We start from the raw sequence: 72,089 nt of genomic DNA, 5'->3' as shown, positions 1-72,089 counted from the left end.
TATATATATACCGAATCCTAAAAAAGTAGACGTGTGAATACTACAAGCACGCACACACACACACACCGACTGTACTTATGTTCATGTGTGTACATCAGTGAAAAAAGCCATTACGATTTAGAGAGTTGGGCAGATATATATAGAGAGAGATAGGCAGAGAGTGAGAGACAGACAGAAAGACAAGAGTGAAACACGGACAGACAGACAGACAGTAAATGGTTTGTTTTGGGGTTTTTTTAGAGCTTAATAGAATAAACAGCCAATATGCATTTGCTTTTCTCATCCAGTCCTCTGGGCAATACCAACAACAACAAAAAAGCACATAAAACAACAACAAGAAACACACACACACACACACACACACACACACACACACACACACACACACACACACACACCACAAATTAAGTATGCTTGAAAAGTTACAAAGACTATAACTAATTTTATGAGACATATCTAAATATATGTGTGTGTGTGTGTTTAGAGTTATTTATACAAGACACATTTTATGCAGATAGATGCATAACAACGTATCATAGCCATCAATGAAGATTTTAAGAGAAAGAGACAGAGACTGAGAGAGACGGACAGACACACAGAGGCACATACGTACAGACAGACACACAGAGAGAAAGAGAGAGAGAGATGAGGGTACTTTGCACACAGAGAGGGGGGAGAGAGAGAGAGGAGGGTAGTCTGCAGAGAGGGGGGGGGTAGGGGAAGAGAGAGAGAGAGAGAGAGATGAGGGTAGTCTGCAGAGAGGGGGGGGGTAGGGGAAGAGAGAGAGAGATGAGGGTAGTCTGCAGAGAGAGAGAGGGGTGGGGGAAGAGAGAGAAAGAGATGAGGGTAGTCTGCAGAGAGAGAGGGGGGGGGAAGAGAGAGAGATGAGGGTAGTCTGCAGAGAGAGAGGGGGGGGGAAGAGAGAGATGAGGGTAGTCTGCAGAGAGAGAGATGAGGGTAGTCTGCACAGAGAGAGAGAAGAGAGAGAGAGAAATGAGGGCAGTCTGCACAGATAGAGAGAGAGGGGGGGAGAGACATGGAGACAGTCCGCACAGAGAGAAAGAGAGCTGACTGCATCATTTAGGGTGAGGAGCTGTACGGGTTGTCTTTGAACAAAATCAATCGATAAACCAGTAAACCTCATGGCAGTGTTCATCAACCTCTCCAGGAAATGCAAACAAAATTAAGACGGTGCGCAACTGGGGTTTTTTTTCCCCTCTTTGTTTCTTTGTTTGTTTGGGTTTGTTTTTTTTTTTTTTTGGGGGGGGGGTTGTTTTTGTTTTTTGTTGTTGGTTTGTTTGTTGTTTTGTTTTTTTCGATTATTGGATTTGCGATGTTTCGACAGGCGCAACTTTCGTGGAGTGAATTACAGGGGTCGATGACTTCTGATAAGCTCTTCCCCAGAACATAGCGAACGGTAACGTCAAGTGGGCACACATAGCGACATTGCCTTTGAAGATGTTGTTGTTGTTGTTGCTGCTGTTGTTGCTGTTGTTTGTTGTTGCTGTTTGTTGTTGCTGTTGCTGTTTGATGTTGCTGTTGTTGTTGCTGTTGCTGTTGTCCCATTTCTCATGTTGTCTCAGTGGCATTGTATTGTATTGTATTGTGTTTCTCTTTTTGTCACAACAGATTTCTCTGTGTGAAATTCGGGCTGCTCTCCCCAGGGAGAACGCGTCCGTCGCTACACTACAGCGCCACCCTTTTTTTTTTGTATTTTTTTCCTGCGTGCACTTTTATTTGTTTTTCCTATCGAAATGGATTTTTCTACAGAATTTTGCCAAGAACAACCCTTTTGTTGCCGTGGGTTCTTTTACGTGCGCTAAGACACGCATTATCCACCCTAAATCGTGCTTCAGCCTTCCACACCACAGCCGTCCACCACCGAAGCTGCGTTCTGTAGTCATCCCAACGCCAACAGTCTACAGAGAATCATCATTGTTTTTTGACTCACTTGTGTAAACAAAGGGAGTCTATGTTTTAACCCGGTGTTCGGTTGTCTGTGTGTGTGTGTCTGTCTGTCTGTGTGTCTGTGTGTCCGTGGTAAACTTTAACATTGACATTTTCTCTGCAAATACTTAGTCAGTTGACATCAAATTAGGCATAAAAATAGGAAAAATTCAGTTCTTTCCAGTCATCTTGTTTAAAACTATATTGCACCTCTGGGATGGGCACACACAAAAAAAAAAAATGAAGCCTAATTATATGCAAACTGCATTTACTGTTATATTTATATTTTTTGTATTCTCTAAACTTGGCACTTTGATCTGATATGCGACACAACAACAAGAGCAGTCATTATTATCATTTTTTGTTCAAACAAGAACTTCTTTTGCTAAGCATGGAAGTTTTATTTATTGCAAACGTTTTTGGTGCAGATAGTAAAAAAGGGAAATTACTCTGTAATTAATGCTAGGGGACTTAATTTGCTTTAAACTGATCATTCTCATCTTAAACATTACATTTTGAAATTATACTCAATACATAAAAAGCTTGGATTTTTTTTTTTTTTTTTTTTTTTTTTAAGTATATCACAAGTGAGTCTTGAAGGCCTTGCCTCTCTTGTTTTTTTAGCTGCCAAGGGACTTCCTACCAACCAGTTGAGGCCGTGCATTGCTGGGTAGTTTACATAGTTCGACTATGCTTTTGCCTGTAGTTCTCATCCAAGCCTTTTAACCCTTTCACCGCCAAGCTCGCATTATTTTATGCACAGGCGTGGTAGAGGACCCATGTCACCGAAAGGTGGCCATTCATTAGTCTGTTATCCACGAACCTACTGCTCTTAATGTTCGGTGGTAGGATAGGCCATAGTTTCAATACATCGCAGGAGGAATCCCCAGCTATTCTTAGACACTGTCTTTTCTGTGTTTATACCACAAGGGAATTTTGTACTCTAAATTGACTGGCGGTGAAAGGGTTAAGCAGGACATCACCAGTCGCAATGTTCTACATAGGAACAAAATAATGTTTTGCGAATATTGATGTCACAAACATACTGTCTGACAGAGATACACACAGCAGTAACCCGGGAGAAAAATTAATATCTGTACCAATGGAAGTATGACTGCACAGATGTCTGTTGTAGCGAGTTGGCAGAAAGAGGGGAGGGAAAGAGAGGGAGGGGGTGGGTGACGCGGAGAGAGGAGTCTGAGAGGGTCTGAGACGAAGAGAAACGGAGACAGAAAATTAGAAAATGAGTTCAATGGAGAGAATAGATAGACAGAGACAGACATACAGATAGATAGATAGATAGAGACAGACAGACAGATAGATAGAGACAGACAGACAGACAGACAGACAAATAGATAGATAGAGACAGACAGACAGACAGACAGACAGACAGATAGATAGATAGATAGATAGATAGATAGACAGATAGATAGATAGATATAAACAGACAGACAGATAGATAGAGACAGACAAACAGATAGATAGATAGATAGACAGTGACACTGACACTGACACAGACACACACACAGAAACTGAGAGTAGCAGCACCTCATTATCATCAAACAGAATTGATCTTTACTGTAACAGTTGTGATGGACTGGTTGTTCTCTCTCACTGAGACATGGAGGGGTGGGAGGATACGAACCAGACGGTGAATTCCCCTTATCGGTTCTGTCCTGACTGAGACATTAGGCTTGACTTGCACACGGGGATTTGAGGCGCCTCCGTACAAATGGTCTGTTCCTAGTTCTCCTGAATAACTACAGTTTTCAGTTTCAGTTTCAGTCTCGCAAGGAGTGAGATGTCACTGCGTTCGGACAAATCCATATACACTACAACACATCTTTTCGGCTATCCGAGTGAATTTCTTCTACGGAATTTGGCCAGAGAGCATCACTCTTGTTGCCACGGGTTCTTTTTCAGTGCGCGAAGTGGGTAGTGCTACACACGGCCGGGGCCTCGATTTATCGTCTCATCCGAACGACTAGACGCTCAGTTCGATTTTCCAGTCAGTCAAACTTGGGAGAAAAGGTGAAAGCTGGATTCGAACCCACACCCTCACGGGCTCTGTGTTGGCAGACGAGCGTCTTAACCACTCTGCCACCTTCCTACGCAACTCGCAACGCACGCGTAAAAAGTTTATATATATATATAGAGAGAGAGAGAGGGAGAGAGAGAGAGAGAGAGAGAGAGAGATCAAGTGTCACGGCCTTTAGGCTTTATCAGCCTTTTGCCTGATCAATTAGGACTTTTTTTTTTAACTCTCTCCATACGAACGGCGAAAGAGACGACGTTAACAGCATTTCATCCCAATTACCACCATCAAAATATTGCAACTGAAGCGGAACGCTCTTATACTGAAGAGGTGAATGTTGACAAAGAATACCACAGTTCTGACGACGGAAGCTAAAGGTCGGGTCATTCAGACACCCACTGGACATCCGAGGGGTCTGTGTAGAGGAGAAGAGAGGACTGGCCGTACTGAGTGAGTTAATTTTTTTTTATATTTTTTATACGTATATAAGAGTGCGCATTTACTAATGTTATGGCTAGCTTCCTATGGAGGGAATTAACTTCGAATCCATAATCCTTCCAGTGTTTATCTAATAAATTCTGAAAACTGTTAAGTGTTCCTGCAATGACAATGTTACTGGGGCAGATTATTCCAGAAGTTAACAACCCTGTTAGTTAAAAAAAAAAAAAAAAAAGTGTGAGAAAAGGTTTGATTTGGTGAATGTCTTCATTAGTTTTAGTGGGTGCCCCCTGGTGTGATTACTGCCCTTTAGAGTGAAAAGGTTTTGTATATGCTCTTATCATAATGTCCATGTAGAATCTTATAATTATGTCTCAATCATATCACCCCTTAGCCTGAGATATTCCAGGCTTGGGAGTTTCAAACTAGTTAGTCTCTCTTCATAGGACATACTTCCTATCCCGATAATTTGTTTGGTAAGTTTTCTCTGTGCATTTTTCATTCAAGTCAATATGTTTTCTATATAGTGTCTTTAGAGTTTAGACTGCCTATTCTTGGCATGCAGATAACCAAAGGATGGGGCATATCTATCCGGTGGTTAAAAAAAATGTATTTATATATTTAGATTTTTTTTTTCTTCAAATTCCACCCCTCCCCCTCCCTCATGTGCCCGGTTTCCCCCAACTCACCATTCATTCCCCTCCCGCTCCTCTTCGAAACGATGATACTCAAATGAATACATTAATACTCTTACAAAATGTCTTCAGTCACCGATATGTGTGACGGGACATTAAACAAAATTATTCCTTCCTTTCCTGTAGTTGTCAAGCTAGCTCTTGAATTACATCGCTTGTGTGTGTGTGTGTGTGTGTGTGTGTGTGTGTGTGTGTGTGTGTTTAATGTTTATTCCTTTTACCCCCCCCCCCCTCTTTTTTTTTTTTAACTAACAGAACGGGTGGTAGGGGTTTGAATCAATACTGATTTCTGATTGATAAAGTCGAAACACGCCATCCAGCTATACAATTACAAAAAGCTCCCAGTTACAACAAAAACTGTTTGATGTGATGGAATGGCTATGAAATGCTGGTGTTGCAATGTTTGTGTGGGGCCAGTCAGTGGTTGACCATTCAGAACATGTATGGTCTTTCAGTAAACACACACTCTCTCTCTGTCTCTCTGTCTCTGTCTGTCTCACACACACACACACACACACTCTCTCTCTCTCTCTCTCTCTCACAGACACACACATACACACACACACACACACATACACACTCTCTCTCTCTCTCTCTCTCTCTCTCTCTCACACACACACACACACACGTGGACGCACGTACACACACACACACACACACACACACGTGGACGCACGTACACACACACACACACACACACACACACACACACACACACGTGGACGCACGTACACACACACACACACACACAGTGAATTCTCCTGTGAACTACGTAGAGGAGGCGACGAGGCATTGGACTTGTGACCCAGCGGTCACGGTTCGAATCCCATTTCGGCCAGGTGTTGTTCCGTTGGGAAAGGCACTTTACTCCGATCTACCCCTCACTCTACCCACGTGTCAATGGCTACCTGAAGGCTAGAACGGCGGAAAGAGAGGACTAGGCTCCGCCTTCCTACTACGCCGAGCCCTCGACACAGTGGATATTAAAATACAAAGTTGCGTGTCTCTGCTATTCTGCTTTCCACTCCGCAGGACCTACTTATCTTTCTGACCTTGTCAGTGTTTACACTCCCGCAAGAAATCTCCGCTCTTCCTCTGACTGTTACCTTTTGAAACTTCCTCGTGTCAATACAAGAACCTATGGTGAACGTTTTTTCTTCCTCATATCTGGAACAACCTTCCCCCATCATATCCGTGCATCTGATTCTGTTCAGTTTCTGCCTTTCGCTCATGACTAAAACTAATCTTTTAAAAACCTATCTACAAGTACACCCATCGTTTTTTAATCTCTTGATTAGGGGAGTGGATTACATGCAACATGTCATTTCTCAAACGCATGCATTGCTAAAATGCATCGATAGCGTTTCGTTGTCTAGAATTTAGGATACCACAATAGGATTTTACCCAGGACAGAAGTAATGGGTTTAGACACCTGCTGCTCTATTTCGCACTCATTCGAATTTCATGACATCAGTGTCGAGGTGGAGATAACTCATTCGAATTTCATGACATCAGTGTGGAGGTGCAGATAACAAGCAACATCACCAACGGACTTAAGGTAACAGCTTATTTATGAATAAGTCCATGAACTGCGCCACACACAAGAACAGATCTGACCAATGAGTTGTAAGCTGTAGGGAGTCACTGATCTACTTTATAGAGCAGTGGTACGGCGTGCTGGTCTTTAAAATGGTGATTTCCATTGCCACCACTGGTGTTACAATGAGGACACATTTGTTTTGCCCATTTGTCTGTTCTGTGCATGGCATGATCTAAAGGGCCTTGTCCAGTCTTGAATATATGCTATTTGTTTTAGGTCTTTCGCTGTTTATTGTTGTATGCACTTACCAGTGAAGGCTTTACGTATACGAACAGACTTTAATGAGGATTTATCCTGACTCTGGATTTATCATTTATATGTACCGCCTCTTTACATGTATACCAGCTGATGGGTAGTGCAAGAAGCAATGGTTTGAATTCTGCGCCAATGTCATAAAGAACAGCAGTACTGACTCAGTGTTCAATATTTATTATTATTATCACTATTCAGCAGGAGTTGTCTGTGGCAAAGATTTGCAACGAGTCTACTCTGGTAGGTAAACAATATAAAACGCAGGCAAAGAAAATAGTGCCAGAAATCTTTTTTTTTTCCCTCGAGGTCTGACTAAGCGCATTGGGTTACGCTGCTGGTCAGGCATCTGCTAGGCAGATGTGGTGCAGCGTATATGGATTTGACCGAACGCAGTGACGCCTCCTTGAGCTAGTGATACTGATACTGTAAAACTGAGGTCCCAGTCAGCACTCTCATCCTTTCAGGAAGAAAAGCCAGACACACACAAACACCAGCGATAAATTGAACAGGAGTTGGACGGGCGCAATAGCCGAGTGGTTGAAGCGTTGGACTGTCAATCTGAGGGTCCCGGGTTCGAATCACGGTGACGGCGCCTGGTGGGTAAAGGGTGGAGATTTTTACGATCTCCCAGGTCAACATATGTGCAGACCTGCTAGTGCCTGAACCCCCTTCGTGTGTATATGCAAGCAGAAGATCAAATACGCACGTTAAAGATCCTGTAATCCATGTCAGCGTTCGGTGGGCTATGGAAACAAGAACATACCCAGCATGCACACCCCTGAAAACGGAGTATGGTTTCCTACATGGCGGGGTAAAAACGGTCATACACGTAAACGCCCACTCGTCTGCATACGAGTGAACGCAGAAGAAGAAGAAGAAGAACAGGAGTTGTCTGTGGCAAAGATTTGCGACGAGGCATAGAAAAGAAAACAGTGCCAGACAACAAATGTGCTCTACCTGGAACACTACCATGAGAAATTAGTTCTGACTCAAGTTATACCAATTCTGCTTTATGATTAAAGGGAATACTCTCCTCATACAAAAAACAACAACAAAAAAAAAACCATCTTCAATAATTACCACTGTGCAAAGCTGTAAAATGATTACATAGTATTCACTAAACTGTAATAAGAATGATCAGACTGGTGAAATCTACAATGCAGATTTATCACTCAGATTTTCTAAACAAGGTTAGTTAGTTTATTTATTCATAGTTTGTTCATCTAAAATGATATTAGACTGAAAATAAATGATATTATTATTATCATTTGGATTATTATCATTTCTATCATAATGATGGTTGTTATTATTTTTTCTAAACAAGGTCTTACAAAAAGAACACCTCAAAAAAGGACGCATTTATCTGTATCCCAAGAAAACACCAGCATCAAAGTTTGCACTAATCCACAGACAACAGGTACTGAGGCAGGTGAACTGACAGATGGCTTTAGGTTAAAACAGTGTATGGACACTTCATTCAAACAAACAGAAAAAATACCTTTTGGCACAGTAAGTAAGTCAAAAGATTACACCATGAACCGCAACACGACCACAATGAACACTCATTCACTCTCTCTCTCTCAATCTCTCTATAGATTTGAAAACACAAGTTCACGCACATTTCCAAAATGTTTTATTTCTTTTTGAAATAATGGCCAAGACACTAAATGTCTTTCGTGTGTGCTCCTGTTTGTGTATGAAACAAACATACAAAACCATAATTCCATTGCATTCAGTTCTGCATAACACACAAATGTGCTCTCTCATACACACACAAAACACACACTCATAAGCATACACACACACATACACAAATTCCAGAACCACACACATGCATATGTGCAATTTCATATTCACTTTTCCTCTTCTTTCTCTCACAATGTTTTCAATTCTTTCAATCATAATGGAAACCCAAATGAATCAAACACAGATCAACACACTGACATTTGGCAAAAGATACAAAACAAACACTTAGAGAATGTTAACAGAAGCATTTCTTACTAGCAAGAAAATTGCATGAGCAGCTGTGTTAAGTCATCAGAGCTGGGTTTTAAGTTCGTATGCTGTCCCTAACTGGTAAATTGAACAAACAAAATGTGATAAAACTACACAAATATGACTTTCAAAGTCCACTTATTTTTGCACCATGGCAATGAATAAACAATGATATCCATATGTTGGGGGGGAATAACAAAATCTGTATCATAAGTTGTATCAGATTCTCAAAAGCACAGATACTGTTTTCTTCATGATTAAAATGAAACTTGCAATTAGATACGACAAACAAGTAGTCCAAAACAAAACTGTTCACACTGATACCAAGAATCTTTATCATGATTATCAAGGAACTGGGAGGGAAGAGAAGCATGATGTTACAGTTTTTTACCATGAAAAACATACGCACGCACGCATGCATGCAAACACACTCACACGCACAGGTAAAAATACACATGCACACAAATGAAGCCCCCATGCATGTGGAAGCAAAACACACACACATGCACACACACACACGAATGAATCACCCTTACTTTTGTAACCAAACTGAAGTCTTCACAATTGTTGAGGCTTCTTTTTTTCTTTAAAAAAAATCATCAAAAAAAAAAAAAAATCTGTGTAACAGTACTAAATCAACTACCTTTCCTTATGGTTAAGTAAATGGTAATCACAAATCTGACATTGTACCAAGAATCTGATGGTGCTAAAGAACTTGCTAATGAAATAATACTTCTTTTTTTTTTCTTCTTTTTTTTTAAGTAACAAGTCACATGAAATCTGAATGCAAATTAATAAAAAGCACATTCATAATTCTTTAAGCATCACACAGAACTGTTTTAGTAGTATAAAGAAAAACATTACAAATAACACTAACCATTACATTAACTCATTCATTCAATACAGTCATCACTCATAAGTCATATGCCCTGTAGCCCTAAAGTGAAAGGGGGGGGAAGCCATTTTCAGAACAAGAATGCATTCATGAGCTCATCACCAATGCACATCCTCTGGTGAGGATTTTTCAGGGCACATTCTTTTTTTCTTCTTCTTTTACTTAAGCAGTAATCAACAAGTGCATGAATAATAACTGTATGATTAGAATCTTCTGCCTGTGTTTTCATCACACACACACACACACACACACACACACACACACACACACAGTCAGTACAACCCTTTATGCATATACTGTTATGTCATGGAAACAAAAATCTCATCCACATTTCGTAACATCTCTAATTTACAGAGGTGAAGGTCAGAATGCTCATGATAACTTGGGACTTTGACACTATTGGCAAGCTTGTCAGAGGAAACAGTCAGATGGATACTACTGAAGGAAGTATTTCATTTGTGCCAAAAATGCATTTTCAACTTAAAAAAAAAAAAATCTTGTCATGGCATGGACTGAATTTTCAGACTTTAGCCTGCAGAGTTGGTTCTCCAAGCTAAGAAGAGGAACACAGAACCAAGCTGAGAAGAGGAACATGGTTCTTGCTGTTGTATGAATAGTTTGTATAATGTCACTTCAGTCAAAGTTAAAGTCCTACATTATGTCTCTGCTAACAACAGATGTTGTTTTCCCAGAGTAGTGACGTCATCTTCAGAAAACTGGATCAGAATCCCACTCGTTTTCACCAACTTGTTGACTGGGCTCTGTTACTCCGTATGCCTGCTCTGTTATCGGCAGCTTCCATTAAAAAAAATTTTTTTTTTTTTTAAATAAAATTTTACTGCCTTCAGTCAAATGTACAGTGTTGTAAAACCCGAGTTCATTAACTCACTCAGTACGGCCAGTCCTCTCTTCTCCTCTACACAGACCCCTCGGATGTCCAGTGGGTGTCTCAATGACCCAACCTTTAGCTTCCGTCGTCAGAATTGTGGTATTCTTTGTCAACGTTCACATCTTCAGTATAAGAGCCTTCCGCTTGCAATATTTTGATGATGGTAATTGGGTTGAAACGCTGTTAACGTCGTCTCTTTCGCCGTTCGTATGGAAAGAGTTAACTTGATCAGCAGACTCCGGTTTTGCCCTGCAAGCAAGCAGGCTTGCCCTGCTTTTCAGTCCCATCTGCCATTTCCAAAAAACAATTACTTCACTTCTCATTTCTCTACTTTCACACCATATATTTATCCCCTACTCAGACACTACTCTTGTTTATTGGCCTAAGGGCGAACAGCAATTACATTCAGTTGAAATTTGGTGTGGTATGCGATTTTGTTTCAATCTTATTCAAAGGTGAAAATGAACCATCCTCGATCGAACAGTGGTAAGAGTGAATTGTTATTCCGTGCAATCATGACCGTTCATTGTGATCAACGATGCAGTCATATATTGAATTTGTTGTGTCAGGTGAACGCACATGGTGGTCAGAATGAAGTTTTCAGACATAGATAGGGCACATGCAGCTGATCAGACGCAGGGGTCAGATTTGAGTATTAAAGAAAAGAAAGAAAAAAGGGCCTATAGGCTGAAAATTACAGTAGGGGTTGTAAAAAATACTACCGGTACTTGTGTTGTTTTTTTCTTTTTAAACTTTGAAACTTAGAGAGACTTTTAAAGACTGCTTTTGGACAATGACCACCCCTTCCTTCACCCCTTTTCAATGGGGAGGGAAAGGCTGAAACAATGAAAGCATAATGAAAGAACTAAAAGGCACAAGAACATGAAAGATGATGGATGGGACAAGCACACAATGGAATATTCCTTAAAAAAAAACCAAAACAAAAATGCGCTACAAAACCGTAAAAAAAATTTTTTTTTAATTATATATATATATATATATAATATTGCATGCCACAAAAACAGCCATCAAAACCTTAAGACAGGGTCAAAATTGCCTTCAATACTTGAAACACTGGCATGATGAAATAAGGAGCGCATTTTCAAAACTGGGGATAGAAAACAAAGCTGATCGAGTGAAAAACCTTCATTAGCAAGGAACGGTAATCGACGACAAAGTTAATAGTACATAATGGCTCAATTAATTCAGGATCAGGAGCAAGAACAATAAAAACAGGCTGTATATCCAAGAAAAAGAAAAAAAGAATACAAAGATTAATCTCAAAAAGTTAGATTAACATAAAGTAACTTTCAACCTCAAAAGTCTCAATGATCAATCATCATATTTCAACCTGTCGCTGTCAAATTCCCTGTGGTTTGCCTTTTAAAAACAAAACAAAAATTTGTGCTATCATGCAATGAAGTCACAAATTTTGCTGACAGAAGGAACTGGACCCAGTGTGGCATAGGCAATGAAAAGCTGGGTAAACGTCACCCTGGATCTATAAGTATAACCCTGGGAATGCACACACGTGATAATGAAGAAAATGAAAATGCAAACATTACCTGCAGGCAAAGCAATTGATCAAATATATCCTTGCCCAAGTTAACCACATGTAAGCTGTCCTGACTGCCATCAATAGTTAACAATATTTCACTGCTTTCAGAGGTGAGTATTCCCTTCCCAAATATCCTAGCCAGGACTTCCCGCACCCGACATGCTGATTCCACCATCACCTTACTTCATGTAGGTTTCTCATTAAGTTTGCTCATCATACTTAGTTCAATGATCCTGCAGAAAGTACACAGTTAATACACAACACTATTACACAGAAAGTACACACCCAATGCTCAACGCTATTACTCATTTAGTGCTATAGTTTTAATTGAGTTAGATGTTTGCTCGTCTTCCACTCGCCATCTCCTCTTTTTTTTCTTTTTCTTTTTTTTAAATAACGGCTAATTGACAGGCTAAGCTTTTATCCACACTCAGTTTCAAACTCTTTAAGTGTTGGGGGGTGGGGGGGGGGGGGGGGAGGGGGAATGCAGTAAAGCAAGACAGTGTCTAGCTGAGGAATTTTTAAATCAACAAAATCTGTGGAAAAAGAAACAACCCCACCCCTACACACACACACACACACACACCCATCACCCACCCCCCCCCCCCCCCAAAAAAAAAAGAAAAGAAAAGGAAAAAAAAGCAATGTCTGTTCTTCATTCTTCACACACACAAACACACAAAAGAAATAGAAAAACAAGTATTTTGAAAAAAAAAACAACCAAAAAAACAACTGAAATCCACAATATTCATAAACAACTAAGTTTACCTGTGTTGACTATGTCACACGGTGTCCTTTCACATCTCGTCTCTAATGTCAGGAGTGAACTGTTCAAGGGAAGCAACTAAATGCTGGGATATCAATTTCTGGTCATGCAATTCTATTTTTCATGATTGTTGATGTATTTATTTTGATGGCACTTCAATTTACCATTACCCTGTGCAGCTTTGAACTATACAAAATAAACTTCACAGAACAGAATACTTTCAGACTTTGATCTAAGAGATTAATCATGTACACAATAATACAAATGCACTGAATAATTCAAAAAGACCTTCATGAAAAAAAAAAAATCTTCATCTGGCCAAACTTCAATGGAGAAGCACATGAACAAGGTAGAAAAATCAAAAACAACAAGCAGCTAATGTTGTATGTTGTTCTTTTTTTTTGGGGGGGGGGGAAGTCTTTCACTGAACTGGATTGCATTAGACTTCATATTACTTTGCCAATTTCTTGGGAGTGATGTAGCAGTACTCAAAATTTTAACAGGTCTACACAATCTACACCCTCACATTCCTACAACCTTCCATCCCATCTAGAGAGTCTAGAACCACAAATAGGAGGAGTTTGTATTATACTCCATGTTTGGTGATACATATACTTACCATGTCAAACTGATGCATTCGAGTTTGACATGGTACAGTATATGACACCAAAAGGAGGAGTTTGTATTATACTCCATGTTTGGTGATACATATACTTACCATGTCAAACTCGAATGCATCAGTTTGACATGGTACAGTATATGACACCAAAAAATAATTTACCTATAACCATTATATGTAAAAAAGTAAAGATCACAGACTACATCCACATCAACACGCTCAAGTGACTAGCTGCTGTTCAATGCGTCTGATGTGGATTCTAGGCGCAGTTATGTCAAGATCTAAAACAGTCCTGAAGAAAGAGGAGAAATACTGAATAAAAATCCTCCCAATCTGTTTGAGAAGAACAGAAATAGAAATTAACTTTTATTATTATATATAAAAAATTTTAAATTTTTTTTTAAAAAGCACACACTAAGCAATGATGAAGCAACGACAGCAGTGTGAAAGAAGAAAATGCAAAAGTTGACACATATACTGATGTACAAGCCTTTCTAAGAAACAGGTATCAGCAAAATATTCAGAATAATCGACGACAATAACTGAACAGTTCAGTAAATATTTCTCAATCTAAAACCAGTGAGAGAAAAAGAGTTAATGCTTTTATGAAATATACGTGAAAACAGGGGCCATCTACTACCTTAGTGCCTTAACCGTATCAACTATCTTTCATGTCCAAGTACAAAAGAAACAAAATGAATTAACATGTATATAAATGCACAAATTTCTCTTAAATATTACTGGACTGAGCTGCATAGAATATTTTTGGCTGTTGTTCTTCACAGTCTTGTGTTCGCATTTGTTTTGTTTTGTTTTTAAACTTCACTTGCACTATCATTATTTGCAGTTTGTGCTTTGTGAACATCATCACTTTCATTGCCATAATGTTTGTTCTGATAACATCCATGCCTTTGCAGAACATTCAAGCAGATCAGTATGTGTACCCTGTTGCTGTTTTTTGTGTATCTATGAATAAGTCATCAGAAACAGAATGTCATCAGCAAGTTAAGCATTTCATAAGTTTATGTCTTGCGGTGTAATAACAGACCTACAACAGCTGCACAGATTGTAACTGAGTCAATCTAGATTATATTAACAGTCTAAGGAGTGGAAGGATTTGAAACAAATCACGTTTAGCTTATACATGTGTGTGTGTGTGTGTGTGTGTGTGTGTGTGTGTGTGTGTGTGTGTGTGTCTGTGTGTGCGTATGTGTGCATATGTTTGTGTGTGTTAAAGACAAGCAAGTGATAAACTGAAAGTGTTGCATAGCAGCTGCGTTCCGTACATTTGCTTACCATTGTGCTGATTTTTTTGTGTGTGCTCTTCTATCTCTTGAAAAAAAAAAAGATACACAACCACATCAGATGAGTTACTCCCCATAATCCCATACTACTAATAAACATGACTGACAACATTCCAAAATTAGTTTATTTACTGGATGTTTAATCTCTCCTCTGTTCCTCAAAGTCAATGATGATTTGGGGGGACATATAAAAAAACTAAGTTCTGAAAAAAAGACAATGAACAAAAACGTGATTGGATGCAATGTATGAATAGATTTAGGGGAAAAACTGAGAAATGCACAATTACCAAGGGGCCAAAAAACAGGATGAAAAAAATAATTTAAAACCTGCTACAATCAGACGTAACGTCTAAGATAAGATAATTTTAGGTTAATGGGTTCTTATACATTGTTCATTCTGGCTGAGAGTAAGAACTGAAAAATATTCTGTAGAGTTAGGATTTAAAAAAAGAGCAAGAAAACAACCGGTACTTAACAGTTTTTAATTTCCTCTTCACCACCACCCTCTCCTTCCCCATCCCAGAATACTGATAATATTCTAATTCCCCAGCAACCCTTTCAATGAATTCTTAATCCATAAATGCAATATCAAGTATAACTGTAGGCATTTCTGCCATACAGCCTAGAGCATGCAGTGAAACACGCTATTTCAATGGAAGCTGTGAAAGACAAGCTCATTGTGACATAATACATTTCTAACGAACAGAAAAACATGTCAAATAAGCATCTGATGAGAATGACCAACGAATGACTGCATTCAACAACAACACATACACAGACACAATATTTTCACACAAGACAGACACCCACTGAGCTCCTCCAACAATTTAATGGCCCTTCGCAGATATCAATTAAGTAATCACTAGTAAAACGCATTCCTTTTAGTTTAGTTTACTTACCTATTGAAGTATTGTCAAAAATATCCACTCAACTTTGAAGTTTTGGATTAATCAAAGAAAAGTACCTAGCAGCACGACAACTGTTTTCAAGTTTACAAAACGCCGAGTTGCATATCAACAGATTTACCCAACCGTTCACCTCTTTGATGGAACAATCTGCATTCACTATGGTTTCTGTTTGAAACTTTGTGCTAATTTTCATTCAATATCATAAATAAAATGAGTTAATGCAAAAGAAGGGGACAAGTACACACACACACACACAAAAAAAAGTGCATAAATAAATTTGAGCAGTAATCACCCAGCAAACAAAATGGAATCAAAGTGAGAATTACAAACAAAACAGAATCAAAGTGGGACAAATGTACACACGATAAAAAACAACAACAAAAACTTAACTGACTTGAGAATAAAGTAGAACTGAAAATACTTATAATAATCAGGTATCTTATATCAAGAAAGCAAAAAGAAAAGTAGCTCATGATCAGCATCACTGATGCAGTTTTGTTGCGTTTGGAAAGCAAAAAAAAACAAACAAACAAAAAACCAAAACATTTACCTGATCAATCTGAGGTCTGGGAATAAGGTACCCTTTCCCGGAGCCCTTTTCAGGTAGACATGACAAAACACATTCATTCACACACACTAACACAACATGCACAGACACACACACACCCTAGACATGACAAAACACATTCATTCACACACACTAACACAACATGCACAGACACACACACACCCTAGACATGACAAAACACACCCATTCACACACACTAACACAACATACACAGACACACACACACCCTAGACATGACAAAACACATTCATTCACACACACTAACACAACATGTACAGACACACACACACACACCTTCACAGCTGCAAATAAAGAATGAAAATGCCCAGATGATTCACAATTAACACTTGGAACTGAGGCCAGTTCACAGGAACCACATGACCACCAATCATGGTACAGAAACAGACAGAAAAAGAGACAGACAGACAGAGAGAGAGACAGCAGGCTGAAAACCACAGAACAAACAGATAAGTTGTCAAGGATGCAATCAAGCCATTCCCCAGAAGGCTGGCAGGGAGTTAACAATTGATATCAAGGAACAACCAGCAGTGTCACAGAGTTCTCTGTCACAGCAAACATGAAGACAGTGGCAACACAGGTCTATTAAGAAAGGTCAGCATCAGTCCTTACCTACGAAGAGATGACGGAAATTGAGCTCTGTCATCTGAAGGGATCTGAACATAGGTAACAGAAATGCCCAACCACTCCCCCCTTGTCAAGAGGGCCTGGAAAGGTTGATTTGAATATCACAAGCAACATCAGACCAGAAAATGCCATCCGGTTAAAGAGATCTAAACATCCAGTCAACATATCACACATGACCTGTTCCATCCTTGCTGACAGATTCAGGTCATTTTTATTTAAAGTCACTCATTCGCTGAAGCTGACAAGAAGCTGAAGATCCATGTCGACAGAGGGGTTCAAGTGGATGCACATGCACCTGGAAGATCCCTGATAGCATGAGGACTGTGGGGGGTGTCTGGCAGTTCACACCCTCTGCAGCCCTGTCACACGCGACTGGGTGTGACAGGCTTCACACTCTTGTCCACAATCACATCTGAAAGACTGCCCCTTGTAGACACAAACCACAGGCCATGTCCTTCTGCATGATCAGACACACAAAGATGTTAGTTCATGAATGAAACGGTGAAATTCAGTTGTTGTTGTTTTCTTAAATCACAGTGGGTAATGAGGCTCTGACAGCATGAAGTGATATCCCATGGTTCTTTCATCACAGCAGGCAGGGTAAAGAGTAAATACAACTACAGACACAGTGCTAATTCACAGCACACACACAGAACTGATCGAAAGAGATTGCTGCATTCAGTGATGTCTTTGTCCACCCACATCCCAAGTCGGGTCAAGCCTGGAAGATCCCCTCTGTACTGCGGGACAGGTGCACTGGGTGGGAAGGACTGCGTATGAGTCGAGTGCGGGGAACGCGGTCCAAGGCTTTGGTGATCTGTACAAAGTCTGGCCGCTCCTCGGCTTGGAAAGCCCAGCAAGACATCAGAATGTCCTGCACAAAGTGACAGGCAGTGTTTGACATTTCCCTAAACCAACAAACACCCTATCAAAGAAAACATGCCTACTGAAACATTTACCTCAGAGAGACACTGCACCTATGGCAAGGAGCATAAAACATCCAAAACCACAGACAAGCACCAATAACTTCTGTTCTTACACAGGCACATGACAATGTTGCTTTGCGCTACCCAGCTTGCACAGAGGTAAATAATGGTACTGAGGAGCAAAGCGAACAACTTCCCTCTGATTACCTACTTTAAAATTAAACAGACGTAATGACATACTTCTGGGCAGTGCAGCACATCCTGTCCGCATTTGAAGTCTCTGAGGTTTGACAGTGTACCACTTCTTAAATCTAAAATAACAATTACCAATGTGAGGCACAAAATGCCAATCTCACCACTGTGTCCTGTATCACTGGTTATCCAAGAACATAAAAGAAAAAACAACAACTTTCAACAGCAATCTTACGGAGACTGCAAGCCTGCCACTACACTCCCAGATTATAAAAGACTCAAAACATGAAAACCAAAACAATCAGTCAAACAAACACAAAAAGCAGTCCAGTCTCACCTTGACTTCTCGAGGTGCGTTGATTGTGCTTAGCGACTGTTTCATTCCGCAACCCACTTGCCAGATGACAGTTTCACACGGCTGACTTCGGAAAGGCCACTCATTGCACAGCAATTCATACCACACAGTCCTGCAGCACAGTCAACATCGTCAGTCTTATGAAGTTAACCATCAACAGCAAGTCATCACAGCACCACTACCATCACATCACAGTACATTAGGACCAACATGTGGAGTGATGGCCTAGAGGTAGCGCATCCGCCTAGGAAGCGAGAGAATCTGAGCGCGCTGGTTCGAATCACGTCTCAGCCGCCGATATTTTCTCCCCCTCCACTAGACCTTGAGTGGTGGTCTGGACGCTAGTCATTCGGATGAGACGATAAACCGAGGTCCTGTGTGCAGCATGCACTTAGTGCACGTAAAAAACCCCACAGCAACAAGAGGGTTGTTCCTGGCAAAATTCTGTAGAAAAATCCACTTCGATAGGAAAAAAACAAAACAAATAAAACTGCAAGCAGGAAAAAATATTTTTAAAAATGGGTGGCGCTGTAGTATAGCAACGGGCTCTCCCTGGGGAGAGCAGCCTGAATTTCACACAGAGAAATGTGTTGTGATGAAAAAAGAAATACAAATACAAATGAGCATAAATGAGTTTTTAAAAACCACCACTCCACCCTGCAAGCAAATACGGTTCTAAAGGTTAAAAGATTAACCAAGACTGTTTTTTGGTGCATTCTCCACTGACTTATGGAAAAATGAAGACATCTGGGCTTGGATTTATCATTTAATATCAATATATATTTATACAAAATAAAGAAAATAAAGTGAATACAGGGTACGGGAAACTACAATGCTTGAACATGTTAAACTCGTAAATATATTTGAAATGTGAAGTGTATGCTACAGAAACCTTTCATCATTTTATCATTATACATACTATTCTTAATCATTGAGGATTATGAAGCTTGAAACATGAGCACTTAACTGTATTTTCTTTGGAGAATGCTACAGAAATTTTTCCTCTTTTTTTTTTTCTTCTATTCATCAACCAAGGATTGTGACTCACCCAAATGCATATAGGTCTGACTTCTGTGTAAAAGGTAAGTCCATGTTCGAGTGCTGCAATGCCTTCAGTCCTCGGATGATCTCTGGAGCCAGGTAGCACAACCATCCCCTGGGCACGCTCAGCCAATCGTCTTTTCTGGTGGGGGTGAAGAAACAACAGTGGAATACACACAGGTTAGAGGATCTAAGGAAATGTTTCCCTGAAATATTTGGACTTTAAAAAATAAAAATAAAAATGAAACAACAGTGTAATACACACAGGTAAGAGGATCTAAGGAAATGTTTTCCTGAAATATTTGGACTTTTAAAAAAATTATAAAATGAAACAACAGTGTAATACACACAGGTTAGAGGATCTAAGGAAATGTCTCCCTGAAATATTTGAACTTTTAAAATGAAACAGTCTAACAAACAGCTTAGAAGAACGAGGGTAGTGTTTCCCTGAAATATTTGGACTTAAAAAAAATAAATAAATAAATAAAACAACAGTGTAAAACTCACAGGTTAGAGGAACACTGGAAACATTAGCCTGATATATTTGGACTTTCAAAACGCTGTGACGCGAGTGGATGGAGTACGAGTGGGAGCTGTAAGAGATGGTGGTGGAATGGGGCCCATGAATAAACGGGTTAGAAGAACGAGGGTAGTGTTTCTCTGAAATATTTGGACTTTAAAAAATTTTTTTTAATGAAACAACAGTGTAAAACTCACAGATTAGAGGAACACTGGAAACATTAGCCTGATATATTTGGACTTTCAAAACACTGTGACACGAGTGGATGGAGTACGAGTGGGAGCTGTAAGAGATGGTGGTGGAACGGGGCCCATGAATGAGGTGGTCAAAAAGAGAGCGGAAGGGGAGAGGGCTATGTGGGGACAGTGGGAGAAGGCTGGACAGTATATGTAAGATTGTGTAAGAATTGTTTTGTTTGGTTGGTTGGGGGCTTGGGGGTTTGTTTTTTGGGGTTTTTTTTAGTGGTTTTATATTTTGTGTTCTTGTGCACAATCTGAGTGTTCTACGCTTTAACAAATTTTTGTATCTTAAACATTATTTTGCTATTGTACTTTCTCATACTATCTTGCTGCCCACAAATCTATTTTCTTTGCTTTTTTTTATAATGTCATTAAAGTGATTGGACTGATGGGCTGATCAATTAAATTGCCAACTGCAAATCAGAGAAAGAATCTTGTGCAAGATCTGCATTACATTCACCCTCATCAGCCACCATATCAAGATCTTTTCCAACAGAACAACAGAAAAAAAAAGTACAGACCAAATATGCCATTTCCCTTCCCTTTATTTTCACGCACTAATTTGTTCTCGCCACACTCCAAGGCAAAATGGTGAAAGTTGGAGCAGCAGGCTTCACAAGAACTCATTACTTTATAAAACGGCACTTTTTTTTTCATGGCGGTAAATGATACAGCAATGATTTCAGTATATTGCCTGAACGATGGGAGGGGAGAAAGGAATAAAGCATACCAGTGTTCACAACCATCCACCACTTTACAAACAAGAGAGGGATTTTTGTTCAAAATTATACCACAAAATTAAATACAGTTGGGTTTTTTCTAACAAATGGATCCCAATCTATGCCAGACCTTACCCTGAAAACTCACTGTCATGTATCCACTTAGTAAATGGTTAGTGAAAAGGAAAAAAAAAATCCAACAACAGCACAAAACCCATAAACTTACCCCAGAGAAAAAAGAAAAAAAAGGAAAAAAGACAGACTAAACAAAAAATCCACTCACTTGCTGCCTCGACAAATCTTTGTGACATGGAAGAGACCAAAATCTGTGATGACCACTTTGCCACTGTCTATGAAAATGTTCTTGGAGCGAAGGTCCTTGTGGATAATGTTTCGGGCATGCAGGTAACTCATTCCCTGCACACACACACACACACAGTTTTGCAGGAAACAGAAATAATATTTTAAAAAATCAACATTTTTCAAACTGTCTTTACAACTTCTGTCTTCTCACATGATAAAACTGCTTTTTTTTTTTTTATAAACACACAATACACACATATACAGTGATTGGAATTACTCGCAAAGAATGAAAGAGATAAGGGATACAAACCTTGTGATGCCCTTTACATTGTAAAGGCTAATGGAGTGACTGCCTTCTCTTTGGTTCCACTTAATAATTTGTTCAAATCATTATTGTATGTTAACAGTGACATTTTATTTTTTTCACATCAAGAATGCTTGTCCTCCATTCCTTAACTGATGAAGCTCAAGTTTAACACATCCCTTTCAGTTTCAGTTTCAGTTTCAGTAGCTCTAGGAGGCGTCACTGCGTTCGGACAAATCCATATACGCTACACCACATCTGCCAAGCAGATGCCTGACCAGCAGCGTAACCCAACGCGCTTAGTCAGGCCTTGAGAAAAAGTAAATAAATAATAGATAAGCGTACATAAATAAGTAAATAAATAAATAATAATTATAACAGATAATGAGAGACAAGACTAAAAAAACTTATACATTCCACCTTACGGATGAGGCATGCAAACAGAAGAGATATTGCTTTACAGTATCTTGTGTCCAGTCTATATTGTTGGTCGTCCTTACCTGCGCAACTTGAGATGCAATGATCATTGCCTTGTTGATCTTGAAAGTATCCTTCTTTATGTGGATAATGGTGTACAGTGTTTCGCCTCGGCAAAAACTGGAACAAGACAAAAACAGATCATCATCAATGACAACATTTTTTCCCTCAGAATCACAAAACAGAACTTGTATATTATTTAATTTGGACACAGAGAGAGACAAAGGGGTTGGGGGGTCTTAACTTATACACTCCGTTAAGACTGACTTGTGCATATGTACATGCATGTGTGTGTGCATACTCCACCTTGCATACTGCCTCAGTATGTGTGTGCGCGCGCGCAAGTGCACGCTTGCACATGCATGTACCACCTTCCACACTGTCTCAGTGGCAATTCTCTCACACTTCCAACCCAGACTACCCATACATGTCTACACCCAGACACAGTCTGTTCCTATCTCAGACCCATCAGTCCACAGGGAGCCATCAAAGTCATGTCACCACAAGGACACTCGTCACTGCCACTGAGTTACCTCTGTGCTGTTAGGTGGGTGGTGGTCTGATTCAACATAAGCAGGACACCTACTACTAAGCCCCTGAACTGGCACAATTGCTGGGAGAGCGAAGAAAACAGGAGAGGGAAGAGAGAGTGACTGAGTAACAGAAAAAAACAAATGCTTAAATCAAATTCAGATTTATACATGGCTACAAACTAAGATGTACCTCAAACAAGATTCTTTACTGGTTGTACTGACTGCAAAACCTGTTTAAACACATATATATGTTATCATTACTGGCAAATATACATATGTCTCTTAAAAACACCCAATGGCACAATATGAATCATTGCATAGATTTACAAAGCCTTTCACTCTTCAAAAAGTTAAAGAATTCATACAAATTTGCATCTTCCTGAAAACACAATAAAATATACATACAATCAGACATGTGCAGGCACACACACACACACACACATTCATAAAGTTTACATAAGACAAAATAACTACACATTCCAAAATATCTCAAAAAACAACATATTTACCTGGTCACTATCGCTAAGCGAGGGGGTTTCATGCAGGCACCCATGAACAGCACCAAGTTTTCATGCCTGGTTTTCCTCAACATTGCAAGCTGCAACAAACAGGACATGACAACAAACAAAGAATGACTTGTATGGTGTCTTCATTTCAAATACATGCTTCAAAGTCATCCACACATGTTTCCAGAAGCAATGTTCGAATAAGCAGCAATTACATTCATTATCCACCTTCAAAACGTGACAGTCCCATAAAGAGGAAATCTACCAGACATAGACTGAACAAAAATATCTGGAAAGTTCCCATGTCAAATTGTATTTGCCTTTCTTTATGAAAGCACACAGGGCCATATCAAGCCTAAAAACATTCTGTATACTAAAGCACCCTAAAAAACATCACCATGATACCAAAATCACACCAAACCTTGAGGTTGGGGGGGCGGGGGGGTCTGGAATTCCCTTTTTTTTTGTGGTTGCATCAATACCAGATAACCGGAGTGGAGAGAGACCTCAGACTTGTCAGACAGATGAGGCACCATGGAGAATGGATTACTGGACTACCTCAAGCATGCCAAAGATATTGTACTGTATTGCATTACTCTTTTTGTCACAACAGATTTCTCTGTGTAAAAACTTTGGGCTGCTCTCCCCAGGGAAAGCGCATCGTTACATCCATTTTTTTTTTCGTATTTTTTTCTGCTTGCAATTTTATTTGTTTTCCTACTGAAGTGGATTTTTCTACAGAATTTTGCCAGGGACAACTCTTTTGTTGCTGTAGGTTCTTTTACATGCACTAAATGCATGCTGCACACAGGACCTCAGTTTATCGTCTCATCCAAATGACCAGCATCCAGACCACCACTCGAGGTCCAGTAAAAGGGGAGAAAACACTGGCAACTATTAAAGATTCAAACCAATGTCCTCAAATTCTCTCGCTTCCTAGGTGGACATGTTACCTCTAGGCCAACACTCCACACACTGGAGCATCTTAGCAAAGTGAGTAATGTGAGTGACCCACCTCTAGCCTGAAGGCAGCCAACTGTGCCTGATTGTCGGAGTCATTACCCATGTCCAGCAGTTTGATAGCCACATCCCCATGCCAGTGCCCTCTGCGACACATACACCACAAAAACTTGTTGTTAGTGGCAAACAGGGCAATAACGAATGCAATGGCTGTGTGTGTGTGTGTGTGTGTGTGTGTCTGCTTTTATGTGTGTGTGTGTGTGTGTGTGTGAATGTCTGTTTGTGTGTTTGTGTATGTGTGTGTGTGTGTGTGCGCGCGCGCGCATGCATGGGGTGTTGTGGTTTGGTGTGAACTGTATGTGTATGTGTGGTGCTGGGTGATGCGGTGTTCATGCGTAAGCACATGTGTGTGTATGAGTGTGCAAGTGCATGCATGTGCTTCAACTTGAGTACACAAATACTGTACGATTGCCCTAAAATGTCCGAGAAATACTTACTTATGCACAGTCCCAAATCTTCCCTTCCCAATGGGATCACCAATTGTTAAATCTTCATAGGGAATGTCCCACTCCCGCATAGTTGCAGCCAGCTGTAAAGGAAAAAGATCATGCGTGCTACAGACATCAATCATTTCATGCCAACACACATTCATGCAATTGAAACAAAACAACAACAAAAAACAACCACAAAAAACAAAAAACAGACGAGATGAAGATCAATGGTTCCATTTAGGCACAGAAAATTGTCTACACCATCTCAATTCCGTATCCTTACAATACATCATATCAAGTTTACTTACTCATTCTCCCTTTTCAAATGAAAGAGTTCTTCAGCTGCCCTCTTCTTCTTCTTCTGCGTTCACTCGTATGCACACGAGTGGGCTTTTACATCTGTGACCGTTTTTACCCCACCATGTAGGCAGCCATACTCCATTTTCGGGTGTGTGCATGCTGGGTATGTTCTTGTTTCCATAACCGACCGAACGCTGACATGGATTACAGGATCTTTAACGTGCGTATTTGATCTTCTGCTTGCATATACACACAAAGGGGGTTCAGGCACTAGCAGGTCTGCACATATGTTGACCTGGCAGATCATAAAAATCTCCACCCTTTACCCACCAGGCGCCATCACCGTGATTCGAACCCGGGACCCTCAGATTGACAGTCCAACACTTTAACCACTCGGCTATTGCACCCATCCTTCAGCTACCCCACTTTTAACCAATGTTGAGAAGGAAGAAGAGGGAGAGGGAGAGAGAGAGAGTGAGAGAACATGAGAAACGAGCACTGCGATACTTACACTATTTTGTCGATTCCAACTGTGACCCAAAGGATCATCCTGACTGTCCACAGAATCCACTCTGTCCAGTGGTATACGATCTGACGTGTTGCTCTGCACATAAAACACAGTCATCCATCAAATAAAGCAGCTTCTATACCCTTTGATGTCTTACTCTACTGGTGTCAAACTCGTATAAAAACCAAGTCTGGAAAATATGCATGACAAACAGCTTTCAAGAGACAATCACACAGTGTTGATATAAATGTAATCTAACTTCTCCACTGGCGCCGGCAACTGCCCTTTGTCTGTAGACAATACCTTTTTTCTTTTACTTTTTAAAGAGCTTTCATGATTCAACAAATATTTTCAACACTTTTGAGGTAAAAACTGACCCCCACTCACCCCCAAATCTAGCACACACAGCCATTCCCAAACGGATTCTACAAGGACAATGAATTGAATAATTACTAAGGAAACTCTAAGGGATTCAACTTCATCACAACAATATAAAAAAAAACTCAACTGACTATAGTTTGTCAACTTAATCATAAAACGTTCCAACCACTGTTACGATAATACTTTGTGGTAGTACAGAAAAACAATACTCACATCAATCAACGTTTTGTCACTGTCGTTGGATGTGTTTGTCCCCACAACATCATCTCTGAAATCAACACATAATGCATCTCACTATACTGACAATCACAAAAAAATAGATCTTATTGTATATCTATTGACTCATAATATATCTTACAATGTAACCACGCACGCACGCATGCACGCTTTTGAAATCAAATATTCTGAACCATTCTTTGGAAGTCAGAGAGAGGAAGGCGTACAGGAGAGGTCAAAAGAAACATCAGTGTTCATAGCCAAGTCAACCAAAAAAAACAAAAACAAAAAAAACCACCATTATCACAGAGCAATACACCTGTACAAACAACGGGAGTCAGAAAGACAGAAACAAGAAATGCATGTCTTAATGGAAAAGTCTGAACTCCATTATTTTCACTCAAAATGGCAATCCAGCCAGAAAAGAAAGATCAGTTAAGATTTTTTTTTTTTTTTTTTTAGCCATTCCTTATCTTATGCCATTTCATATGCTCCAAAATCAGCAACTTCAATTTTTGGCCAGAAGATTTGGTGGTGAAGATTTTAGCCTCTGTGGAGATACTCTTTACTCTGAATCAAAATACCAGAAATGTATGCAAATACAATTAAAGAGCAATGAATGAGTTATCCATAGGACACCTATCCTTAGTTCCAGGCGCATACATATGCATTCAAACTATATATGTACGATCTCAACATCCCCCCCCCTCGCCCCCCCCCTCACCCGCCCCCCTACACACACACACACAAAGGCATGCACACACACACACACAAAAGGTGAGGTTTGAAAAAGACCATTCTCCAACTTACCCATCAGTTCTGTTCTGATTCAGCACCTCCAGGTCAGCTGGTAGACTGGATGTTCTGTCACTGACATCTGAACAAGAACAATGTCCTTCATTACAGAACATGTGTTATTGTTGTTTTGTTTAAAGTAGTTGTTGTTGTTGTTTGTTTGTTGTTGTTTTTAAGTACACAACTGTCAGTTATAAACTGTGTTCCAATTAAGATCAGGAGCATTATTAGTAAAGGTCTTTTTTCATGACACACACACACAAAAATGAATCTGTGAATCTGAAATTCTGTTCTGAAAAAGAAACCCAGAGCTGGAGCAGATCAGATAGCACCTGCATACATGTTCCTGACATTGACATGGAATTTTGTGTATGTGTGAATCTGAGTGCAGAAGGTGACAGCAGTGCAGCACACAAACACATTAATCATTCTGCACTCATCTTGCATACATGAAAACCATACTATACATCAGTGATTTCAGCTTGTAATATAAGACAGTAAATCTCTCTTCATGATAACCATTTTCTTGACAAGCAGAAGAAAAGAGAGAAATAGTTTTCATAAATAAAATAAAGGTGTAAGACAGGACTGTAGACCTTTTTATAAACTGCCCTTCAAAAACACAGTCAAGTGATATTTCTGCTTAACTAAATGCGTTTCCTTTCCCTTCAGGGAACATCTTTCAAGCAAAATTACTCCCATATTGTAATATTCAGCTGTAACTACTGTATCCACACCTGAATTCAAGGGCTCAATAACGTTTGAACATGACACACAACAACTTTGAAGTGTGCTTCATTTACACATAATTTGGGACAGACTCCAACATGACACACAACAACTTTGAAGTGTGCTTCATTTACACATGATTTGGGACAGACTCCAATTCAACTTTATTCAGGAGAGATCTCTATACAAGACAGGATGGTTTACTTTTCAGGCCATTCACCAATACAATGGAGTGAGCATAACCATAATTGGAGATTACTGAAACCATGCACATTACTCCCAATATGAAACTACATTTGGTTTTGTCTTTTTTTAAAAGCTTTGATTAGTTTGAACAAAACAGAGATAGTTCTGTCTACAGCTCCTTTCTTCTCATCATCTAACAACAATGCAAAATTAAACATGGATGGGTGATCATTTAGAGAGAGAGGGAGGAGGGAAGAAGAGAGAGAGAGAGGTATTAAGTAACTGAGAAGTACTGACCTGGAAACTGGAACTGATATGGCTGAAACCTCGGTGAGGCAGGGGCTGGGGAAGGGGACGTCACTGTGCCTGACGATGTCATGTGAAGCGCGGGCGATGAGGGGGTGGAAGAGTTGCATGAGGAGGTGTTGGAACCAGAGTCGTGGAGCAGACCCCCAGGGAAATTCGGCATGGAATTGTTGGGCTTCAGGGTCAGATCCTCATCCCGTTGGCCTGCCACAGTAATATTGGGGTTGGTTCTACGGCGATCTGGGATGGGAGAATCTGTAAATGATACAGGTTTCTAACAGTCTCTGATGGGAGAGTGGCATACTATGACAATGATGTTTTTAGCAGTCTCAGATGAGATTCTTTGTAAATGATTTGATACAGCAGTCTAAAATGGAAAAAAAGATATGATAATGTGATAATGTTTCCAGCAGTCTTAGATGGGACAATCTGTAAATGATAAGGTACAGGTTTCTAGCAGTCTCAGGTGGAAGAATGATATAATGCAATGTTTCTTAAAGTCTCAAATGGGACTACCTGTAAATCATAATGTTATGTCTGCAACAGTCTCAGATGGAAGAATGATATAATGCCATGTTTCTTAAAGTCTCAAATGGAACTATGTGTTAATGATAAGAAAAAGGTTTCTAGCAGTCTCAGATGGGAGAATCCGTATATATGATGCTAACAGCTACGATATTCTCTTTTTCCGGCAGGAATGTCAGACCCATGCCGGAGTCTGCACTAACTGGGTCAGGGTTAAGTATGTGTAATTAAAATATGATATCATCATGGAGGTTTCTAGCACTGTCAGATAGGAGAGTCTGTAAATGAGAGGATGCTATGATAATGTTTCTAGCAGTCCCAGACAGGATTACCTGTAAACAAGTAAAACACAGGTTTCTAGCAGAAACAGCTGGAAGAATCTGTAAATGCTATGATACATTATACAGGTTTCTAGCAGTCTCGGATGGCAGAATTTGTAAATGGTTATGATACAGGTTTATCGTGCATTCAGATGGGAGAATGATATACATGTTTCTGACATAATCTATATGATTTGATACAGGTTTGTAGCAGGCTCAGATACAAGCATAGCAGATTTTATGTTCCTAGCAGTCTCCAACTGACAAATCTATAAATGATACAATATATGTTCCCAGTGATCTACGATGGGAGAATATGAAAATGATGATAACGGTTTCCAGTAGTCTCAGACTGTAGACAAATATACAGTATATGACACAACATACAGAATGATATAAATGACTGTATGATATGATAAGATATACAATATGACATACAATATGATATATGTTATGATATGATAAATGGTATCTGATATGACACAATATATGTGATATGATACTGATGTCTAAATCTTAGATAGGAGAATCAAACGATGTATTTGACACAGGTTTCTAGCAGTCTCAGATGGGAGGAATCTGTAAATGATACGATACAGGTTTCTAATGGTCCATGGCATCACAAACAGTGAACAGACAACCAAGAGAACAAATCATGATGGAGTTCTGACAAATATAAGATGAACTTACAAGACAGTGTGATTGACATCAATACCAATCTTTCATATTCACCACAAAATGTTCAGGTCATCATGTCTCTCAATGGCCAGGCAACTTTCAGAATTGGGAATGCGTTATACAATGATACAAACAACAGCAAAACCACCATGGCATACGACCTTCACACCAAACACATCTATACCACTACTGTTTGAGGCTCTCTCGCTTAACTTTCTCCGGATGAAGGAATGCATAAGCATTCCTACATAAAATGTATTCGGTTTCAGACGACGGAATGGAATAGCATTTTCAAGAAATAAAAATCCATCACGCGCTGTACACGTGATTTTGTGATTAGCCAAGCAGAGTGCGCTATTCTGAGTCACTCCACAATCGAATGGTATGATTGGTCAGCCTGCCATGTGTGGCCCGTCTCGCACACACGCTGACAAAGTCACTGACCAGTCGTCTGCTCGCATAACAGCCTGTTAGCAAAGCGGGCTCTTCTCAAAATGTTGTGAAGCAAACAAGGCAGCAACGGCAACGTTTTAGGGTTGCTGAAGTACTTGAAATGCTACAAACTGTAGGGTCGGACACTGAAGAGGTGGATGATGACAAAAGAAGAAAGCGAATTTAAATTTTAATGCAGAAAGCGAGCATGGGTATGGTGATTCGGGGTGAAAAATTGGCAGTATTTTCTACATATGGCAAAACTGTAAAAATAAGATGAGAAATTTGATTTTTTTTTGATGTAATAGCTCAACACGTAATAAACCAGTTCTGAAAGTTTCATTTTCTTACTCTGTATTTTGTATTTTTTGTAATTTTTTTCCAAACCCTTACAAATGGGCCGTCTGTGGGAAAAAGCAAGGGAGAAAACTTGTCGTCCCGAGTGAGTTTAGGTGTTTCATTTGTCAAGTTTTATCCACTGTTCAGACATCTGCTTTTCTGTTGTTTGTTACAGTTTTCTGGGTTGTTTTTTTTGGTGGTTGTTGGCTTGTTTGTTTTTGTTTTTTTATGTGCAGTTGTTGTTTTGTATACAGACCAATCTGCAATACTGTGATGCTTCCTGTACACAAAACTGCCAAAATATTTCAGGTCACAAAAGCACTTTACACTACCTGTCCAATCCAACAAGGCATCCACATGTGCGTCTGACAGGCCACAAGTAGGAGGAGCTTTGGTAGCACAGTCCTTGTGGAACTTTTTCCTGTAACAATTCCCAAACATTAATGAATATATCTTTCCCTTTGTGTTCATACAGGACCTTCCCCCCCCCGCCCCCCCCGAAAAAAAAATCTTTTAACTTAGAATATATCTGCCCCTTTGCAAACAAGCATCACATTAAAGTGCAGTGGTTCAACTCAGCAGTCATACAAAAAAATGCATAATATTCTGCTGGATGTAAGGGAAAATAACATTTCTTCTTCCATGAGGTGGAGAGCATTCACAAAGTCCTTCAGCTCAAGGTTTCAAACATAAATAAATGTTCACCATCCCTGGGCATTACACACAATAAAACAGTCTGGACAGAAAAGCACGCTCACAAATACACACACACACACACACACACACACACAGGGCTGCTGATAATGCATACACATGCGTCCTTGACGCTTTGAAAGTATAAAGAACGTACTGCGTGCTCTTCAAGTGGGTCCTGGGATGTTCTAAAAATGTCCAGAGAGAACACAAAAAAAGTGTAAATCTTGTCAGGGAGCTTTAGCCTGATACCAGGATCATCTGCTACAAAGATGAGTTGTTTCCCTTCGCTACTTCTTGTCCCCAAAACATTGGCAGTTATAACAAGAGAGAATTTCTGCCTTTGCATGTGTGAATCAATGCTGATTTGATTAAAAAAAATGTGCAACATTAAAATTACCCTCTAAAAGTATTCTGGGACCCTGTAGAATTATGGTAAAAGACCCTAGAGGTTTTTGACTTATCAGAAGCCCTGACACATACATTCATTAGTTTTCAAAAAGCTTCACAATTATCTAATTATCAGTAAAATAAAATAAAAAATAAAAAACAAGAAGAAAAAGAAAAAAGTATATCTGACAAATGAACATTGGACATGCGGCTGCTGAGAAAATGATTACAGGTAAGCAACCACAGATGTAAATGTTCATTTTAAAAAAATCTAATGCAAAGACTTAAGTACTTCAGCTGTTTTCCCTCCACAGTATAATACAGAAATAACCTTTAATCACATAAACCTCTTATCAAAAGGAACATAGCAACAAGAAATACTTACTTGCAGTAACGGCATACTTTGCCACGAATGACAATGTTTGCACAAACATCACAGGGAGCAAGCACGAAATTGGAGGAAAACCTACACAGACATAAGATGATGTTTACACATAATTAGGCTTCACAACCTGCATGTTCCTGTGCACATGGGAAAAAAATGGTGTGGACATTTTAGGAATTAATATTAACACCGGAAGAAACATGAACAACTGGAAATCAAATTAATAATGAAAAAACTTAATAAGTTGAAAAGGATACACTCAAAAGAGAAGAGAAGAGAAAGAGAGAGAGAGAGAGAGAGAGAGAGAGAGAGCAGAAAATGTAAAAGCATGTACATATCATTTCACATAGATTTTGCAAAGAACACTATCATCAGTACACATTGGGTAAGTTCATACACCTTATTCACTGTAAGAAAGGATTTGTGAGCATTTATCTTTTTTATTCATCTTTTTTTTCTTTCTTTTTTTTTTTTTTTGACAAACAGGAAATTTTCAAATATGACAAACATGAGCATTATCATTTCATAATACTATATATTGTATCATTTGAGACACTTATCCATATATACATTCATACATACATACATACATAAAATACTTTATCTTTCCTGGTCCAGAGACTTACCTATGAAAAATTTGGTGGTGAACTTTCGGACCAACAGACAATGGAGTTTTGGGTGACCTTGGAACAGTTAACGTGTCTGAAAACACACAAACAATGGAAATAGTATCTTTCCATAAAACAGGATTATAAAAAAACAAAAACAATCCTGCTGTAAAGGTTGAAGCAGAATCAAGCAGTGCAATAAGCTACTGATCTACATAAACGCCTGTGTCCCACAGAGTCAAGTCATGCATCAGAGATGAAAGACATTTATTTATGTTTTACTGGCAATTGAAGTCCCATCTTGTACCACATCTCGAGACTGGACAGAGCACAGAGACGGACTTCTTCTTCTTCTGCATTCGTGGGCCGCAACTCCCACGTTCACTCGCATGTACACGAGTGGGCTTTTACGTGCATGACCGTTTTTACCCCGCTATGTAGGCAGCCATACTCCGCTTTCGGTGGTGTGCATGCTGGGTATGTTCTTGTTTCCATAACCCACCGAACGCTGACATGGATTACAGGATCTTTAATGTGCGTATTTCATCTTCTGCATGAATTTACACACGAAGGGGGTTCAGGCACTAGCAGGTCTGCACATATGTTGACCTGGGAGATCGTAAAAATCTCCACCCTTTACCCACCAGGCGACATCACCGTGATTCGAACCCGGGACCCTCAGACTGAAAGTCCAACGCTTTAACCACTCGGCTATTGCGCCCGTCACAGAGACAGACAAAAAGCAGCAGCAGACAAAGTGAACAGGCATCAGGCCAACTTACTGTTATAACGTGTTGCATCATCAGCACTGACATCTTGTTTGCCGGGAGGAGACCTCACAGGGGAGGCCATGACCGGCGACGTGTGGCCCGACAGGCCCCTGCCTGCTGAAGGAATGTCACTGCCCTCCGCAGACAGTCGTCTCAGAAACAGAGCTTCGTGACTCCCGCTTAATTTGATGTTCTGTGGCTTTTTCTTTGTTCTGCAAAATGTAAGCATGAAGTGACACACTCATATTCAAAACACGAGACCGTAAAAAGTACCTGTGTAATGAGTGACATTTTAGAATAACTGAAATTAGTTAAAAGGTCAGCTTACCAGCTTGTCTACAGGTATAGTGACAATACCGAACAACGTACAGACAATTGGTGTTCTGTATGTTGTTACAATAAATATTAGTATGCCAAGTTAACTATCTTCTGTTGTTACTATTTTAATGTTGGCAATTTCTATTAGTTTCTCTGACTGTAACAGGAACCTACTTCTGCAAGTATTGGAACCCAGCTAGTTACTATTAGTTTCTCTGACAGTAATGGGAACCTACTTCTACAAGTATCTGATCCAAATGAAAAACACCTAATTCAGTTATTTTCCTGATTTTATTACGCTTATCAGTCTCACCAGATTTACTGATAAGGGAAGTAACCCTGTCCTAACTGAAAGTCAGGGCTGCTTCCTGTAAGTCTTCTGCTAAAACTAATCAAGTAGTGAAGTACACTCCTTCCCAGGTTCAATATTCCCCTTTCTCCCTCTTCATGCAGAGCAAGGAGGAAGGAAAGCAGAGTCAGAGTGCGTACTCTGAAACATATTACCACTATAATATCTATTGGTTTAAATAAACCATGGGAGCCCAAGTCCACCACTGAATAACATTCCATTTATTCCCTCCAGACCGTCAGTGGGTGTAGCCACTTTCAATTACTGGCATCAGATCACGGAACATTCCCAAACACAATGCCCAGAGGTCCATGTGTATCTGTTGCTTGGAGACTAAAAGAATGCTGGTTGGAGTTACCATATTTGAGGCAGCAATTGATACCTGTATGATAATGAGTCTGCGATCAACTTTATGTGAACATGTTGAACCTGGACAACAATTCTCTTGCAACAATGAAGAAGCAACACTGTTGTCCAAATGCCCTGTGAGAGAAAGCATGTCCCACTAGTGATACTTTGTTATCACTGTGCTGTTTTCTGTGGACAATTAAACTGAGTAACTGGCCAGCTGCTCCACCACTGAAGAAAAAGGTGAATAAGATAACTATGGGAGAAGTGAGGTCACTAACACGGGAATGGAAGAAATCAATGAGGCAACTCTGACAGACTCTTCAACTTTCGTTTCTTTGACAGTACTGCTCCCCTTGTTACGCTGGAGTTCCGACAGTGTTCACCAAAAGCAGAAGAGACAGGCGTACACACAGAATACAGATGAGTGAAGAAAAACACAGCTCAAGGACAAAGGACATTCAAATAAACACAAATGTACATACAGTTATACACTAGCAATCAAAACAGGGTGATCAGGTGTGATACAAGAACTGGTCCTTACTTGATAGGATCGATGTCTACGACACGGTTGGCAAGCTGTGATTCATGGGACTTGCTCTTCTGGATGGGCTGAGCATCAGGGAAAAGCAGCAACTTCTTCTTGGGAGGCGGAGTGCTGGGATACTTTGAGGCACTCACAGTCTTTTGCCGACTCAACGGTGGTGTGTGAGGTGGAGTGTATTTCTGATTGTTAGAGAGCAGATGGGGAGAAGGGACAGGGGAGGAAGGTGTGCTGAGTGAGGCTGTCTGAGAGTCTGTGGTGGTCAGAGGACTGGAAGTGGAGGCAGCCGAGGACAGTAAGGAACTGCTGCAAGTGGTGGCACCACTGTCACTAGAACACGCTGCTGAATCAGCCAGGGGGGTGCAAGGACGGGGATACTGTCTGGAAGAGGAGCTGTCGCCAATGCTGCTCACTCCTGAGCTGGAGCCAACCAACCCGAAAGCCGAGGCAATGGACAGGTCTGTGAAATGCCAGTCGTAGTGGGAGTCGTTTTCACCTCGAAGCTGTTTCTCTGTAAAATATATTACCAGAAAATGCTTAGCTGTGGCCGAGTTCTTTACATTATCAAGGAAACGAAAATGTGACAAAACTCCATGCTCACTTACATAAAAAGACTACAGATTCTCATTCCTACCTGCAAATGTGCTCACACACAGATTACAAGGCCACAAGTGAAAATTTTGGGAGAAGTTGGAAATTCAGTTATGGAATATCACAAAGAAAAATCAAATTGTCCATCTTCCTAAAACTGTTCTGTTAGTTGGCCTGTCCCCTGACAAAAGTTTTAATGAACCGAAAAGCTTAGATCAACCACACGTAAGTGGTATTGATGTTATTTTCTTATGTGTTTTTTTTAACCATCTATTGTGGCAAGAAGGTAAGATGAGATCATCAATGAAATTCAGTGAAATATGCAAGTCTCTCACTATCTTCTGGAATGAATACTAAGGACATGAAGACATGAATAAGGCAGTGTTTTTGTCTCCTTCAAAAGACCACCCGCACACACACACACACACACACACACACACACACACACACACACACAGACTTGCGCATGCACACACACACACAATCTGCATGCATACGCACATACACAAGCAAATGCACAGGTCATGCAAATACCATTCTTTCAGACAATTTTGATTACAGTGACACATTTTTGTAAAACAAAAAGAAATACCACACAAGCATAAACATGTCTGTGACACTGACCTGTGCATGATTTCAAGTTCCCAACAGCAGTTTTAAAGGTCCGAATGTTCCCTTCATTGGCACCATGATGACGTAACAAATCATCAATATCAGCTTCCACCATCCTCATCAGGTCATCAAAAGTCAGATCATCCTCCATAATGCCCTGTGAGGAGAAACAAGAAGAGTACAAGATCATCAATAATGCACCTTATTCCTTTTGATATCTACTAATTTGGTGACTGACATGTAAACAAAGTGAGTCTATGTTATAACCCAGTGTTTGATATCTGTTTGTTAGTGTGTGTGTGTGTGTGTGTGTGTGTGTGTGTGTGTGTGTGTGTGTGTGTGTGTGTGTGTGTGTCTGTTGTAAACTTTGGTAATTTCATTTCCTCTAAAAATACTTTGTCTGCCAATACCAAATTTTGAATAAACACAGTATGGAAAAAATCTGTACACTCATACCAATCATAATTTATAGGTTGTAAGTCTTCTGGATTCGGTCATTTAAATATCCAGATAATGAAAGATTTATTTCACTGAGAGTCCTGATCCAGAAATATATAACTGGGCTCAACCCAAAAACAAAATCTGGACATAAAACATACACTGACACTTATTACACCCTCAACAAGCTTACTGCATTTGAATATTTCATAGTGGATACTGAATTAACTAGAATGAATGCCTCTCACTGACGAAGCCAGTACACCGATGTGCTGATCTGGAGAGAACAGCTGCATGCTGCAGTGTGCCTGAGGCGATAGCATTTTCATTATAGATAGTAAAAAATAAGACATTAAGACGTTAAGACACCTTACTGTTTGGCATAAGATTCCAGAACAATACAAAGTGAAAACTCAAGCAACTGATTTTGTGCGGGTGACCGTGGGTTTGCAAATAATAAGTGATATTTGTTCATCATTTATCTTTTTCTTTCTGTAATTCAATATCTTTGATTATACTGTTTCAATACATTTAAGTTCATAAATAATATCTTGTATAGTTTACTAGATACAGGTCTTTAAAGACACCTAATGACCTATTATCGATTCAGTAGAAATGCTCCAAAATATACGGCACTGGGAAATATTTTTTGTACAGAAACGTAGCAGCAAAAGAATTAATACTTTATTTCTTAGCCCAACTGACCATGGCAGCAATAACGCTGTTGGCTATGCATGCATACATGCTGTGTGTGCATTGTTGTTCTATTGTGAGCTGCTCACATATACAGGACTGATCAGAAAGAGACAAAATGCAGAATTAGATTTTATTACTAAATAATGTACTAATCCTGCTAGTAGCTGAGTACTAGCTTAAAACATTTGTTTCATAGCAAATCTAATAATTATTAAACACAATATATATGAACACAATTTTATAATCAAGGTGAATCATGGCCAGCACTGCCATCAACCACCACTTACGATTTGTTCAAAAACCAGTAACATTTTTCATACTTTCTTAAATTCACCATTCACATAAGTTTGTGTTTTTTTAATTTAACACTGTCTGCTTTTTTTGTGCAAACAACTGTCTTTATTGTGCATGTTATAAACAATCTGTACATAATTAAAGAAAACGGGAGAAGCTGACAATTATCAAAACATTAAATATATCTATTGCATAAATTTTTAACAAGCACGCTTTCTTCTGACCTGTATTGTATCGTTCCTGAGCCCAACCACATTGAGCCATTGTTGCAGGCGGGGGTACCCCTCCAGACATTCTGGCATCTCTTGGTCCTGTAGTCGTCGTTTTGCGACCAGCTGATTGCTGAACAGTTTGATGAGCTTGCTCTGTACACAAACAGAATTTACAATCAACTAGTGATATCGCTTTAAAAAAAAAATAATAATAATAATAATATATAGGATGTTTCTTTCCATAATGGATATAGACTCAGCTGAATTACATCAACAAATGTACATCTTTGACTAGTTTGAGCATGTGCACTGAGATACAACAAATAATGAATATGATTAGTATGCATAACTTCACATAAAGTTACCTGCATGCACACATGCACAGGCACGCACACACATACACAGACACACACCTGAATAAAAACAGCACAAACCTGAATACAAACATAAAAAATATTCACAACTTCATGATTATAATACCTAAGCAATGACATACTACACTCAATAAAAAGAAAATTTGAACCAAAACATTCATGTATAATACATCAATTTTTATTACAAATTACATTATAACTGACCACAAATGTGTAACATCATGTTATGAAAATTGCAACTGTGTGTGTGCCTATGAATTTTGATTATTTTAAGGTGTGTGTGTGTGTGTGTGTGTGTGCGCACGCGCACGTATGTGTGTGTATCTATGTTCTGTAAATAGGTTTTATCATATTCTGAATACCTTACTTAATTTATGTGTGCATATAAATTTGATTATGGTATACCATTACAGTTTTGAGTAATAATTTGGGGTTCCCTTAAAATTCATGACTTCACCATCATGAATGAATTCCCTAAAGAACAGTGTCGACAGGAATGATCCAGGTTTACAGTGACTGGGTTCAAGACTACTGGAACTAAAATTCAACTTTTGACAAGTTTTCATGGAAAATATTCAACAATTCAAAGGTACAATATACAGACAAACTAAGCCAAAGCAACATGAATGCATTATGTTCCATCACATCCCAACTCAACTCTGTTGAATATGCTCATTATCAGTTGGTCAGCAAGTATGCAGCTAAAATAATGTACAGATTTATCATTTCAAGTAATTTCACATGACTGCACTGTGACTATCTGGGACTCTTGCATCAAAATGTTGTGTACAAAAATGTGCATGATTTGAAGAACTATATTATGTGAATTGCTCATGTGCAATGTCAATTCAACTTTGTAGTTAAACACACACACCACAATATCAGTCTTTGTGCATTGTATGAGGAAAATCCTGTTTTGCTATAGTATGAGCAGGAGTTTGTTATTACTCAGTATGAGATACAGCCACTTAAAATGTTATTAAAGTCAGTCTTGTAAGTTGTATTAAGTATCATGTGAGTACTTGATATCTACTCTATGATTCATTTGGGAAACGTAAAATGGAACATGCTGTACAATCTTATTCATATGATCTAAACAAAGTACTTTAACTTGTCATGATCAATTACATCATGTATCATGTATCTCATACATGGTTTTTTTATCATGTAATACCAGTTTCATCCAAAAATAAAACAAAACATGCTGTGTTATCATATGGTCTAAAGCAAGTAGCCACTAGCCATGATGATGATGAATCAAATCATTTGCTGTGTACATTCACTCAACAATAAACAAAAAAAGGTGGGTTGAGGGGCTGAATATATGCTCGTCTTTTGGCAAAAACTTTTTCTACAGGTACAGAATAAGCACAAGCTTATAAAAGTCTGATTTCATACAGTTCAAAAATTTGAAAATCAGAAATATCAGAAAATCAAAGATCAATAAAGAACTTTCTAACTCACTGAGTTTAAGTGACAGTAATCATTAGAGACCTGAATCAAAAAGAATTTATACTATCAGAGGTGTTTCCTTACATGTTTCATTTGCACTGCAGAGCTCAATAAGCTGTACAAAATCAATTTTTTAGATTTATTCATTTTGACCTGCTTTCCACTGTATTGCAGTACTCGCTTTACACTACAGCACTGAAAATGCGAAATGCCCCTCCTGGTCAGGAAGGTAATTAGTTAAGTAATCTCCAATATCAGTTTGATGCTTGCTTGGCGCATTGTTAAACTCTGTATATTAAGTATTACTTAGCAGCAAATTCTTCTGGTGCAACAGTCAAGGTCACATCATTTATTGTTCATAGCAATCTTTTTTTATAACCAAGACCACCACAGCCAACTCAGTGTCATGCTAAAAGCTATTTTGAGAAAGTGTGCAGGTGTGTGCATGTGTACTCTTTCTCTCGTTTTAACCTTTCTCTTTAATTCTCTGTTCTAATTTTTTATACAAATATCATTTTACTTTTTAGAAATGTGTTTTATACAAACTAGTTGATCTATAATTCATCAACCAGTTCAACTGTCATGAATCTATTCAGTTTCATGCTTTGCTTCATGTATACCATAATAATTCTATGTGTTTTATACAAAAATACTTGATCTGTAATTTATCAACTGGTTCAACTGTCATGAATCTATTCAGTTTCATGCTTCACTTCATGTATACCATAGTGATACTCATTCTCAAACAGGTATAATAATAAAACAAGAATGGAAACTTAGATAGCGCCTTCCAATGCTCAAGGACTTCAAAATAACTGCCAAAAGTATCATATATTGTACCAAATGAACAATAATATCAAATATGGTATGGTGTATAACGCAAAAAGAGATAACAAGTTACAACATATCATATACACAAGTATACAGACACAAAGAGTCGTACACACACACACACACACACACACACAAACCACACACACGCACAAGGGTGCACACCCGCACCCACACAAACACATACATTGCACGTGTGCACACACACACACACAAACACATGCGCACACACATACACATAACACGAACATGCTTGAGGCTAGTTTGAAAAGACTCAAAGAACATGATATTCTAGACTGCCAAAATCTCATGTTGTCCAAAAATATACAGCTCATATTTCATCAGTTTGCCGGAACACCGAACCATTCTCATTCTGTGATCTTGGTTTTACTCACAAAGTGGTGCAACTTGCCACATTATCTGCTTTCTAATCTTGTATCAAGACTATTACTTGTGTCAGGTTATGAAATATAGGAAGTGGGGGAAAAAAAAAAACATCAGGAAGAAAAATCAGCTAGATGACAGATGGAACAGATTATTACTTCCTGTTTGGCAACTCATTTCATAAAGTTGACTGCAACTATGCAAGCGCAATCTCACACATACACACACACACACACACACACACACACTGCATAATCATGATAATGCATCACTTGGCTGCACATAATGGCATAATAAAACTGTGTGGTTTTCAATTAGTCAAAGAGTATACATGATGATGGATTACATTTTTTTTTAATTCAAAATAAACTCAGAGCTATGATCATAAAATAAATCATATCTATCTTATTAAAATCTTGTATAAAGTTCTTATTAAGTTTTAATATATTATCATTCAACTATGTTTGAACATGTCAACCATAATATGATGGGAGTTTATCATGAAATCAACCAAATTAAATTAAGTGATTAATGTGTTGTTGTTTTTATAGCACAGCAATCAAAAAGACATGTTGATCACAGAATTTTCATTAAAAAATTCATACCTTGAGAAAATCTCATTTTACACACAAGGATGAATGTTACACGAACTGCGGGCTACATTATAAAAAAAATAATTTTAAAAAAAACCAGTTCCTTACAGTTACTGGGGCCAGAAGACTTTTGTTTTCCCTCCAAGAAAATATCTTTATAATATCATTTCATGCTAAATTACTTATGTGAGGTCAATGGAACAACATATTTCATTTTCAATTTTTGAGTGAAGTTGAAAAATCCTGTTAAGTGTCATGGAAAACTGCAAGATACTGTAAATCAATCACACACATGAAGATGACCGATATAATGAACATAAATATCAAAGGAAAAGTGAAACATTTTATACTGAGCAGTGTGCTGTCGCTTGTGGTGTGCCAACAACAGTCTTTTAAGTTGAACACAATTTTTCTTCCTTTTTCATCCCAACACATCTGGCAACCGAATGTTACAGCTTCTGACGATTCAATTTCAACATCTGTTTATCGGTATTTCATAACTTATACCTATAGCTGGCATATGAATGATCTGCAAAGATGCTCATTACCTCTGCTTCCCTTATCTCTTTCTGCGTAATCTCTTCCGTCGTAGCACATTCTATCCTCAATCCATTTAGATGTTTGGCTGTAAAATCTATCATACACTGGTTCGTTGTACACGTTTTGATAGCTTGCTTTTCTGCTTCTTCTCGATCTGTCAATGACGACATAATGAAAGGTTGCAAACAGTTTTCACTTTAGTCAACAGTTCCTGTTTCAACCACTTTTTCTGTTTTGAGAACCCTTGATTTCATGATGCCGTCTGGTACTGTGAACGGCCATATTGAAACTCTCGAAATCTCGTGTCACATGACCATTGTTGTGGACAGCCTGCAAAAACGCGCGTCTGCTGAGAAGGTCTGAAAACCAGATAAAATTTCACTGTTTCTTCGCTTCATCAGGACTGGGCAATGTCAAAGGCAAAAAATTTACCCTGGTATGATTTCTTGCATGTTAATGGAAGATGTCTGCTTTAGATACTGTTTGTCAGTTTTAAAAAGTCGACATTTAATTGAGTTTGACAAAAAAAAGTATCAGTCGTCATGTGCGTGCAATGCGAAGTTAGGCGGTTTAACAACATGCCGAACACGTTTGCCAACTTTCGTTTGGTTTTGAAGAGTAAAAAGATAGTCGTTGTTGTTACGCTTTTACGAATGTATCAGCTGTTTTGTTTGGGTTTTTTTAAAGCGCTGTCAGTTATGTGTACGAATTGTAACCAGGAGTCGAGTAATTAAAGGTTTTTTGGTGTGTGCGGTTTTTTTTTGTTTTTGTTTTTTAATTAAAATCAAGTAAATGACCTTCCTATATTATGATTGATCAAGTCAGATCTCTCAACATTTTAGACAGACGAGATGATCTGTCAGTTAACAAAACCTTCAAATTACTGTTGCGCACACACACACGTACGCACGCACGCACGCACGCAATCTGAAAGTTGACTGGTGAATACACATACAGTCACTCACATTTATGCCAGGTGGTGGTATGAGTGACATTCATCAACAATTTGTGCTCTCTCTCTCTTTTTCTCTCTCTCGCTCTTTCACACACACACACACCTGTTAATAACAAATTATATCACCATGCATGTATGCAGGATATATTTGTATATGTGACCTACATGCATACATTTTGATCTGTTGTATGCAAATGTAGTATATATGTACACTCATTTGGGGCACCAATTAAGCACCAGCAGATCTGCACATCACATCACTTGATCTGGGATAATTTTTCTACTCTAAACAGCTATGGCTGCCTATATTCTAACCCAAGACAGTTTAAGATTAAAAGATAGAGTGAAGGACTCAGGATAAAACTCACCATTTTATTTCTGTTATTTATTTGTTTTATTTCTCAGGGTAGAGAAGTACCGCCCAGAGCAATTGGAAGACCTCATCTCCCATACTGATATTATTAGTACAAGTGAGTGGCGTTTTGTATGTATTTCTTTGTTTTAGTACTTTTACTGTCAAAATTATAAGACAAAATGTGTTTGGAATGTGAACATCTTTTATTCTTCACTCATCAGGTGAAAGTTCTCTGTTAACAGTGTTGCACAGGATGAGATTATGTGCCATACTTGTTAATTTGATGCAAATTGTACATTTCAGTAAACTGTTGAGTATACAGATTCTAGTAAGGTGTCCCTGTATGCCTGAGATGGCATAAAAAGTAGACTATATATGTACAAATTTTGTGTCATGTCAGATGATGTCCAAAAATGAAGACAGAACACATGGTCACTGTAACTAAAATGTATTGGATATTGTGTGTGGATTCTTCATACCATTTCGGAAAGAAAAAAGTTTTGTGGGGTTCATTTTGGTCCCATCGACACTGTTGCAATGGTATTACCAACACACTGCTTATTCTGATTTCAGACACTTTCCCGGTTGTCGGTCCACAATGTTAACCACTTTTGATTTGTCAGAAAATAAGTTTAGGTGATACTGACTGCCAGTCATCTTTGTGGACAATAGGAAGCTGCTTTTTTTTGCTTTTTTTTCTTTCTTTTTTTTAATGACAATTACAGTACCCCATCTCTTTTTGCTAGAGAAGCCAGTATGAAATTTGTGTTTTAACAATCATGTTGTCCTTATTGCAGTTGATCGCTTTGTGAAAGAAGATCGACTGCCACATCTGCTCTTCTATGGCCCACCTGGCACTGGAAAAACCAGCACAATTCTTGCTGTTGCAAAGCAGATCTACTCTCCCAAGGAATTCAATTCCATGGTTTTAGAGGTGAAAACTGTTTTTGCTATAAACAAGTGTTGACATTTTCTGTGTACATATTTTTTTGTCAGGTTTTCTTTCTTTAAAGAAAAATTACAATCATATGGATAGCTGTTTAGTGACTAGTCACATTTTTTCTTTCATGCTTATACTGTGATTATTAACAAAAGAATTATCAAACTCAAATTTGTGTGATGTGTAAAGTTTACCAAAACCTGAGTGATTTGGGTAAGTAGGTTCTTCGTTTGCTTCTTTTTTTCTTCTTCTTCTTTTTTTTCTTTTGCTTTTTAATCTGAGTAGTGGTTTTTGAAGAATTATATTTGAATTTGAAGTCAAAATTCCCAGTGTTCATTGTCTTGCCAGTCATGTTATGGACAGATATAATCATACATTGAATGCTGGTTAGTCTAAAATATCACTGCTACAAAATACCAAGAATAACTTGTTATTTTCTCTGTTTTTTTTCTGGTGAGGTATTGACAAAAAGCACAAGACTGTATTATAGAGAGCTATACATCTGTGGTTTAAGTTCTTATAGTTATATGGAATTGTAATTGAGCTAAACTTTCTTCTTTTTTATTTCTTTGACATGGTTGATTAATGATACAATATGAGGCTGTATGATCAGTCCCGCAGTGATCAGTAAGAATGACTATGTTTTCAAATATGATGTGATAAAACACACACACACACAAACACACACACACACACACACACACACACACACACATAACCATGTATAAGGTACACTTGAACCAGCTTTAGCTTCAGACATTCAGTAAATCAAAATTGAGAGATGTACAGGAATCTAAAATTTCACCTAGATAACAAATGATCACTGATGGTATTTTTTTCTGTTGTTCTCTTCCAGCTCAATGCTTCAGATGACAGAGGCATTGGAATAGTGCGTGGGCAGATTCTCAATTTTGCAAGTACCAGAACCATCTTCAAGTAAGAAATATTCTCACCCTCTGCCTGTACGTTTTTTTCTATATTAATCAAGTGATCAAGTGTAAAATAGATCCATTAATATGTGTTATATTTTACTAAATTTTAAATGTCTCAAACACACGTGACACAACTTAATACTTGACCCCTTGTAGTTTTAAGATTCTGTGGAATAATGAAATGCCCATCAGTTAAAGAAAGCTAATGGTCTTGTAGCGGACTGCATATCTGACCTGATTTTGTGTGTGTGCGTTCGTGCTGTAAGTTTGATTTTCAGACATAAGTTTAAAAAGCTATACACATATATGTATAATACAGTACAATTTTGAGATTCATGTGTTAGGTTATTTTATGCTCTGTTTTGAAGGATTTTTCACACACACATACACATGTACGCCGAGGCTGACGGGACACTTTTCAAGAAACATATTTGCTGTTGATATAATTTTTTTTATTTATGACATTTTATTTTATTGTGGTTTTTGGACATTAGATAGATTTCATGGGACATTGTATAGTGAATTGATTTTAAAGCTCTTAATTATTTGATATCAGACATTTTCATATACTTGCATACCAATGCATGTGCCCGCTTGCACACATGCACATGCACACAAACAGATGTGTAGAAAATGATAAGGACCAATTTTTATAGCATAATTAATTTGGCAATACATGTATATATAAACGCAAATGTTTTGCAGATCTGCTACAGTGTATAACAAACAGAAAGATCAAGCCAGATAATGGTGAAACCAAAACTCTTGATTCCAGGTCTGGTTTCAAGCTTGTGATACTGGATGAAGCAGATGCCATGACCAAAGATGCACAAAACGCTCTCAGGAGAGGTAATGACAATAACTGCAGTCTTTAAACTGCAATGATATATATGGTCAGGTCTCTTTCAATCTCTGTACATAGATGTGCTGTAGTCTGCACAAACATAGTTTGTTCCACAGAAGAACTGAGTTTGGCCACACTGCCAGTTGTGCTGGTGGCAGTGTTGTGAGGGTTAATGGTCTACTGTTGGTTATATCTTGTAGGGGTATCTCTCCCATTGTCCTGTGTTCGTTTTGTTAAACTTACAATGCAAGAATTAATTCTGTTGTGCATAGCTCCGAGTCTGAACAGTATCACTTGGGTGGGTTACCTGTGCTGTAAGGGTGGAAACTCTTCTTTTTCTGCGTTCGTGGGCTGCAACTCCCATGTTCACTCGTATGTACACAAGTGGGCTTTTACATGTATGACTATTTTTACCCCGCCGTGTAGGCAGCCATACTCCGCTTTTGGGGGTATGCATGCTGGGTATGTTCTTGTTTCCATAACCTACCAAATGCTGACATGGATTACAGATCTTTAACGTGCGTAATTGAGCTTCTGCTTGCGTATACTCACAAAGGGGGTTCAGGCAGTAGCAGGTTGTCACATATGGAGAGATTGGACAAATCTCCACCCTTTACCCTCTGGGCGCCGTTACTGAGATTCAAACACGGGACCTACAGATTGAAAGTCCAATGCTTTAAACACTCGGCTTTTGTGCCTGTCGGAAACGGTTGATGGGCTGTTGATTGGGTGCTGCTGTTTCTATTTATTTCTGAACAGGGCTTTAGTGACCACTTTCTCCAATGTACGAGACTAGCTTGTCCTGTTGCAGCTGTCCTATCTTCTTCTCTAAGCTGTTGTATCTTTTGTTGACACGGATTTGCAGTGGACAGGAATCCACTGCAGTGTAAGAGTTTTGCAGGATGTAAGGTCTGCCAGAGGCGGCAAGATCATCCAGTTCCTTCTGGTAGTGGTTTTAAAGCAATCAAGACAGACAGCATCATGGAAGATGACTACTTTTGGTGTTATTCTTGAGAGGCTGGGTGCAGTCAGTCTTGCTGTTGTTTGGGTTTTAGTTTCCTCTTTTGAGTTGGATGGAATTTTTTTTTTTTTTAAATGTGATTTCAGCAAAATTAATAAGTAGGGATTACACTGTCGAAGCACAATGTGTGCTGAAGTCAATACTGGTTTCACTCAGTCACTGTACAATGTATCTTTCCATGTGAATGTGTCAATGACGATCACTGTTTGAAAATGAGAATACTCAATGAGAAAATTTTTAAGAGAGCACAGTTGTTAAAAACACTCCTGAAAGGCAACAGAGAAACAAGCAAGAATAGACACCAGCAGAAACTTCCTTGTCAATTTCTCTTTGTCCGCTAAATTGTTCATTCGTCACTTGGCAGCTAGATCTATTACTTTAGGTCAGGTTTCTTTACAAGTACTGAACTAGACTTGATATTTTTATTATTCTGTTTTGAGATGTTGTTAAATAGTTTGAGTATAAAGCATGCATAAACACAGAGTCATGTAAATGTGTTTGATTTTGAAATAGAATAATTTTAGCGGTTGTAAGGTAGAGAATGCAAAGGATTCTGCCAAACTGAGTTATTATGAGTGTGATTTTTTGCTTTCAGTGATAGAAAAGTTTACAGAAAACACACGGTTCTGCATCATTTGCAACTACCTGTCAAAGATCATACCTGCACTGCAGTCTCGTTGTACTCGCTTCCGCTTTGGTCCCTTGAAAACAACCCAGATGGTGCCACGTCTCCAGCATGTCATATCTGAAGAAAGGTGAAAACATTCTCTTCTGACCTGAACTCATTCGTTCTTTCATTCAGAAGTGGTTTGGGGTGGTTAGGCACATGTGCATGTGTTTGTTTTGAGTCATTTGAATGCATTGATATGCTATCACTCTTATTACAAGAAGGGAAAATTGTTTCTTTGTTTTTAAATTCCATGTGCTTATGCATTGCTGCTGTGTAAGGACAATGCTTTCATCAGTAAGTTTTGGTTTTGATTTGCCAGTACCATGTGCCCTTGATAATTTTCATGCCGAGTCGGTCATTGAGATTTGAAATTCATAAATGCTCGTACATAATGAGAAGTGTGAAAACCTTATCCACTTGTATTGTTGTAAAACATATGTTAATGAATTGAAGCCATGGGGACATGTGCTTTTATTGTCTCTGAAATTGCTTTTAAATGCTTTTCAGTGTGGGTATCAAAAATTATAGTTTCAGAGTTTAACAGGGCAATGAAGATGTCGACACGGTGTGGATGTATCAGCAGCAGGTTGGGAAGTTTTGGAGAGAAGCTATGGTTGTGTTTAGAAACAAAAATGATTGATTGCTCATTAATACTGATTAGTCTAATTTTAGTAATTAACAGTAAACCCCATAATCCTTATAATTTTTTTGTTCATCCCCGCTATTCAACGTCAGTCTCCAAGGTAAACAATAAACGTCGGACACAAACATGAGCTGTTCCATGTGTATTGCTGTGTTATGTACAGTCATAATATTATTTAATCACAAGACATAACAGGTTTGGAGGAGTGGAGAAATATATATATATATATATATATAATCCATTTGGTGAGTGTCTTAGAGCAGTTTATAGCTCTGCCTCGTCATTGTTTAGAAAGTATTTTGTGTATTGCAGTGTGAAAGTAACAGAGGATGGAGTGAAAGCTCTTGTCACCCTCGCTAATGGGGACATGAGAAGGGCACTCAACATATTGCAGGTGATTCACATTTCTGATTTTTTGGTTTACTGTATTCTTTGCTTAGCTGTAGGTGATTCACATTTCTGTTTTGTTGTTGTTGTTTTTGTTTTGCTAAGTGTTCTTGTTTTACTGTATTTTTTGCCAAGCTTTTCAGTTCAGAATGCAGTGCATTTTGATAGCAGATTGAAGTATTCTGTGGTATTTTAGGTATTAAATTTGAATCATACATCATTTCGATTCTTCTGTTGCGGTGTAATGTAGAGTGCACTGGAATCAGCTGTTCTCTGAGCTTTCGTGTTCTCTTTGTCTGCCTGTTTCTTTGTCTTGCTTTCTCACCCATTCATTTAAGTGCTTTTGCATTCCTGGGCTACAGCTCCTATGTGCACTCAGGTCATATCAACAAGTAAATTTTTACATATGTATGACATATATTTACCCTGACATTTAGGCAGTCATACTTCATTTTCAGGGGTGTGCATACTGGATATGTTTGGGTCTTTTTTCTATAAACCACTGATTGCTAATGTGGATTGCATAGGCTCTGTGTGAATTTGATCTTCTGGATGCATATACATGAAGGGGATTTAGAACCTAAGATTGTTGGCTGAAATGTTGGAACTGGAAGATAAGAAAGACAAATTTCCACCCTTTTCCCATGAGTTTCTGAATAACAGGAATCAAACCCAGGATCGTCAGGTGGAAAACCTCAAACCCACTTGGCTGTTGTATCCATCATGCACACAAATATGCTAAGACTCGTGCACATGCAAACATAAATAGTTTTTGTCCATATATTAAATATTGTTATATTCATGATTTAACTGCACTTCAGTTCCATTCAGAATATCCCCCCTCCCACCCAGTCCCCCTCCCATGCCCTCCCCGTTGGGGCTTGGCATTTTCTGGTGAAGAGTGTTAGTGTGGTGGAGGGTACGGCACTTGAGTACACAGTGCAAGTTTGGGAAAGGGCTTTCAGCAACCCTCCTCTGTGTTCACAATGCAAGTTTGGGAAAAGGCTTTCAGCAACCCTCCACTGTGTTCACAATGCAAGTTTGGGAAAAGGCTTTCAGCAACCCTCCGCTCAGTTCACAGTGCAAGTTTGGGAAAAGGCTTTCAGCAACCCTCCACTGTGTTCACAATGCAAGTTTGGGAAAAGGCTTTCAGCAACCCTCCACTGTGTTCACAATGCAAGTTTGGGAAAAGGCTTTCCGCAACCCTCCACTGTGCTCACAATGCAAGTTTGGGAAAAGGCTTTCCGCAACCCTCCACTGTGTTCACAATGCAAGTTTGGGAAAAGGCTTTCAGCAACCCTCCACTCAGTTCACAATGCAAGTTTGGGAAAAGGCTTTCAGCAACCCTCCACTGTGTTCACAATGTAAGTTTGGGAAAAGGTTTTCAGCAAGTGTAACAATATTATGTAATCATGAGTGAATCTGTAAGTGTTACAGGGTTGCAGGAAAAAGAATGTTACTATTGCTTTTCTTTTCTTTTTTTCTTCTTTTTTTAATCTGGTGTGACATAAATTGCTTTTCAATGAAACAAGTGTATTGTAAGTTACAGATGTTGTGATGTTTTTGTTTGACAGAGTACCTCAATGGCCTACGATGAGGTGAATGAAGACAATGTTTACACCTGTGTTGGACATCCTCTGAGGAGGGACGTTGAAAACATTGTCAACTGGCTTTTGAATGAAACGTTTGCCACTGCTTACAACAGTATCCTTTTGAATGTATTAACTGAAATTCAGGGCCACAGATGTCATTGTTTCCAACTGGTTCAAGTGTAGATGTTTGCCAACATATTTGTCTTTGCTTTAAGAATTTGGAATTAGAAGAAAAAAGATTGTTGTTGCGTAGCTATTCGTGGAGAATAATTTAAAGAAAGGATGACAACAGGATATGATCCCTAATATTTCCCCATTTGGATTCCAGTCAGTCTGTCACCATGACTGTCTGCTTGCAGATGGTTATAGACCCGACAATCCGACACATGTTTCATGCATGTGTTCAGAACTTGGTGCACTGAGTAGGTACATCTGTACTTTATGACTGTGCTTAAACAACAGGTAACTCACTAATGAACAGAACACAACCATAACAGTAAGGGACTGGCATGCTAAACTTAAGATAAGTGCTTCAATTTTGTTGGAGAAGAAGCTGTCAGTGGAATATGAACCATTTATCAAGAATTGACTGTTTGTGGCACATAATAATTTGTTCTGCACAACGCAGCGTCAGAACAGTACTCAGTATGCAGGCTACTAGTATTGTGTATACACGTACTCATCATCAGAATGTAAATGTAGCCAGTCATGGTTGTGGACAGATGTTTGAATGCCTTTGATCTCAAAGAAGGCAAAAATGAAAGCGCAGAGGCATGTCATTTTGCAAAAGGGTCAGCACATGTGTATGTTGAATGTGAAGGCTGTTGATTCAGAGTGTTTAATATCTGTCAGTTATAATGTTTAATGAGATTTAAGTAGTTTTTTTTGTTTGTTTTTTTATGCATGTGAGCCATGACACTTGAAGCGTTAATTGATCTGAGCCATTTTCAGTTTGAGTTCTTTAACAGGCACAGATATCCTCCAAATGAAGACCATGAAAGGACTGGCACTGCAAGATATTTTGACAGAAGTTCACACCTACATCCACAGAGGTAATGTTGAGGTGAAAGATTCATAGCTTTAGAAAATGTTTTGATTTTGGTCTGGGCACACTATGCTTACAATTCAAGAAACAATTTCACTGTGGGATGGATGCCCTGTGAAGGTTCATTGCTGCCGTGCACAGACAACTGGGCATGAACAGTGTAATCTTAACTTTGATTTTATTCTGTTGGTATCTGTTTACTGTTTGTAATATGAACAAATCTTTTGCTTATTTTCAGGGCATGGATTCTTCTCTTTTTTTTTCTTTTTTTTTTTCTTTTTTTTTTTAATATCAGATTAAGATATCTATAGTCTGTAAATAAAGTATCCATAGATCAGTGCAATGTTTTTGCATATATGTTGAGTTCGTTTGCTCATTTTCATGACATGGAGTCCTGTGTTTTGTGCATTCCTTGTTTTTTGGGGTTTTTTGTTTGTTTGTTTTGTTTTGTTGTTATTGTTGTTGTTTGTTTTGTTTTTTTAAGTAATTGGATTACAATATTTATAGTCATTAGAGAAAACATCCATTGATTTAGCACAATGCTTTTGCATAGTTATGTGAATTTGATGTTTGCTTCTCTATAAATCATACTTTAGTGTTGAGTTCTTGTTTGCATTTATTGTTGCATCTGTCATAATTTCTGTCTTTGAGGTAATAAAGTTATTCTTGTCTTTTATTCTCTTTCCAGTGGACTTGCCGCACAATGTCCAGATTCATCTGTTGGTCAAAATGTCAGACATAGAGTAAGTTCTCTTTTCTCATTTACTCTTTCCATCTCTCTCTCTCTCTCTCTCTCTCTCTCTCTCTCTGTTTTGAATAGACGTTAAAAAATGGTATGTTTTGAATAGTCGTTTCACCTTTTTTTTAGAACTATTGTTGTTTTGATTGTACCCCCATGTCATTAGGGCTGATAAGCTATTGACATTAAAACAGTTCTGAGTTCTCTCTCTCTCTCTCTCTCTCTCTAATGCTTTCTCTTTTGTTATTGTGTAAACTCAGTATTGTTTAAATGTGCCAAGTTAGTGTTCTATTTGATCTGTTTTTTTCTTTTTTCCCTGTTTTTAACTGCTCACACAGGGAGGAAAAAAAAGCAAAAACATAAAATCAGATGTCGTACACCAGTGAAACTCCTTCTTTCAGGGATATTATGTCCTGAGTAAAAAAAACCTTATTTTGATATTTAATGATGTTTATTAATATAATTGCACCATTTATTTTTGTTTACAAATATAATTGCAGATACCGTCTGGCCAGTGGTACCAGCGAGCGCATTCAGCAGAGCTCCTTGGTAGCTGCTTTCCAGAGTGCACGAGACCTTATCAGTCAGGCAGCATCTTGAACAGGATCTGTACACATTTCAGATGTCACTGTGAACTGAACCAGGCATCTCCAGTTTTGTGAACACCAGCAGTACACACATACCGTGTTCAAGTCACAATGTGAATATAGTAGAATGTGATGGGTTCCTTCTCACGGGTTGCTTTTAGGTGGTTGGACTTTGTGGACTCTTTGATACTTAGGCGTTAGAATTTTATTTGATAAACTACAAACTAGTGTCTGTTATTGTCCAAGACCAGCTGAAGATTGCTGTTATTCCAGGCTTGCCAAAGCTTGTTATAACGCACAGGTGTGCATTGGAATTTCTACAATTTTCATTAACATAACTTCAGTTGTGTTACCTCCAGGTACGTACCTGGGATAAGATTTTGCTTAAATCAGATTTAAAAGGGTGAGAAAGGGAGTTATGTGGCCGTGAGTGAGGGAGTTGATGCCTTGCTACAATAAAATGTTTTCTTGGTAAGGGGTGTATTTATGACAAAACAAAAAACTTTTTTTGGACACATAGTTTTAACCATGATTGCCATTCTTGGAACTTGAGTCATATCTACAGCTCTGTATCTAAGGAGTAATATGCAGCAATTTTGTCTGTTGGTACTTGACCATTATCATTATGCATAAGCTTCATTAACCAATCGGGTTCAAATTTTGCACACTGAGCAGTTACAGTGTCTTTTTGGTTTTGAGCACAAACCTTTGAAGATCACTTTTTAGAGCTTAAATCCAGCAAAATTTTTCTCTCTACTTCTTCATGTGTTCTTGTGTGTTGGAAATTGCCGTGTCATGATGATAAAAGGCTCAAAGCTTGTGAATATTATATTTGTTTAAAGCAAATATGAGCACGCACGTGCGTGTGCATACACACACCAGAGAAAAAAAACATGAAGAGATTACTTGGTTTTCCAGTGTAATAAAGCTGATGGTGAAAATGCTCCTATCCTCTCCAGACTTTTGTTGAGATGAGAAATGCTGTCTCTTGTGTGTCATGGTTCTTGTTTTCAAGCAGTGACTGATGTCTTATGTCTCCACGTCCTGATTTGTTAAAGGAGCCTTGGCCCATGGAATGATTCAGCGCTTATAGCTTTTAGAGGCGTTTGATTGGCTGAGAGCGGACCGGGCAACAAAGGGCGTCTTTTCACTGTTAGCCGCACGAAATTTGGCCAAGCAGAGCAAACCGATAGGCCTAGTTTGCATCAGTTTGACATGGTAAGTATATGTATCACCAAACATGGAGTATAATACAAACTCCTCCTTTTCACATATACCAAATCTAATCTTGGGTATTAAAATTTGTCAGCGAGTACTGTTTAGGATTTGTCTCTCGAAACCTAACAAGGACTCATACTCATGCACAGTATGCAAAGTAAAGAATTCTGAATGAAATTGGTAATTATCCCAAGATAAAAAAAAAAAAAAAAAAAAAAAACAACTATAGTTACCAACCACACACTGGATGACACAAGATATACAACAAAAGAGTCAATAATGCCAAGCCCTTGAAAACTATACAAGCCAGAAGAGTTCACTGGATCATGCGGGACATGCAGCAACAAAGTAATCTAGTCCATTCAGGATGACACTGGCTCTTTCTTGCTTAGTGACTTTGCAATCATACAAGAATGGGGCTTAGTGGGTGATGTCCTGTGTACGTTGAATCAGAGGATATTATTGATGTCACAAGGCTTAAATTTTTTTGAATGTTCTCATTCATGCACTTATATTCATAAATCTCAATTTGCAACAAACCCAGTTCAGTATCTCACCTTTGCTAAAAAAAAAAAATAATAAAAAAATGATAAAATTAAAGGTATTAAAATTGATAAAATCCTTGTTATCTCTCGCAACACTGAACCATCATCTTACAACATTCCATATGCAACAACAAATTCCATAAAACAAGAAAAAAAATTTCTGTTAAAAAACAAATGTTGGATGGGAAGCTTTTAAGCCGGGTCAATAGTCTACAAAATTATAAATACAGTATCAAGTCCACATATAATGAATAAACATAACTCCCCACCCACCCCAAAAAAATCCAGACACCTAAAAACCACAAACATTCAAAAAAACTCCATACAACTAAAAATCTGTTCTCCTTCAAAGTCCCAGGGAGGAATCCTTGGAGAAACAATTTTCTCGCGCCTCCCTCTGTGCTCACAGGGCAGGTCTTTGGGCCATGAGCGAAGGGCAAGATAATAATGATAGAAACCATTAGAGTTGAAGACGGAGGTGTTGGACCGCATGGTGCACCCTAACAAAACCACACCATGCATAATTATCACCTTTGCCAGTGTCGGGTTGCCTAAGGAGGCAGCCAGAATGTCACCATCAGACGTGCTCTCACACTGGCTATGAATGCTTTGAAGTACCCATAAGAATCCTGAATTCATATGTACACTATCGGCTCAGCAACCAACACAGTGACTGGTAGAGAAGCAGGCATACTCATCAAATCTGAGGGATATTCCTCCAAAGCAGGGATACCAACTGGGAAACACTGCCCCAATTAAGAAATTCAGGCCCTCTTGCAGGCTGCCGCCATGGTTCTTAACCCCAAGAGTGACGGCCCCAAGTTGTATTTTACTCTGATGCGCTGTCTGCTCTGAAGGCCCTTGTGGAAGAAAGACAAAGTTCCTCACCTCATGGAAAGACTCCAAGAAGTTGTCAAGAGAAGACGAGTACATATTCCTGCAATGGGTGCCAGTCCATTGCAGAATAACGGGCAACAAAGCAGTAAATCAGCTCACCATACTAGGAGCAAGAGGAAGTCAAGAAAACAGCGTTGGCTTCACAGGGAAAACCCTCGTGAAGGCAATGCTGCAACTAAGAACCACGAGGGATGCTGCATATCACCATCTTGAACACTCGCAGCAGGTGGTGGTCATACGACTACGAACCAGCCATTGCTGTTTCAATGTCCACTTGTCCAGGAAGATGAAGCTGGCACCATCTCCCACCTGACCCTGTGGTCTCAAAGACCAAACACCACAACACATTTTACAGACCTGTTCCCTCCTGAAGGGGCTCAGACTGAGACATTATGTGGCCGACACCAACCCTACTGCATACCAAGCTCCATGGCTCCAGACAGGACTTGGAGAGGACGACACCAACCCTACTGCACACCAAGCTCCATGGCTCCAGACAGGACTTGGAGAGGACGACACCAACCCTACTGCACACCAAGCTCCATGGCTCCAGACAGGACTTGTTGAGGACGACGCCATTCATCAGATTGGCTGGACTGACACTGTGAAGAGGCGAACAAGGAGAAAAAGAAAGTCCACAAAAACTGGAAAAAGAATGTTCCTTGTCAAAAATCCATACAAGCTGAAAATTGTCCACACCTCAATGAATTCACAACCAGATTCGGTTTCAAGTATGTGCCACTGCGACTGGACAAATACATATACGTTACACCACATCTGCACAGCAGATGCCTGACCAGCAGCATAACCCAATGCGCTTAATCAGGCCTTGAGTGCATGCATGTATAACTGTGTAACTATCAGAGTGTACTTCTACAGAATTTTGCCAGAAGACAACACTCTTGTTGCCATGGGTTCTTTTTCAGTGCACCAAATGAGTTCTGCACATGCGACATGGGTTTGTCGTCTCATCTGAATGACTAGATGCCCAGTTTGATTTTTCCAGTCAAACTTTGGAGAAAGGGCGTGAGCGGTATTCGATCCCACATCCTCACGCACTCTATATCGGAAGCTGAGCGTCTTAACCATTCTGCCCCCTTCCTCTTTCACAACCACATGCTTCAATCTATTGTTCAAAGTAAGATGCCAAACGTTATACTTATATCTTTTACCAAAACACCATTAACACAGCTGAGCGTCCTAACCATTCTGCCACCTTCCTCTTTAGCAACCACATGCTTCAAAATATTGCAAGTGGAAGGCTCTTATACTGAAGAGGTGAATGTTGACAAAGAATACCACAATTCTGACGACGGAAGCTAAAGGTTGGGTCATTCAGACACCCACTGGACATCCGAGGGGTCTGTGTAGAGGAGAAGAGAAAACTGGCCGTACTGAGTGAGTTAACACAACATTAGGTGGATAACTTTTTAACCTAGAGGACATGCAGCCCTCTTTCATGCACAAGAACCCACAAAAAAACAAAAACTTGTCAATCGTTATTGTCAAGTGTATGAAACCATCTCTTCTTGAAGAGCTCAGTACTGGCTGTGAAGAATCAATCTTAATAGACTGCAACTTGGAAGAAGAAAATATTCTTGTAGGGCTCATTAACAGATGTCCCAGCATCAGTGCAGCAAACAACAGTAGATTAAAAAAAAAAAAGTGACTGATACAAATCCAGCTCACCCGTTGCTTCTAGGTCAGTCGGTGACGTTTACCTACCAGAAAAAGAGGATAATTGAGATTTGCGATTCCAAGGAAGACTACCTTGTCCATCTTTTTTTTTTTTTCTTTTTTTTTTTTTTTTTTTTTTTTTTTTGAAGACGTGTAAGGACACCTTCCTGACTCTGGCAACACCAAAAGATAGCAACCCAATACAGAGACGGTCGTAAATCAAGCCTTGTAGAATTGGTTTTTACAAACACGAGGGAACTGGTGAACAACATCATCACTGAAGCAGGTTTAAGTAAAAGCGACCTCGCTGTGATCAGAGTGAGTTTAGCTAGTAGCAACAAGAAAGTAACTTTAGGGGTTCGCTACAAATATTCAAAGACTGGTACTGATGGGATCGGTTGACTGGGACAAGACAGAAGAAGAGACATAAGTCCTCATTCACTTAGCACACACTGATGCTGCGATAGAGAAACATGTACCCAAGATCAAGGAGACAGGTAGACAAACCAAAAAGTGAATGGACAAGGGTTTCAAACACCACCTGTACTGAAAGTGGACTAAAAGCATAAGTAGAAAGGGCAACCAGGAACACAGAGATAGCCAGGAGTGCCGTCAGTATGCCAAAGCCTGCAATCAAGCAAGAAAAAAAAGCAACCAGAAAGCCCAGAGAAACTTGGAGAAAACCGTTGCAGCACAGCCACAGAAGAATCCAAGAGTCTTTTGGTCCAACGGCAAGAGCAATACAACCAAGAGAGGCGTGGCGGACTTAATAAGAAAGGGTGATGGCTGAAAGACTTGAACTGACTGTGGAAAGGCGGAACTGTTTATGTATAATTATATAAACAAAAAAGTGATCATTCGCCAAGGTCTGGTCAAAGTGAGTGACTAGGACTTGTCAGCTTTCTTGCTAACGAATACACACTGACGCAGCCGACGCGGACTCACAATACATCCACCCACCCAACTACACAGACCAAACCAGACGCCTGCAGGGTGTACAAATATGTACAGACAGACATACAGACAGTGTACGTGAGGATCTTGGTTCGATTCCCTCTCTCCCCCTTTCTCTCAAGTCTTGTCTTGACTCAAAATCAAACTGAGCGTCCAGTCATTTTGATCAGACAATAAACTGAGGTCCCGTGTGCAGCACGCACTCATTGGCGCTCTGAAAAAGAACGGCTATGGCTACAAACTGAAATGTTGTCATCTCTTCTTCTTCTTAATTCTTCTTCCATTTGACGACCAACACCAGTACGTTGATGAAACTGTCGTGTTGTGGGAGGTTGCTGTTGGGCGCAGTTCAGCTGGGCTTCCAAGGGATGTTCTGTTAACTGATAGGGGAGATGGGGCGCTGTCCACTGGTGTGTTCGCATCTCCAGCTAAGCCAATCCGGCTACCGTAGCGGTCCCCGGAAATACTCCCGACCGGCACAGTCCTGGCCTTCTCGACACTACTTACCAGTGGAAAAGGAAAAAAAAAAGGTGGGAATGGGTGGACTTGCTGGCAGATGTGTGGGAACGGGGGCAGGGGGGGGGGGGGTGCTGGGACTAAACATAAGTGTTGGAGGATGGGGGGGCAGGGGTACTGAAGTCTACTCTGTTGTATCACAGGCAGGAGGCGAGTCTGGACTTGAAGCAGTCCAGCGACTCTGCTGTGACAACCTCCTGGAACAGAGTTCCATTCCGAGATGGTACGGGGGAAGAAAGACATCTGTCTGTACTGCGTCCTGCAGGCAGGGATGTTGTAGTTGCAGGTGTTGTTTTTCCTGGAGCTCGGCCTGCTGTCTGATGGTCGGTGTTGGTAGGTAGTCTGAATTGATGGAGATGAGACCATGGTGGAACTTGTAGCACATCTCCAGGCGATATTTATTTCGTCTGACTTGTAGGGGGTACCAGCTGAGGGAGCTAAGGATGGAGCTGACACAAGACATCTGTCGATGTTGGTTTATGACCCATCTTGTTGCTCGGCGCTGGACCTTTTTGACAGCCTGGATGTCACTGGCTATACAGGGATCCCTCACAGACGCAGCATACTCAAGGAGAGGACGAACAAGGGTTTTGTGCGCAGTTTCCTTTGTCTTCTTGTTTCCTATCTTCAAGTTGCGCCGAAGAAAGCCTAAGGTCTTGTTGGCTTTATTGGTTGTAGAATTGATGTGGGATCCCCAGCGTATGTCATCTTGGATGTTCACACCAAGATATTTCGTGGTGTCGAAGTTTTCCAGCAGATGGCCATGGAGTTTGTATTTTGGTGCGATCTTTTTCCTCTTTCTACTGACACTCAAGGTGGAGCACTTTTGCGGGCGGAATTACATGGACCACTGTTTCTCCCAGATGGAAGAGCCGCAAGCTAGGTCTTCTCGGAGTGTGTGCTGGTCGGCTTCCTTCTTGATTATTTTGTTGCACATGGTGTCATCTGCAAATTATCTGGCCTTAGATTTGATGGACTTTGGGAGGTCATTGATGTAGAGAAGGAAGAGACAAGGGCCGAGGACCGAGCCCTGGGGAACACCTGAGTTGACTGGAATATATTCTGAGGTAGCTTCCTCCACCACAGCTGAACTGCTTGCTGCCTGTCCTCAAGAAAATTTTTGATCCAGGTGTTGAGTTGACCTCTGATTCCATAGCGCTGTAATTTGTGTACAAGCAGGGCGTGGCTGACCTTGTCAAAGGCCTTGGAGAAGTCAGGGACAATCGTGTCAACTTAGTTTCCTTTTTCCAGCTCAAATGTGGTTTCGTCAATATAGCCGAGCAGCTGTGTTTCACAAGATCGTCCTTTCGGAAGCCGTGCTGTTCTGGGCAGAGGATATCATTGCTCTCCAGATACATCATGATGTGGCTGGTGATGATATGCTCCATCATTTTGCAAGCTTCGCACGTGAGGGAGATTGGTCGATAGTTTTCTGCCTTATATCGTTCTCCCTTCTTGAAGACAGGTGTGATGTAAGCCTGCTTCCAGTCATGTGGCAGTGTTCTGGTGTTGTAGGAACTGTGGAAGAGCAGAGTGAAGACTGGGGCAATCTCCTCAGCAACTGTCTTCAGGAGCCTGGTTGTGATGCCACCAGGTCCACAGGCTTTGTTGGGGTTCAGTCCGAAAAGCAACTTTCTTACTCCTTCCACTGTAATGTTGAAGTCTCTGCATGTTTGGTAGTGGGGCTAGGTCAGATGGTAAGTGTAATATTATGCAGATGCAGATGGGCATCGTTGATTGAAGTTATCGGCTGTGATGTCTTCCTTGCAGCTGGAGACAGACTGGAATTGTTTGTACGGGACTTGGACTTGTTCCTATGGGTCAGTGATAAGCCTTCCTGCATCTTTGAGAGCAGAGACACCAGAGCCTTCAGTCCTTCTTGCTTTGATATAGCCCCAGAAAAATCTTTTTCGGTGCGGTTTGGCCTGGAGTGTCTGTGATGAGGTCTTCTATATATATCTCCAGTACAGACGATGCAGGCGTTTCTGGACAAGCCGCTTGAGAGTCTTAAATCGCTTGTGCACCTCTTCATCACCAGACTTCTTCCACCGCTTGTGTAGTCGGTCTCTCCTTCGGATCGGCAGACTATCGATCCATTGACGGTTTCGTTTACTGTTTGTAATTTTGTGTGGGACATGCTCAGTTAGGACATTTTTCAGACCCTGGCATAGCTCTGTCCAGATCTCTTCAGTGCTGCTGTCTTCAGTGAAAGTGGACAATAGATGGTCAATCAGATGTTGGGCTGCCTCTTTGTATACAGATTGGGATCAGTCTCTGTGGCTATTTCATTGGAGGGTAAATCTAGAGTTCCATGTACGTTGCGTCATGGTCGCCAAGTCCGGGAGAGTGTCTCAGTACGTGGCACCAGGTTTGGTGGTTTGTCAGGAACAGGTCGAGGAAATTTTCGCCTCTATTGGGTTCTTGCACCATCTGTTCCCAGCCCAGGTCATTTACAACCTCCATGAACGTGCAGTGGATGCTGGGGCATGGAGCTCCTTTTCTCAGGGATTTTGACGGTCAGTGGCATCCATGGAGATTGAAGTCTCCGCCTACCACGATGATGGAATTATTGGTAAGTGGATGAAATGCACTGTCAAGGTTTAGGTCCAGGAACTGACCTGATAGGCTGAAATGGTGAGAGCTTAGCCCGTGCAGATCAAAAGCAATGGAGCTGTAGTTGGCATTGACACATAATTATAACACAGTGCCATGTAATGTTACTTTCTCCTAGAGTGTCGTATTCTCTTGTGCTGACGTTTTGGCATTCAAGGTGAAACCACTGCGTGTGTGTGTGCGTGTGTGTCAGTGTGTGCCGCAGTGACTCGAGTGTCTCACCAGTGTGTGTGTGTGTGTGTGTGTGTGTGTGTGTGTGTGTGTGTGTGTGTGTGTGTGTGTGTGTGTGTGTGTGTGTGTGTGTGTGTGTGTGTGTGTGCGTGTGCCGTGTGTGTGTGTGTCCGTGCGCGTCCGTAACGGTTTGTGTATGTGTGTCTTCACTGACAGTTTGCCGATGTCACTGCATGAGTGCCTATGTGTGCGTACTACGGCCGGTCAGTGTGCCAGTGGAGCCGGCAGCTATGTACACACTAGTATGTATGTTCAGTTAAAATGTATGTGTGTGTGTGTGTGTGTGTGTGTGTGTGTGTTGTGCCGTAGTGTGTGTGTGTGTGTGTGTGTGTGTGTGTGTGATTATGTCAGTGTGTGTCAGTTCAGTGTTTGTTGTCACGGTGTGTGCGTGTAGTTTGTCAGTCACATTTTGGTGTGTATACATAGCATTGATGTAATGTGTTATGCAAATAAAAGGGTTTTATAAAGCACCTAGAGGAAGTTTATGGATAGTGTGCTTTCAAAGTACCCATTACTATTATTGTTGTTATTATTGATGTCCCGAAACTGCTGCCAAGAGCGCATAAAGGGAGGTTACTCTTTGAAAACATTTTGTCGCTTGCCGTTAAACGATTGGCTGGACGATTGTTTGCAACCATGATTCAAAGTTGATGCTTCGACGCTTCAACCTTCTTCAAAAGTCTCCAAAGACATAATCTGGTATGAGTTGTTTGTAGCAGTTTATGCGTATCGTCATTCAAAGATTCTAATATATAAATTTGTAGATCCAAACTGCAAAGCCACCTCAATGATTTTGATTTAATACGAAAATGTTTGTCGGAAACCGTTCTGGGCTATGCATCGGGCAAGCAACTGATTCCTTTTTCTTTCCTTCATTTATTTATTTTTCAGGTACATGTGGTGCAGCGTATTTGCATCACCATACCAGCCCTCATGCTTTAACGCCTCCTTGAAACTCACCACATGTTGCTAAGTTTGTAGTTTATTCGGCAGAAGGCAACAGGTCTTTGACCAGTCGGAGGGGCCTCAAACGTACATAGTTTGTGTCACGTTATTGAACTTAAGTGTAAGTCAACTTGAAGCTTGTCAAAGATTTATTCCGACTCGGTACAGCATAGAGAAAAAAACCAAACAAAACAATGGAGGTTGAATAATAGTTTATAGGGTCCACTCTTATTAGTAAAATCCGGCAGACAACCTTTCATTGAAATCTGCCATTTGCATGAAATAACTGAAAGACCCTCAGTACCCATACTGGCCATAGAGACTTGAATTTTGAACATAAGTTATTGTGCTGTCAGCATTGACCACTATGTAAAATACAGTCACACAGAGTAAAACAGTCGCACATTGCATTCATTATGTACAATATGTGTTTGTCACCTATAATCTTTTTGTCACCCTTCTTATCATCTTCTTGCTCACCATTTACTCCAAATCTGATTCTCCACCCCTCATCTCTGAGTCTGTCAAGCTCTTTTTGTGTTGGTGTCTTCCCTCATCTCTCATCCTGCCTTTTTCCATCTCAGACACACAGACATGCACAAGCATATGCTTGTGCACACAAACATGCAATGCGTTATGCATAGCCATACACAAAATGGCAAATTTTCTCATGCACACACACATACATGCAGTATGCATGCCATACACAAAGTGGCAAATTTTCTTGTAAATGATGATGCACTTCAGAATTTAGAACTCATTCGAAGGTTCTCATGCACACACACATGCAGTATGCATGCCACACACAAAGTGGCAAATTTTCTTGTAGTTGATGACGCACTAATTTAGAACTCATTAGAAGGTGAATTGTGTTGGTCAACATAGATATAATTTAATTTACTAATATTATTATAGATTTGACTGTTTAGTGCTTTTTTTTTTTTTTTTACTTCCACAATCCATCCACATATATTTTTATAATGCATATAACATAAATGCCCCATCCTATCTCTGTGGCTGCCTTCACCTCTACACTCCATCTCGCTCACTACGATCGGCTTTGGATCCACTCTGTTTATGCATACCCAGATTCAAACACTCGACTGTTGGCCGCCGTTCTTTCTCTGTCTCTGGACCTTGTGATTGGAATGAACTTCCTCTTTCGTTTCGTCAAGTCTCCACACTCACCTCTTTCAAGCCTGGCCTTAAAACCCACCTCTTCCCAAAATAGCCTCCCTTGCCTGCCCTTCCTTGTCTTTAGTTTCTACAGTTTTAGAGTTATGCATGTGTGTGAATGACTGGTGCGAAAGCGCTTTGATTTGTCTCTGCACAAGATTCAGCGCTATATAAATACCATTATTATTATTATTACATTGAAATAACACATATGAAAACATTGTTGTGCAGTCAAGAGATACAAGAATAAAGGGTAACAAAGTGATAAACAAGGAAGTACATCAATAAGTTGTTTTTTTTTTTTAAAGCATGTCAACAGTGACTTCATTCATTAACTGATTAAGTAAAAAATTGTAATAATGCATTTTCAGTGAATGTCTCAGATAATATAGAATGTGATTGTGCTGTATATGAATTGTAATGTTTTATGCGACAGGTACTCAAACCAAAAGAAAAAATTCTGTGAGCTTACAGACAGTAAAGTTATATCATAGAGAAGTTGTGTCTAACATAATGGGAAGAATGTGATTTAACTAATTATAATAATTTTCATGATCCGGTTGACATGATGAAAATGTTTTGTTGTTTGTGTTGAGCATACAGGATTACTGAAAACATTATTACATTTAAAATACCCCAAACTATTTTCTTTAGCAATGTTAATTACAACATGAATATAATAAATATTTTGCAGATTGCACACAATAAATGACATCTTGAATGCTGTTGGGCTGAATGAAATGAATGCTTGTTAAAGGTCAGTATACTGTATTGATAAAGCACAATAATTTGCACACACACACACACACACACGTGCGCGCGCGCGCATGCGCACACACACACACACATGCACACACACACGCACACATGCACGCACGCACACGTGCGCACACACACACACACAGTCACACACACGCGCACACATGCACACACACACACATACAGAGTGAGAGTGACACACACACACACACGTGTGTGTGTAATTTGTGTGTGTTAAAATTTACATGGATGCATGCTGCTCAGAAGATCTCGGTTTATGAATTTTCTTTTTTTTTTTTTAAGTTTTGAACTGTATCATGTCATGAAGAGCAAAAAATGATAATAATTCAACCACACCATATATCAGGATTATGTAAAGGGGAAGGAAAAGAGTCTGGCTCGTGTGGATTCAAACCATGGACTTGGGGACCTCCTTGTTTTCTGGGCTGGTGTGTTATAACCACTTGGCCCTCACTCCACTCTCTAGTTACAGTTTTCAGTGGGCATTCAGGTGTTCTGTTCAAATATTACATATAGTATTTAGTTATGGGGGAGACAGAAAATCATTGATTGTAGGATTAGCTGGAACATAGAAATTAGAATACAAAAATTGAAAAAAAACTTGATTTAGTTTTGTTTAAAGAACTTAAGAAGCACTAACAACACCAACAACTACACCATCATCATCATCATCATCATTACCAACATCATCATCACCAACATCTTCATCGTTGTCGTCGTCATCTTGTGGTATTCAGCTGGAAGTAGTCCACTGAAGATTTTTATCGGACAGCGGGGTAAAATAAGAAATACAAAAAAAAAAAAAAAAAAAGTTAAAAAAAGTAAATTTCCCTTTAATAAGTTATCAAATGAGCACAGACAGAGAGACATGGGAACTAGGGTTATGGCCCTTTTTTGAACTGGTATGAGGCGTAGTGTGTGGGGATCATAGTAAACAGTGGTACTGGGACATTGCTGTTCAGTATAAAGAATATCAGTGCAGTTGACCGGATTCCTTTCCTTTGTCTTTGCAGCCAGAAGTAGGTTCCCTCAACTTGTGACAGCCTGTCAGTGAAGCCAGAGCAGGAGTGGTCAGGCAAAAAAAAACCTGTCCAACCGCATGCCTGTATTTTAAGTGGGATCCCAGGGATTTTTTGCTGGCACTTTATGGGCCATTTACTTGTTTAAGACCAACAGTACATATTATTCCATGTTTGATATTTTATCTTCTCTCCATGTCGTTCATTCTCCCCCAAAACTCAATGAACTGAATCCACTTGGTAGGAAATTGTGTTTTACACATGCTCGCAAGCACACGCACAGACACACACACATGCACACCCTACATGCGGACAGACACACACACAGACATGCTTGCGTGCATGCATAGACACATGCACACGCACACGCACACACACATACATACATGTATATATACATACACATCTAAGTGGTGGATTTTCTCTCTAATAAGTGTGATGGTCTGTTTCAGGCTGTTGTTGACACAGAATGGATACCAAAGAAGCCAGGAGAAAAAGCAGACGGCGATCCCTTCGCTTCCTGAAATCTGGGCAGTCGGCATCCGATAACAGGGAGAAAATAGTCAGTGAGGTGTATGGCAGTGTGTGGCTGGCAGAAAGAGAGAAACCTCGATCTCCCAGCTACAGTGAAACTGACAACTTCCAGTCTGATTGCCTGAATGAGTATGGGAGACTGCAGTCTCATTACCAAGTGGAAACATCTCATGTTGACTTTGAAGGTGATCACATCCATTATTCTGTCAATACTGACAATGACAAGACCCAGATGACCTGTCATGACATTGAAAAGCCCCAGTATTGTTGTCATGGGGAAATCCATAAACAACAGTCATCAGTGTGGGGTGACAGTGACAAACAACAGTCATCAGTGTGGGGTGACAGTGACAAACAACAGTCATCAGTGTGGGGTGACAGTGACAAACAACAGTCATCAGTGTGGGGTGACAGTGACAAAGCCCAGTGTCTTGATGAAAGTGACAATCACCAGTCTCCTGGTCTTTGTGATAATGTACAGTTGCTTGGTTTGAAGCTGTATGATGAAAGTGACAAGGTCCAGGCTCTTTGTCAAAGTGAAAGCTGCATATCACAGGTACTGCAGCCCGTGTGTCGAAAAGAACAAAACGGAGATCATTTAGACTGTGAGAGTGCAAGACTTCATTCTCAGTGTGTCAGTGTAAATGAGCAACTCAAAGCCTTGTGTCACAGTGAACATGTCAATTCTAAGTCCTCTGATAACAGTGAAACTGAAAGAGACCAGAGCCAGTCTCGGTGCTACAATGAAACTGAACTGTCCTGGTCTGTTTGTCGTGATGCTCACTCTCCAGAAGCTGTGCGCTCTACCCCAGCGGTTCCTGCCTCCCCTGACTCCAGTATTTCTGTGAAAGAAACAGCCATCGGTGGTACTGTCGATGCCTCTTATACATTGCAGACATCCTGCAGTGAGTCCGAAAAGCAGCCAGAAAATGCTGTCTGCACTACTCCTGTCTGTCAGGAGTTTGAATGTGAAATGAACAGTGAGACCTCCCTTGATAAAGGATTCTGCCACCTTGAAGAGTCACCTTATATTTTTGAAAATAGCGCTGATGCTTGCTCTGGTGTAGATAGAAGAGTACTACAAGCAGCAGATTCTCCAGCTGGTGCAGACACCCCTGTCAAAATCATGGCAGGAAATACAGCTTGCGGGGAGAAACTCAATTTGCAAAGTGAGGAGAACATTGTATCATTTCCAGACACACCCATCAGTTTAACGACGTCAGAGGTTGGTGATGGTTTATCATGCTCAGTTTCAGCCTCAGTAACATCTGCTCTTTCTGTGTTCACTTCTGCTCCTCTTGTTTCATCAGACCAGAGGCAGAACAATGAAAGTTGTTTTTGTGTTTCTTGGGATAAAAAAGACAGGGAATATTCAGCTGGTGATTCCAGTACAGCCAGTGTTGCAGATAAGAGCACTGAGGCACAGGCTGATCGGCTCAGTATCATAGGCAACAGTCATGACTGGATAAAGTTGGACACGTCAAAACATAATCATAATGCTAGCTGGGCACAGGCTGATTTTATGGATGTTGGATGGTCAGAACAGTTAGTTGCAAATGCCAGTAAAATTGGATCTCCTCTCGCTGGAGTATCGTTTTTGTCAAGTGGTGTGCATTCAGAGGGTTACGTTCAACAGATTGAAGCATCAAGGGATAATCCTGATAGTGGTAATGGTGAGCAACAAACTGCTTGTAGCGATGCAGCTGAAAGATGTGCAGTCATCAACAAGCCAGCGGAAGCAGCCAGTGATTATGTTGACAATTGTCCGACCATTATGGAACACACCCAAAAAAGTTTGCAAGGTTCATCTGATCCTGACAGACACAGTGAACCTCAGTTACAAGGGATGGAGAAGGAGGAGAAAGGACTCAAGGATGCCAAGAACAAAAGAAAGAACCGGAGGAGGTCCACCTTTGGGGAAGAACTGAGACGTGACGTGCTCATCCATCATGAAGCAGCTAATGTCTCTGCTGCTGCATTGCAAACTGCTGATGGTGCAGACAGAATACAGTCACCAAGCCAAACAGTCAGTGAAAAGTGCTCATCACTGAAAGATAATTTGGTTGCATGTGGGCAGGCAGATGACAACAGTAATTCCAGGAAAATAGGTGACCAGGAGCAGCAGGAAAAAGAGGAAGCAGGGTGGCCTGTTCAGACCAGAAAGAAAAGATCAGCAGGTACGTCAGTGAATGCATCAACATCTCAGGACACTTCAACTGGTAGTGACGCAGACAGTTCGTTGTTCACCAAGAGACGGTCCAGTTTAAGGTTGTATCGTCAGCAGTGTCAGCGTTCTGTAGTGTCAGCTCCAGAGGTTGACAAGACAGAAAGAGACGAAACACAGCCTCCTGCAGCAGTCATGGACTCTGAATCGGCAACTGAACAAGAGGAGGGATGCTTTGCCGATGAGTTTGTGAACAGTGGTGAGGAGGCAGAGCCAGTCTGTGACACCATTCCTTTTCAGCTGGAACAGCTGTATAAAAACAAAAACTTTAAAAAGCCAGCTGACAAGACGTGGGAAACCATCTTTGAAAATCCTTCCAGGGGGAGAGATATAAGTAAACAGAAACTGAAAAGATTCATACAGTTTGAGGATCACGTTCCAGTTTCAAAGTTGAAACGTCGTTTGAGGAAGGCACTGCTGAATGGCTGGAATGTGAATGCTAAAACATCAAATAAAAGTGACAAGGATGTTCTGAAGAAACTTGAACAACTTGACAATGAAATGTCAATGTTAGATGATTAGGAAAACAAGAGGTAAAGCCTTCATGGCTCACATGATTCCTGCAAACAACTGAAGTAAAAAAGGTGGCGGAGAGGGATGCAGACTAAGCATTTCCAGAGGGAATTAATGTAGAAGTTTAGCACATATGCACAGCACATACTGGCGCGCGCGCGCGCACACACACACACACACACACACACACATCTGAAACACTGTTATTGCATGGACTCAAGTTGTGATTTTTAAAAATTAAAATTGTTTTTTTTCCTTCACTTATCAAGAAGAAACTTTTCAGAACAGATAGGTCATTAAGTTAAATGTAAACTGTTTTCTTTTCTTTCTTTAAAAAAAAAAAAAATCTGATTCTGAAGATCTGTGCAGGATTTGGACCTGAAGGACTTACTCAGTTGCTGGGAAGAATCTTGGAAATTTGAACATTTGTGTTTTATTTTTTATTTTTGGTACGTGTGTGTGTGTGTATACTTACATGTGTGTGTTATTAACTTTTCAGATCGGCTCATTAGATCACCTGGTACTGTGCTGTCTGATCTTCTTTTCCAGTAGAGAGAAGTCATTTGGGGATGCAGACCACATACACCTGTACTGTTATGCTGCTTGGTTTATCTGACATCAGTATAACATGATCTCTCATTCTCTGTAAAATGTTCAGAATCTTTGCTTAGTTCAGCCTGCACAGCAGTGTTTGATTTGTGTGTGCCCCTGTCAGTATCCTTGGTTTGTGTAACACTGTGTGTATCAAACCACACACACTGACTTGAAACACACATACATGTATACACATGATGTACTCATTTACTTTATGAATTATTGTATATGGTGCATACATGGTCATATGATATAAATGGGCACATGCAAGTTTATATCGTCCTTGCCCATGTTTCTTTAATTCTGTATTTTACATTTGTTACCTCTGCAGTGCATCTGGTTCAGCTGCTATTTACAAATTATAAATACAAGTATAATTTTGAAAGTAATTTCAGTTGTATCAGTCTTCTGTGAATTGAGCTATGCCTAAGAGTAAGACACACAAAATAATAGGAAGCATCACAGACAACTTGTTGGCTGTTCTGCTGAGCACACTAGCATGATTGTTGCGGACTTGTATAGATGTTTACAGTATAGTGACTGACCCTTACTATTGTATGAGAATGAGTATTAAAAAAACAACAAAAAAAACATAAAAAAACGACAAAAACAAAAAGGAGAAAGATTTGTGTCATATAATATGGAAAAGAAAAAACTGTAGGTACAAGACTACAACTACAAGAGAGATGAGATCCTGCATTTACTCTTCATCAAACATGATGCAGCGTTTGATCACCATGAGAACAAAGCCCCCAAAACATCTTTAGATGGTCATGGTCATTAAGTCAAAGTTCAAGTTAACAGCATAATTGAGAAAATTTGGGGAGAGTGATAGAGCTTGGGTTTGGTGTATTATGCCATTATGGTGCATCGATAACTTATTGCCTCACTGCAAACCCTTCTTCTTCTTCTTCTGCGTTCACTCGTATACACACGAGTGGGCTTTTTAAGTGTATGACCGTTTTTATCCCGCCATGTAGGCAGCCATACTCTGTTTTCGGGGGTGTGCATGCTGGGTATGTTCTTGTTTCCATAACCCACCAAACGCTGACATGGATTACAGGATCTTTAACGTGCGTATTTGATCTTCTGCTTGCATATACACACGAAGGGGGTTCAGGCACTAGCAGGTCTGCACATATCTTGACCTGGGAGATCGTAAAAATCTCCACCCTTTACCCACCAGGCGCCGTCACCGTGATTCGAACCTGGGACCCTCAGATTGACAGTCCAATGCTTTAACCACTCGGCTATTGCGCCCATCACTGCAAACCCTTCAAAAATCAAGGTTAAGAGATCAGTCAGACACAACAATGTGATAAAAAATTTAGTAATAACGTTCTGTTGCAAGATGATTGGTTTCCCACTCTCTCTCTCTCTCTATTTGTGTTTTTCCTTTGTTAGATTAAGTGGCTGTCACACACAATGCTTCAATTGTTGAAGGTCTTGCCCATCTCGTTTTTTCTTATTCTTGAACCAAAAGAAATTATCTGGTCAAACAGTTTGAAATATGGAGTTTTGTTATGTGGCGAGATGTTAACTTTTTCACACTGACAAGTGACATGTATCCCACAAGTGATGCTGGGGATCTTTCGGTTGTAGTAGCATCTTCGCCAGGAAAGTCTGTATTAGAAATTTTCTCTTTTCTGTCACATTCTTTGTGCCTTTTTTTCTTCATTCACATTGTCTGCTTTTTCTTCCTCCCCTTTCCGTCCCCCTTTCATTTTGGACTCACTTTTGTAGACAATGGGAGTCTGTTATAACCCGGTGTTTGGTAGTGTGTGTGTGTTCTTTCAAGGTTTGACACTTTTCTCTCTTTTCAACAGTCTATGTTGTACCATCTATGTTGTCTGGTGATTATGTAGTGACATTGTAAACATTGGGATGGACACTCGCTGTCCATTCTATAGTGTTATTTGCCTATAATTTATGGCCTCTTTTATGCCTCATTTTTGTTTTGGCTTTGAGATATTTATCCTTTTTTTATGTAATCTGGGGATGATAAATTAAGTGGTAGGGCTGATTTCCTCAACAGCCTTTGTCTTGGTACATTTAAGAAACTTAACGGTAAAGAAAAAATGTCATGAACTGTGTTTTTTTTGTGTGTATGTGATTGTTTTGTTTTTAATGCAGTTGAATTTTGTGTGTAGTTTGGCAATATATGGACTTGTGCGGTCAGCTGGCTTGATTTAACAATACAGAAAAGATATCTTACGTATCCAAAAAAAATGTCTTCTCATATTTTACATCATTGGATAAGTTGTCTTTGAGGTCAAAGATTTTTGTTTTTTTTACATCAGTTATTATGAAACTTGACAATGATTTCATGGAGATCTTTTATGATAGGATATCGTTGAATAAAGGAAAGGTAAACAACCTGGAATTTGTCTTTTTACTGTGCTTTCTGCATACAAGTGAGTCATGTTTTGTATTCATGGTTGTGTGAAGGTTTTACCCAGTTTTGTGCCCTGTCAAAATAATGTGCAGTTCATACTTTGACACGAATCACTAACGCTACAAGGTCAATGTTTATTGTTACCAAAGTTAATTCTTTAAAACACATAGATATACATGAAAGTGTTTATGTGTGTGTGTGAGTGTGAGTGCTCTGTGTGTGTGTGTGTGATACATGCATGTAATTCCTTGGTGTGTGAATATTTTGCTATAGTCCGTGTATGTACTTTGATAGTTTAATGGCTCATTTTTTATTGAGTTTCAAGTTCTCAAGGAGGCATCACTGCATTCAGAAAACTCTGTATATATATATATATATATATATATATATACACTTCACCACACATCTTCATGGCAGATACCTGACAGCAGCATAACCCAAAGTAGATTGTCAGGCCTTGAGTGCATGCATTCCTATCTACATTAGATATATATATCTTTGTGTTCCTATCAAATGATTTGTTTCTACAAAATTTTGCCAGAGGACAATGTTTGTTGTCTTGGGTTCTTTTTAAGTGCACCAAGTGTGAGCTACACATGGGACCTCTGTTTATCATCTCATCCAAATGACTAGATGGTCAGTTTGATTTTCTGGTCAGACTCAAGAGAAACGGCAAGAGCGGGAATCAAACCCAGACCCTCACAGACACTGCATTGGCAGATAAGCGTCTG

General features: G+C 39.7%; 3 protein-coding genes across 4 annotated transcripts; 2 read left to right on the top strand and 1 right to left on the bottom strand.

The window, feature by feature from the left end:
• Positions 1–13,484: 13,484 nt before the first annotated feature.
• Positions 13,485–42,100, bottom strand: LOC143274593 (kinase suppressor of Ras 1-like). 2 transcript variants are annotated; one of them, XM_076578451.1, is made up of 20 exons: positions 41,826–42,100; positions 37,656–37,796; positions 36,016–36,160; positions 34,801–35,311; positions 33,254–33,453; positions 32,490–32,565; positions 31,864–31,944; positions 30,728–30,816; positions 28,093–28,356; positions 26,896–26,962; positions 26,083–26,137; positions 25,492–25,584; positions 24,687–24,778; positions 24,245–24,335; positions 23,233–23,321; positions 22,214–22,310; positions 21,390–21,523; positions 19,636–19,770; positions 18,570–18,699; positions 13,485–17,988 (listed from the first exon to the last, which is right to left on the bottom strand). In XM_076578451.1, the coding sequence occupies exons 1-20, from the start codon at positions 41,985–41,987 to the stop codon at positions 17,830–17,832; spliced, it is 2,811 nt and encodes a 936-aa protein (XP_076434566.1). In that variant the 5' UTR covers positions 41,988–42,100; the 3' UTR covers positions 13,485–17,829. The 2 variants fall into 2 exon arrangements, with proteins under 2 accessions (XP_076434566.1, XP_076434567.1); XM_076578452.1 differs by having other exon boundaries at positions 28,093–28,305.
• Positions 42,101–42,127: 27 nt separating this feature from the next.
• On the top strand, positions 42,128–53,473 carry LOC143302327 (replication factor C subunit 5-like). The gene is made up of 11 exons (XM_076616942.1): positions 42,128–42,253; positions 43,178–43,242; positions 43,925–44,061; positions 44,924–45,003; positions 45,775–45,848; positions 47,460–47,619; positions 48,490–48,571; positions 50,139–50,268; positions 51,131–51,208; positions 51,890–51,944; positions 52,441–53,473. The coding sequence occupies exons 1-11, from the start codon at positions 42,228–42,230 to the stop codon at positions 52,538–52,540; spliced, it is 987 nt and encodes a 328-aa protein (XP_076473057.1). The 5' UTR covers positions 42,128–42,227; the 3' UTR covers positions 52,541–53,473.
• Positions 53,474–61,820: 8,347 nt separating this feature from the next.
• Positions 61,821–71,268, top strand: LOC143274711 (uncharacterized). Its single transcript, XM_076578615.1, has 3 exons — positions 61,821–61,877; positions 63,994–64,056; positions 65,551–71,268. The coding sequence occupies exon 3, from the start codon at positions 65,568–65,570 to the stop codon at positions 68,376–68,378; it is 2,811 nt and encodes a 936-aa protein (XP_076434730.1). The 5' UTR covers positions 61,821–61,877; positions 63,994–64,056; positions 65,551–65,567; the 3' UTR covers positions 68,379–71,268.
• Positions 71,269–72,089: the final 821 nt, after the last annotated feature.

This window comes from Babylonia areolata, chromosome 29 (genome assembly GCF_041734735.1).
Source record: "Babylonia areolata isolate BAREFJ2019XMU chromosome 29, ASM4173473v1, whole genome shotgun sequence".
NCBI lineage: Eukaryota > Metazoa > Mollusca > Gastropoda > Neogastropoda > Buccinidae > Babylonia > Babylonia areolata.
Note: the sequence above shows the minus strand (reverse complement) of the source record. Positions and strands in the feature narration are given on the sequence as shown.

Excerpts from the sequence above, each read along its gene's own strand:
- LOC143274593 (XM_076578451.1), bottom strand. The coding sequence starts at position 41,987 with ATGTCGTCATTGACAGATCGAGAAGAAGCAGAAAAGCAAGCTATCAAA. Across the intron at positions 26,138-26,895 it reads AATCAGAACAGAACTGATGG|AGATGATGTTGTGGGGACAA; the intron begins GTAAGTTGGAGA and ends TGTTGATTTCAG. Across the intron at positions 24,779-25,491 it reads GTTGGAATCGACAAAATAGT|CTGGCTGCAACTATGCGGGA; the intron begins GTAAGTATCGCA and ends TTTCCTTTACAG.
- LOC143302327 (XM_076616942.1), top strand. The coding sequence starts at position 42,228 with ATGTCAAAGGCAAAAAATTTACCCTG. Across the intron at positions 44,062-44,923 it reads TCAATTCCATGGTTTTAGAG|CTCAATGCTTCAGATGACAG; the intron begins GTGAAAACTGTT and ends GTTCTCTTCCAG. Across the intron at positions 48,572-50,138 it reads GGGCACTCAACATATTGCAG|AGTACCTCAATGGCCTACGA; the intron begins GTGATTCACATT and ends TTTGTTTGACAG.
- LOC143274711 (XM_076578615.1), top strand. The coding sequence starts at position 65,568 with ATGGATACCAAAGAAGCCAGGAGAAAAAGCAGACGGCGATCCCTTCGC.